Here is a 64,230-nt window from a genome sequence, read left to right as displayed (position 1 = left end):
AGAAGGGCACTTGGAAGTTATCTCTTCTGGCCTATTCATTTTATAAATGGTCAAACCTGGGCCCAGAGAAAGGCAAGGACATATGGCATCACAAGATTATGAATTGGAAAGGCCCTTAGAGATCAATTTGTCCAACCGTTTTGATGTTACAGATAGAAAACTGCAGCCCAGGGAGGGAGAATGACTTAAAAGATCATACAATGTCGGAACTAGATGAGTGCACCTTGTCCAATCCCTTCATTTTACAGCATTGAAACAGACCTAAGGAGGGGACAAGACTGGTAGGATTATGAGCTAGCTGACCCTGTACAGACCATTTCCTCTGATCTCTTCATTCTGCAAATGGGGTAACAGAAGCCCAGTCTTTCTCAAAGTTGCAAAGTGCTTCAATAACAAAACCATAATTGAAACCTGGCCTGCTGACTTTCAGATATGTATTGTTTTGGGTTTGTTGTTTTTTTTTCTGCTAGGCAATGGGGTTAAGTGACGTGCCCAGGGTCACATAGCTAGTGAGCGTTATGTGTCTGAGGCCGGATTTGAACTCCTTACTCCAGGGCCGGTGCTCTTTACACTGCGCCACCTAACTGCCCCTTCAGATATGTATTCTTTCCATTCTACCGCGGTGCGGCTGAAAATACTGCAGCAGGCAGTTAATAAGGTCTCCAGGAGACCAGGTTGCCTAGCAACAATCAGGCTCTAGGTCTGAAGAAGGGATGGAGAGGAGAGGGTGTGTCCTCCGAGGTACCAAAAAACCGCTGGACGTTTCCTCGTGGCCCTGTATTGTGATAAGACGCAGGCTCCCCTTTATCTTCCCTTCTCTGTCCCTCCCGTCTCTCTCTCTTTTTCCATCCCTGGGCCCCAAGCTAGCTCGGCCTTGTAAGCGAGCATACCACCGAGATGCTGAGGCCGAGAGAGGAACCGGAAGTCCTGCGGAGAGAGCGGTCTGGCTTGCTGCTGCTCCGCGGCCAATGCGCGGGCACTTCGTTCCGGGCCCTCGCTGTCCCAGAACTCTGCTGAGTGCGGGTGTTTCGGCGCCACGAGTCCCCAGGGTCCGGGTCTTGCCCCAGCAGCTCTCCCCTTCCCAAGGAGCGACTCCTCCAGGGAGCCGGGTGGGGCTAAGCATGGAGCTCACGGAGAGGCGGGCGAAAAAGCTGCCAAACTACTCAGTCCCCTTAACAAAGTAAGGAGTGTTCCTGAAATCCCAAAGTTTGGAAACGTCTCCCCGGGTCCATAGAAGGAGCCCTTAGAGAGGCCTCACGGTGTGTTCATGACAGATCTTCTGACTTCCAGCACCTCTAAACCGGAGGAATATTAGTGAGCATCATTTCTTTAGCTCTGTTAAACACCTTCAAGATTCAGGATCACAAGTCTAGAGCTGGAAGGGACTTCAGAGGCCCACCAAACTGAAACCCTGATTGTTTCAGAATTGGAAACTAGGGCCCAGAGAAGTGACTTGTTCAGTATCCCGAAGATAGTAAGTGTCTAAAGTGGGACTTGGTCCCCTTTGCAGATTCCTCATTAACCCCAATTTCCAAACTCAGTCACTTTGGGATCAGGTGAAACATTTTCTTATGGATTGGGAACTGGCTTACAAACAGAAAGGGAGAATAGGGATAAATTTAAGGCTTCTCTAAATGAAAAAAAATGTGGAGCTGGGTTCACATATTGGCTTTATTAAACATTTTCTGTAATATGATGTCACATACCTAGACAAAAAGATGTACCTTGCCCTCTAGGAGTCTGCATTCTACTGGGAGAAACACTATATAAACACTTGGAGGAGAGAGAGAGCACTAATAACTGGGGTAGGGTTGGAGTGGGGGGGAGAGGGGTGTCAGGAAAGACTTTCTTAGGAGGTATGCTTGAACTAAGCCCTGAAGGAAGCTTCGGTTTCAAAGAGGATGAGGTTGAGGGGTTTATTAGGCAATGTCAAGTTCTTCACAGAATTTCTCTACTTCTTACACAATTCAATTCAGCAAGCATAAGCGCCTACTGTGTGCCAGGCACTTATATAAACTGCTTTTATCTTAATGGTGATCTGTCTTTTCATACTCATCTTAAGCTTTGTTAGGTGAGATGACCAAGTATCCGAGAAAATTGATTTTTGTTAGTAGGTATTGTTTCATTCTTTGTATTTCTATTCCCAGCGCTTGACAAATATTTGTTTGCTTGCTTGATTCATTTTTGTCTTGAATACATGATGAAGTCATTGGCCACCAAATCTTTTGTCTCTCGGAGGAGAACCTGTAAACCATCCATCCATTTAGCTGCATTTAAAAAAACAACAATAGTTTCTGGCTTCATTCATTTTAAGAATTATCAAATGAGATAATATTTGTAAAGTGCTTAGCCCATAGTAGGCACGTAATAAATGTTTACTGTCTTCCCCCCAAGAATGGCAGTATAGATCAGCTTCAGTAGTGTGTCATTAGACGAAAATCATGCATTAAGAGTGTCAATTGTTAATGTTTGTTATATTGCCCAAGAACTATATGGTTCTTGGTACCCTCTGCCCCCTTTTCTGCCAATCTGTGACTTTGCCAGGGGGTCCAACAGAACTAAGGGATTTTGCCTTTTTCATATCTAAAAACATTCAATATCCAGTGGCCAACCTGCTGGCAATGAGCCTTTCTACATTTTCCTAAATTAGTCCTTGACTCTGGAGCCAGAACCACACTCAAATTCTTTCCAATATCATAGACTTCCATAGATACTCCATTGGCATAGCTTTGGGGAACCTCATCACTTCCATGCTACAATATGGGTAGATCCAAAATATCTGGGAAAATAAATCCAAATTATCTAGGAGCCAAGGTAGACAATTCCCAGAATATAACTAGTACAGTAGGCACTATACTAGTATCTAGCTGTAGTCATAGGGCCAATACTATGGTGAGTGTCATCAGGAAAGTTACTTAAAACAGAAACTGAAAATGTTGTCCTACCTTCATGTATGAAACTACAATGTAGCCACATCTAGAATACATTTTAAAAATAAAGCATTTTATTGATGCTTTTAAAAACCTCCCTATCTTCCAATGACTTTCTCCCTCTCCCCTCCCAACAGAACCCTCTCTTGTAACAAAGAAATATATACTTAAGCAAAACAAATCAACACATTGGATGTTTTTGTACAGTATGTGCTTTATGAAATGCAATTTTCACTGAACCTCAAGGATGACAGAAGTGAATTGTAGAAGGAACAAACAAGGGCTAAAGTGAATGAAGCCACTATCAGTAGGTTCCACTTCCGTAGCTCTTGATTTATAGAGGCTGGAGAGATATTTATTTCTTTTTTTCAAAAATTATTTTATTAATTTTTTTTTGATTTATCAACAATCACTTCCATATGCTTTTGAGTTTAAAATTTTTCTACCCCTTCCTCCTCACCGCCCTCCCCAAGACAGCGCACAATCTGACATAGGCTATACATTTACATTCCTATTAAACATATTTTCATATTAGTGAAATTGTAAGTAAAAATTAAAACCAATAGGAGGAACCATCAGAAAGAGGAAACAAAATTCAACAGAAGAGAAAAAAACAGATAGGGATTCAACTTCCATAGTTCTTTCTTTGGATGTGGATAGCATTATCCATCATGAGGCCTCTGGAGATGTCTTAGATCCTTGTATTGCTGAGAAGGGTTAAGTTTATCAATATTAGTCATCGCACAACATGGCTGTTATTGTGTACAACGTTCTCTTGGTTCTGAGAGAGCTATTTATTTCACAAAAGGTAAAGGGAATCTTTTCTGAAAATTTTGCTTGGGAACTCAGATTTTAAAAGTATCATTGGACTGTTTCTTTGAGGTATGCTAAAATCTGAAGGTACTCGGAATTTATCTTAAATAACTCCTTTGTTCTAGATGAACCAAAAACATAGTACTGTTTCAGAATGAACAGGTGGAGAAAGGTTTGGTGTTAGCCCTAAGGCAAACCCTTGGACCAAAGGTGATTTTGTTCTAAAGGTTTCTACTCCAAATTTGAAGTTTGAACTTTAAATCCTTTCAGTCACTTGGCAAATCATTTTTCTCTTATTCTCTCTTAGTCTTTTTATCAGTCAGCCAATTAACATTTATTAAGCACCTACCAAGTGGTGAAGTGGATAGAGTGCCCATCCTGAAGTCAGGAAGACTCATCTTCCTGAGTTCAAATCTGGCCTCAGACACTAGCTTGTGTGACCCTGGGCAAGTCACTTTACCCTGTTTGCCTCAGTTTCCTCATCTGGAAAATGAGCTGGAAAAGGAAATGGCAAACCAGTCCAGTATCTCAGCCAAGAAAACCCCAAACTGGGTCACAGGAAGTTGGACATGACTGAAACGACTCAAACAAAAGTAGTAGCTTTGGAGAGAGCAGTTGCAACTGAATTGTGAGGTTGGAGGCCAGATTATTGACAGTTAAGAGAGTGAGGATCCTAGGAAGATGCCTTCTCAAGGAGTGGAGCCACCGAAGAGAGGAAATACAGAGCACTAGAGCTAACAGGGATGGATGGATGGATCAAATGAGGGCTTTTTGAGAATGGGTGAAGATATGAACATGTTTTTAGGCAGTAGGGAAACAGCCAACAGACAGGGAGAGATTGAATATTAGTAAGACAGGGATGATTAAGGGAGCAGTCTACTGCAGAAGACAGGATGAAATGAGATCACTTGTATATGTAGAGGGCTTTCATCCCTTCGGGTCATGCCCCCCCCCACTATAACCAATCAGTGATCAAGTCCTGCGTTTCCACTTTCATAACATGTCTCATAGAAACCTCCTTCCCTCCTCTGACACTGCTACCTGGGTTCAGGCTCTTCTCACCTCCCTCCTGGCCTTCTGGTTGGGGTTCCTGCCTTAAGTTTCTCCTTACTCTACTCCATCCACCACTTAGCTGTCAAAGTGGTCATAAAGTGCACCTCTGACAATGTCACTCCTCTGTTCAACAAACCCCAGTGGCTCCCTATCACCTCCAGAGTCAAGTAGAAACAAAGCCTCTGTTTGGCATTCAAAGCCCTTCATACCTTTCCAGTCTTCTTCTACCATCCCCCCTCTGGATCCAGTGACACTGGACTCCTGGCTATTCTTGGTTTGTTTGTTTTTTAGGCAGTTGGGGTTAAGTGACTTGACCAAGGTCCCACAGCTAGTAAGTGTCAGGTGTTTGGTCTGAGGCCGGATTTGAACTCAGGTCCTCCTGACTTCAGGGCCGGTGCTCTATCCACCGCGCCACGTAGCTGCCCCTTCTCCTGCCTATTCTTACAAAATATTCTGTCTCCTAACTCTGAGCACTTTCACTGACAGTGCCCCATACCTGAAATATTCCCATCTTCTCCTCCTAGCTTCCCTGGCTTCCTTCCAGCCTCAACTAATGCGCCGCCTTTTGCAACAAGTGGTTCCCAGTCCTCCTCTATCTTAGAGCTTTCCCTCTGAGACTACTCCAATTTATCCTGTATATACCTAGTTTGTACATGGCTGTTTGCATGTTATCTCCCCCTTTGGATTGTGAGCTCCTTGACAGCAGGGACTGGTATTTTTAAAATTTTTTTTATTTTTCGTTTTCAACATTCACTTCCACAAGATTTTGAGTTCCAAATTTTCTCCGCATCTTTTTTTTTTGTCTTTCTGTGAATAACCATCACTTAGCACAGTCCCTGGCACACAGCAGCTGCTTAATAAATTCTAGCTGCTTGACTATTTTTGCCTCTTTTATATGCCCAGTGCTTAGCACAGTGCCTGGCACATAGTTGGCACTTAATAAGTGCTTATTGACTGACTAACTGATTGATTACTCCAAGAGCTAATCACAGAGGGACTTAATTCAGTGCCTAGTATCCCGCGAAGATTCGAGGGAAGACATTAAATGGCTCAGTTACAGACGCTAGAGGGTGGGCAGGCAGGAGGGGTAGCTCTAGTTCTGAGCAGCCACAAAGACCCAAGGACCTAGTAACCAGCTGATTAACACAGTGATCAAGCCGAGCTGTTTTCAAAAACAAGTGGAGGTAGTTCAGGAGCAAAAGTGAAATTGGAGATCGGTTCTGTGACTTATTCAGGATGGATGACCCGGGATGGATCTTGAAATGGGCCTTCCCTTTCAGGTGATTGACTCCTCTCCATTTCTAGTGGGGAGCAGAGTCTGTTTTGATCAGTATTTGATTAGCAGTCTTCCCATAGGGGCTGAGGTGGGGCATGAGGGAAAGGAGAAGAAGGAACTTTGTTTGCCCAGACCAGTTTGAGGCCAGAGTACATTTCTGATGTGATTACTATTCAAAATATCTGGGTTTAAGGAGGAGGCATTTTTAGGATTAGATCCTTGATATTCCTAGGGTCATTCTAATATAACATGTTTCTCTTTTATAAAGTAATATTTTTGTTACCAATTTATTTTATATTACTAAGAAGGAGTATAACCTAAATCTGTATCTATTCCAAAGATTTCAACTCATATATTGTTATAAATGGATGGGACAGAACTGAGATTAAAACTTACATCTCCTGTCTCTTTGTCTTGAATACTTTCCCCTTCTGGGGGATTCTATTGGCAAGTCTCCCAGGGTTACTCATGACTGCAGCTTTGGAAAAAATTGTGATAGTGGGGGTAGCCTGCAGGGAAACCCAATAGAAGATAAACAGAGACACGTGAATGTCTCAGTCAGAAAATGTCATTCACAGGAGTGTCCCCACGGAGGAGGAGAGAGGCCAAGGATGGACTGAGTGTGAGAGAAGCTACAGTCCCATAGGAAAGAGTGCCCAGAAATGTAACTCATTCCATCAAACCTTTGCATTGGATTTGGAGTACTTGATACACCTGATAACTCAGAATGAAATAAAAGAAACAAATCCTTGTCACAGATGAGTGTAGTCAAGCAGAATGAATCCGCCCAGTGGCCCATGTTCAAAAATGTTTATGTGTGTCTTCTGCCACACTTTGTGTCTGTCTGTCAGGAGGTGGGTGACATGCTGCTTCCTAGGTGCTCTGGAACTAGGGCTGGTCTTTGCAATGATCAGAGTTAAGTCTTTCAAAAATTGTTTGTCTTTACAATGTTTTTCTTGCTGTATAAATTGTTCTCCCAGTCCTGTTTACTTCACTCTGCTTCCAGGCTTCTCTGAAATAGTCTCTTTCTTTATTCCAACCACCTCCACCCCGACCCAGTCATTGATTCTAGGTTTCAACCCATTAGCCTACCAGCGATTCCCTGAACAAAGCCCTCCGTGGCCCTGCCTCAGTTCTCTGCATTCTCTTCTTACCTACAACTCTAAAAATCCCTCATTTCCTCTTTTTGAACTGATGCAAAGTGAAGTAAGTAGAACCAGGAACACAATATATCCACAGAGACTACACCATTGTTTATGGAGGGAACCAAAATCAGAACTGAATGCTGCCTTCTCAAAGAGGTGCGGGAAGAAGAAGGGAGAGAATTTGGAACTCAAAAATTTTTTAAGTGAATGTGTAAAACTTTTTTTATATGTAATTGGGAAATATTTAATGAAGTAAATAAAAATATTTTTTTTAAAAAGCTGCATGCTCTGTAATTCTGACTAAGTTTGGCCTTTCAATAGATATAAGAATACCCACCTCCTTCCCTTGGGAGAGGTGGGGGATTTCTTGGTGTGGGGTGCTGTCAGACTCAGTTGAGATTTTAGTTAGTTTTGCTGAACTCTTTTTTTCATTCTTCGTTACCAGGATGGCTGTATACATGTAGAGGGAGGGAGGGAAAAAGGTTTATCTTTCTAAATGAAGGCAGTGTAAAAATAAAATATATCAACCAAACCTTTCAAAACAAACCTCCTTCGAGGCCACAGGTGATGTTTCCTAATTAGCCTTTCCTGACCTCCCCAAGTTGTTACTGCAATTGCTTTGCAATCACTTATCTGCTTACCTTTATAAATATTGTAAACTCTCCCCTCTCCTCCCCCAGTAAACACCAGCTCTCTGAAGAGGGAGAGTAAGGTGCTTAGTATAGTGCCCGGCACATAGTAACTACCAAATAAATCCTCCTTCACTTGTACTGTGTGCCAAAAGGGCCCTTTACATTCAATCAGTCAATAAACATTTCTTAAGCAGCTATTATGTGCCAGGTGCTGTGGATATAAAAAGAGGCAAAAGACAAATATATACAAAGCAAGCTACATACACTCGTGTGAGACTCTTTGTGACCCCATTTTTTCCTTCTGCAGCTCATTTTACAGATGAGGAGACTGAGGCAAAGGCCCAAGGCCACACAGCTAGGAAGTGTCTGAGATGGGATTTGAATTCCTATCTTCCTGACTCCAGGCCCAGCGCTCTATTCACTTGGCCACCTAACTACCTCAGGTACAGGATATATAGGAAGTAATTAGCAGAGGGAAGGCACTAGAATTGAGAGAGAGTGAGGAAGGCTTTCCAGTAAAAGATGGGCTTTTAATTGGGACTTAAAGGAAGCCTGGGAGGTCAGTAGTTGGAGCTGAGAAAGAAGAGCTTCCAGGCATGGGGAACGGACTGCAGGCTTTAGAAGCGGAAGGAAGGCGCCTTAAAGGCTATCTAGGCCAGCCTTTTGGTTTTAGACAGGAGGAAAGAGAGGCCTGAAAGGGAAAAAGCCTTGCCTAAGGTCACTTCGTAGCAAAGTCAGGGTTCAAACCTGTTGCCTCTGACTCCAAATTCACTGCTCTTTGCATTATGACATATATCTATACATTGATGTTTATACTCTGAACACTGGGTCATTATGGGGGCTCCCGAGGCATGTCCTCTCAGGGTCAATCTGGCCCCACAGGCTTGACCCTTGTACCCTCTTTCCCTTTCTCTGCCATGGGGCAGCATGGCAGGGAAGCAGTGGCAGCATCTAGGGCTCAAGGTGAAGAGCCCTGGCCTAGGGATCACTGAATCAACCTGGACCTGTCACCTTTACCACTGCAGGATCTGAGACACATTTCTCTTCTCTGTCCTCAGTCACCTCACCTGTGAAATTGCGGGGATAAGGGGGAACAGAAAAATCCTTCGGGCTCAAAATGAGAACTATGCTAATCCTTTGAAAATTAATTTACTGTGATGCCAAGGAGTTATGAGCCAGCTAACTCACTTTGCTGACTCAGGCTGAGTAACAGTTGTTACCTGTTGCTGGGGCACCTAAAATCTGCCCCACTATTTCCTTTCAGGGTAACATTTCAGGGAAAGACAAGTAGATTGATCCTGGCACCTCTCATAGTATTATATCCATAATGGCCAGCCCCCTTGTGGTGGTAGGCCAGTGGAGAATAAGCTGAAATAGACTAGACCTCTTTAACCATTAACATTGAACAAAGTGTTACTTAAATCTGAATTTCCTCAAATACAACCCTAATCCAAGGGCTCAAAAGCAATGCCTTAATTCTTAGCCCAGATGTCAAAAAGGGCCTCCTAACCCTAGGCTACTTATAAAATGTACCCATTTGGACTTCAATTGACATGGTTCTCTGACAACTTCCCTGGTCAGTTTGGCTTCAGAACCATTTCTCAGAAGGGTCCTGTTCCTCAATCTGTACACATTTTGGCACAGACGGAAGTCACCTTATATTAGCAAAGAAAAATCATCATAGTAAAGCACATCATACAATGAGAACACATATATGGGTTATAATATGCTCCTATAATATAGTTTTTATGTTTATGTTCTCAAACTTTGATGTCTAGGTTTTATATTCTAAAAACATTTTGCCTCATAAGCATCCTTGTGACTTCCCAAGGACAAGCTTGAACTATTAGCAACTAGGTGGCTCAGAAGAGAGATCACTGGGCTTGGAGGCAACAGGACCTGAGTTCAAATCCAGACTTAGGTATTTACTAGCTGTGAAACACAAAGCATGTCACTAAAATTCTCTTTGCCTCAGTTTCCTCTTTGTAAAATGGGTATAATAATAGCACCTACCTCTTGGTGTTTTTATACCTCTCGGTGTTGTGAGGACAAAATGAAATACTTGTAAAGCTCTTTGCAGGCTTTAAGACACTATATCATAATTTCAGCTCTAATTGTCAACATTGCTCTAAGATGGAATCAGTCTTGTTCTTCCTCTTTGGAAGACAGACCCACCTAGTTGGGAGTTCACATATGAATTGAATTGTTAAAGAAGTACCTGTTATATGCTCACTTAACCCTGTAGACACATAAGAAAGGTATAAGGTATTATCAATACCCCCATTACAGCAGCAATAAGATGAGAAACATAATGGTCAAAGGTTTGATTCCCAAGGTCATAGCCTAAAGAAGGCCGTGGGTAATGTACCAAGGGTGAAAAACGGAACCTTTTCTTTTAGGAGTTTTGTCACCGGGCCTTTCAGAGGTGACCCCCCACCCCCATTGGGGGTTGTTCTGAGATTTCTTACAATATTGAAAATCTAGCCGCCAGCCTCTTGGGACAGTGTTAGAAGAAGGCCGAGAGAGCTGGGAGTCTAGCTAGACTGTCAGTTTGATGGTGTTGAGGGCAGCTAGGGAAGGCACACGGCTAGATTGCTTTGAGTTGTCTCAAAAGAGCTGCTAGTCCATGCTACTCTAGTGGCCTCTCCTACTACACCCAGCTGTGCAGTAGGGCCCTTTCACTATTATCAAATAAATCTCTATCTCTTCCTCGAGCTTCCCCTCCCCCACAGCAGTAGACAACTACTTGGCAAGCTTAGCTTGAAGTGAGGTGCTAATAGCACATTATACACTGGCTCACTGACTTCCTGCCCACAGGCACATTCCAAGCCTGTTAGGCCAGTCACATGCTGAGGCAGCATGGAGCAGTGGCTAGAGCTGGCCTTTAAGGCAGAAAGCCCTGGGTTTTTAAGGCCCACCTCTGGCCCAGCCTGGCTCTGTGACTCTGGGTAAATCACTTGACATCTGGAAGTTGCAAAGCAGTGCCAGAGAAGAAATCCCTTATGTCAACAGATTTGCAGATCCAGTTTTAAAAAAGGAACCACCAGATAAAATTAGAAGCCAGGAAAGCAGAATTTCAAGGAAATGGGTGATTGCCTACAAAAACATAAAACACCTAAATTGAGGAAACAGATCTAGTCCCAAACCAAAGATCACAGTACCCTGCTCTTTGGAGTCTCTGTAAATGTCTGTTGATGGTTTTCATAGGAGAGGTTAGGGCTGATCCCACTGCTTCCTTCTCTTTCCTTAGCTCTGCTTCACTCCACATTCCTTAACAGAAGAAGCACAGGAGCCCCAGTGATGGCAGCTGTTCCCCTGACAGCCAGCCCCCAGGTGAGTCATGATTCCTTCTGATATGCTCAGGAACCTGTCTTTGTGTGATCTCAGCTGCCTCTCTCAGTGCCAATCCCTAACGACATCCCAAGCAGGGACTTAAGTGCCAGGAATCTGGCCTTATTCTGCCTGGTGGTGGGCATCACGTGGACTCCCTCACATATCTGTCAATTATTATTAATATTACTAATAACACTAATACAGTTGGGCATGTTGCTTCACGCCTTTAATCCCTGCTACTGGGAGTGAGCTGAGAGTAGTGGATTGCTTGGGCTCAGGAATGCACTAAGCTGATTGGGAGTCTGGCACCAACGTGGCAAGTCTCCAAGGGCAGAGGAGGAAGAAATGGTGGAGGGTGGGGGAAGACTGCCTAAGGAGGATGAAACCAGCCCAGGTTAGAAACAGAGCAGATCAAGGCTCCCATATGGAGCATCAGTGGAAGGGAACCCAGTAAACTTCCTGGGTGACATGGGAAGAGCCAGTCTTCAAAAAAACCAAACAATCATGATGATGATGACTGCTATAATGACTCCAGTTCTGTTTTAAATTGCTTCAACACTTACCATCTTGGCCATTCTTATTTTCTTACATGCTTTGGGTAAACTTGGGCCCAGGAGGTAAAAAGGGCTTGCTTAAGGTCAAGCAACAGGTAATTGCCAGAGCCAAGGTAGGAATGCTGGTCTCCTTACTGTGAGTATGGTGCTCTTTTTACTAGAGCATAATGCTTTTCCCCTCTGCCAGAGCAAAGAGTACCACAGACCTTCAGAATCCTTAACATTTTTCATTTCCCTCTTCTGGTCTGGTATATTCTGGTTCTCCCTTTTGTCTTTTTTTTTTTTAAACCGTGGTGGGGTCTAGTGATAGAGATATCCTTGGAACAAGAGGAACCTCTTATTTGAAGATGTAGTGCCATTTGAGGATGTGGCTGTGCATCTATCAGAGGAGGAATGGGAGCAACTGAATTCTTGCTTGGAGGCCTCTCTATAGAGATGTGATGCTAGAGAATTATGAGCATGTGGTCTCCCTAGGTGAGGATTATATTCTGCCTTCTTTCCTACATCTCGATTCAGAAGCTCTTCTCGATTTCCCCAATTGTTAATGACTATAAATAGAACCACCAACCATAATAGGTCATTAAGGATATACCTTGGACAGCCCTGTCTTCCAATGAAAACCCCTTTGTGGAATAAGCATTTTATTGGAGAAAATTTACTGGAGAAAATTATTTAAAATTATTATTATACTTTTTTCCTTGAATAGTTACACAGAATAAATTTATGTTTTATATCATCTTGATTGTACAGGGAGTTTAATATTATTCTTTTGTCAAAGTCTATTCTGTGTCAATCTGGAGTATACCTTCTGCCTTTCTGGTTACTAGGCTTCGAGAAGAAGCTCTAAGGGTCCTGTCCACCAAGTTAACTGTGCTGGATACTAGGGAAACAGAAAATTTGGCTTATCAGACTAATTAAGCACCAACTGTATTCAAGGCACCGTGGTAGGCAGTGAGTATACACAAAGATAAAAACAAAATCTTTGCTGCCTTCTAGGACTTTCCATTCATTAAAAAGCAATGAAAATGGTCAAGAGGTGGAGGGTCCACTTTGTTAGGCTAGGCTATAACTAAAGCTTAAGACCCTTTCAAGACAAGCCTCTATCACTCAAGTCCCATCCAGCTATGGCTGCCTGGAAAATAAAAACCTGAAAAGGGAATAGTATTAAAAAGTCTAAAATCATCAAGGGCACATGGCTGTCTGTCTGAATATATGTGTGTATAGTGACAAGAAATTGTTTCCCAAATCTTATGTTAGAACTAAGGATCACATCTGGAAAGGTAGAACAACATATTAAGTCTCATTACAAAGCAGGGCTCCCTATAATACTTTCTTCCAAGTTTGGCACGTGGCCCATAGGAAACATACTTTTCTGAATTAGTTACAATAAATTTTATACAATGAATAAACCATTAGAGAAGTACTTTCTCTGAACTGAGTTCAGTAGTCTTTTTTTTCACTTGTTAATTCACTCCAGAGAGCTGACTTCAAGCTCTCTTTCATCTCTAGTTCCTGAAGACTGGGAGACTGAGTTCCAACAATATATTAATTTAAATAAAAATTGTTTGGTGATTAAAAATTTAAATTTTCCCCAGGAATTTTGCATGGAGGTTTTCCCAGTACTTACATTATAGAGCTAGAGAGATTGTTACTTCAACACCCAAAGACCAAAAATTTGAATATATTTCTAGAAGACCTTTTCTGTTATTTCATAACTTTTTGGTTTGCAGAGTAAGTTTTCACCAGGATTATTAATATTAATATTGAGCTCCTGATATTGACCTTTCCAGTTCTTAACCTGGTCTCTCCTTACTTCTCTAATCCTTATCTCAACCTCCTTTGCTCTAGTTATCCTTCTCCCCCTCCTTAACATCTCTCTGGAGCTTGTTCCTATGACTTTTGGCCATACCCAGTTCTGAGTTAGTGTAGCTGGCTAAGCTATTGCGACAAGCCAGGAGATTGAGCATGGATATCATACTAGTGTCCTATGTCTGGGACAACAACAAAATGAGAAGTGACCAGTGCGTTTATTTTCAAAAATGTAGCAAGTTAGCTCATTCACATTTTCAAATAAATGGTGCCAAATTATAAACCAAAAGGCAAAAATAACACAAGTGTCATTACCAATAATCCTTTGATGTACTTATCCCCAGCTGGGTTTTAATAAAGTCCATTTACTGTAGGTAAGTATTGACCTTATCCTTCCTCCCCTGGTTGAGAGCAGCCACATCAGGAAGACTTATGGTCAACTTCTTTATCTCTTAAAAATAGCCAGCCTCTTTTTGGAGGAATAATTTAAATACCTCTTGCATCAAGCAAGACTTCCCAATGGTGGTTGTTTTCTTTGTAGCAACCTCTGAAGAAGATTTTGCTCTTCACCCAAGTGGTTGGTTAGAATGCTAAAGATACAGATCAGGGTTTAGGTAGCACGTTTATCTAATTTGTTGATGATGCAAAGTTGGGAGTCACAGCTTGAACATGTTGGGTGCCAGAATGAAGATTCAAAACACCTTACCGGGCTGAAATTGTGGGTCCAAATCAACAAATGAAGTGGATAGAGATAAATATGATGATGTATACCAAGGTTAAAAAGATTCAATCATACTGGTATAGGGAAAGAGAATAAGCATTTATTAAGTGCCAACCACTGTACTAAGTACTTTGCAAATATTATCTCATTTGATCCTCACAACAACCATTCAAGGAGGTCTGTTATTATCACCATTGTACAGTTGAGGAAACTGGGGCAGATGAGGGTAAGAGACTTGCTCAGGATCTCACAGTTAAGTGTGGAGGTCACATTTAAACTTAAATCTTTCTGACTCCAGGCCCAGTTCTATCCATTGCATCACTTAGATAGGGGAGAAATTTGGTGTATTACTTGTTAATATGAAAAAAATATGGATGTTTCAATTGACCAAAGGCTTAATGTGTGCTTGTTAACAGAGCAATGTAAAATACTCCCCAAACTAATTAACCTTAGGCTGCTTTAATAGACATATAGCATGCCTATTACATAAAATAATAGCCCAACTACACTGAGAACAGTACTTTGGGCTGTTTAGACCATATCTAGAATAGTGTATTCAATTTTAAGCCCATATTTTCCTGAGATTTAAAACATTTTTATTGATATCTTTAGTTTTTACATGAATTTAATTTCTGAACATATCTATCTCCCCTCCCTTACTCAGTCATCCCATATAACAAAGAATAAAAAGAGAGAAAAAAGCAGCTCCACAAAACTACCAACATATCGACCAAGTCCCACAGTATATGCAGTATTCCATTTCCATAGTCCCCCATCTCTTCAAAGAAAGGAGAAAGATACATTTTCTCAGCTCTTCTCTGGGACCAAGTTTTTTGTCTATCATAATTACATAGTGTTCTCTTTGATTTTTTTCTTCTTTCCATTTACATTGTTATAGTAAGTGTATACATTATTCTGGGTCTGCTTGCTTCACTCTCTATGAGTTACTATTAATTTTATGCTTTTCTGAATTCTTCATACTTGTAATTTCTTACCATGCTCCATTACATTCATACACTTCGGCTTTCCCATTTGGAGAATGAAGGATTTGAACCTGATGCCTTCAAGGTTCCTTCAGTCTCTAGATCTGGGATCCTAGGAGCCTGTGTGCCACCATTTGGTCCCCCAATTGATGGGCATTGACTTTGTTTCCAATTCTTTGTTACTACCAAAAATGCCACTGTGACTACTTGAGAGTATATGGTACTTTTCTTTCTGTGTTTGAGCTCCTTGAGATATATGCCTAGCAGTGAGATTTCTGGGTCAAAGGATGTGGATATTTTCAACACCATTTTTTTTTGGAAGAAGGATTTTATTTATTTTTTTCTTTTTAAAATTTTTAAAAATTAATTTATTCTTAGTTTTCAACATTCACTTCCATAAGTTTTTGAGTTTTAAATTTTCTCCCCCTCCCTCCACACCTCCCTCCCCAAGATGGCACACAATCTGATATAGGCTATACATATACATTCCTATTAATTATATTTCATATTAGTCATGTTGTAAAGAAGAATTAGCACCAATAGGAGGAACCACAAGAAAGAAGAAACAAAACAAAACAGAAGAGAAAAAAAAGAGCTAATAGGATCCTTCAATCCGCAATCTAACTCCATAGTTCTTTCTGTGGATGTGGATAGCATTTTCCACCATGACACTTTTGGAGATGTCTTAGACCCTTGCATTGCTGAGAAGAGCTAAGTCTATCAAAGTTAGTCATCACACAATGTGGCTGTTACTGTGTACAACGTTCTTCTGGTTCTGCTCACTTCACTCAGCATCAGACCATGCAAGTCTTTCCAGGTTTTTCTGAAGTCTGGATGCTCATCATTTCTTATAGCACAATAGTATTCCATTACATTCATATACCACAGCTTGCTCGGCCATTCCCCACTTGATGGGCATCCCCTCAATTTCCAATTCTTTGCCACCACATAAAGAGCTGCTATAAATATTTTTGTACATATGGGTCCTTTTCCCATTTTTTTGATCTCTTTGGGATACAGCCCTAGAAGTGCTATTTCTGGGTCAAAGGGTATGCACATTTTTATAGACCTTTGGGCATAGTTCCAAATTGCTTTCCAAAATGGTTGGATCAGTTCACAACTCCACTAACAATGCATTAGTGTTCCATTTTTCCCACGTCTTCTCCAATATTTATCATTTTCCTGTTTTGTCATGTTGGCCAATCTGATGGGTGTGATGTGGTACCTCAGAGTCGTTTTGATTTACATTTGCCTAATCAATAGTGATTTAGAGCATTTTTTCATAGGACTATAGATAGCTTTAATTTCTTCATCTGAAAACTACCTGTTCATATCCTTTGACCATTTATCAATTGGAGAATGACTTGTATTTTTATAAGTTTGACTCAGTTCTCTATATATTTTAGAAATTATGCTCTTATTAGAGACACGGGTTGTAAAAATTCTTTCTCAGTTTCCTGTTTCCTTCCTAATCTTGGTTGCATTGGCTTTGTTTGTGCAAAAACTTTTCAATTTAATGTAATCAAAATATCCATTTTGCATTTCATAATGTTCTCTATCTCCTCTTTGGTTATAAATTCTTCTGTTCTCCCTAAATCTGACAAGTAGACTATTCCTTGCTCTCCCAGTTTGGTTATAGTATCAGCCTTTATATCTAAATCATGTACTCATTTTGACTTTATTTTGGTATGGGGTGTAAGATTTTGGTCTATGCCTAGTTTCTGTCATACTCTTTTCCAGTTTTCCCAGCAGTTTTTGTCAAATAGTGAGTTCTTATCCCAGAAGCTGTGGTCTTTGGGTTTATCAAACAGTAGATTACTATATTCATTGACTACTGTGTCTTGTGTACCTAACCTATTCCACTGATCTACCACTCTATTTCTTCACCAGTACCAAGTAGTTTTGATGATTGCTGCTTTAAAATACAATTTAAGGTCTGGTATGGCTAGGCCACCTTCCCTAGTATTTCTTTTCATTAGTTTCCTTGATATTCTGGACCTTCTGTTCTTCCAGAAAAATCTTGTTATTATTTTTTCTAGCTCTATAAAATAATTTTTTGGTAGTTTGATTGGTATGGCACTGAATAAGTAAATTAATTAAGGTAGAAATGTCATTTTTATTATATTAGCTCAGCCTACCCATGAGCAACTGATGTTTTTCCAATTATTTAGATCTGATTTTATTTGTGTGAGAAGTGTTTTGTAATTGTGTAATTGTTTTTTTTTAGTTCCAGGGTTTGTTCTGGCAGGTAGACTCCTAAATATTTTATAACGTCTGTAGTAACTTTAAATGGAATTTCTCTTTCTATCTCTTGCTGTTGGGCTTTGTTGGTAATATATAGAAATGCTGATGATTTATGTGGGTTTATTTTATAGCCTGCAACTTTGCTAAAGTTGTTTATTATTTCAAGTAATTTTTTACTTGATTCTCTAGAATTCTCTAAGTATATCATTATATCATCTCCAAAGAGTGATAGCTTTGTTTCTCCTTTGCCAATTCTAATACCTTCAATTCTTTTTCTTCTTTTATTGCTAACGCTAACGTTTCTAGTAACATTTTGAACAACAGTGGTGATAATGGACATCCTTGTTTCACCCCTTTATTGGAAATGCTTCTAGCTTATCCCCATTACATATGATGCTTGTTGAAGGTTTTAGGTAGATGCTACTTATCATTTTAAGGAAGACTCCATTTATTCCTATGCTCTCTAGTGTTTTTAATAGGAATGGGTGTTGTATTTTGTCAAAAGCTTTTTCTGCATCTATTGAGATAATCATGTGGTTTCTGTTAGTTTTGTTGTTGATATGATCAGTTATGCTGATAGCTTTCCTAATATTGAATGTTATGCTGATAGCTTTCCTAATATTGAACCAGCCCTGCATTCCTGGTATAAATCCTATTTATAGTGTATTATTCTCGTGATAAGTTGCTGTAATCTTTTTGCTAATATTTTATTTAAAACTTTTGCATCTATATTCATTAGGGAAATTGGTCTATGACTTTCTTTCTCTATTTTGAGTCTTCCCGGTTTAGGTATTAGCATCATATTTGTATCATAAAAAGAATTTGGTAAGACTCCTTCTTTGCCTATTTTCCCAAATAGTCTATATAGTTTAGAAATTAATTGTTTTTTAAATGTTTGATACAATTCCCTTGTAAATCCATCTGGCTCTGGAGATTTTTTCCTAGGGAATTTATTGATGGCTTGTTCAATTTCTTTTTCTGAGATGGGGTTATTTAAGTATTTTACTTCCTCTTCTGTTAATCTGGGCAATTTATATTTTTGTAAATATTCATCCATTTCAGTAACATTGTCAAATTTATTGGCATACAGTTGGGCAAAACAGTTCCTATTTATTGTTTTAATTTCCTCCTCATTGGTAGTGAATTCACCCTTTTCATTTTTGATACTGGTAGTTGGGTTTTCTTCTTTCTTTTTTTTTTAAATTAAATTAAGCAAAAGTTTATCTATTTTGTTGATTTTTTTCATAAAACCAGCTCTTAGTTTTATTTATTAGTTCAATAGTTTTCTTAATTTCAATTTTATTAATCTCTCCTTTGGGTTTCAGTATTTCTAATTTGGTATTTAATTGAGAATCTTTAATTTGTTCTTCTAGTTTTTTTTTTTTAGTTGCAGGCCCAATTCATTAATCTCCTCTTTCTCTATTTTATTCATTTAAGCATTTGGAGATATAAAACTTCCCGTAAGAACTGTTTTCACTGCATCCCATAAGTTTTGGTATGTTGTCTCATTATTATCATTCTCTTGGATGAAGTTATTGTTTCTATGACTTGTTGTTTCACCCACTCATTCTTTAGGATTAGCTTATTTAGTTTCCAATTAATTTTTAGTCTATCTTTCCATGGCCCTTTATTACATATAATTTTTATTGCATCATGATCTGAAAAGAATGCATTTAATATTTCTGCCTTTCTGCATTGGATTGTGAGGTTTCTATGCCCTAGTACATGGTCAATTTTTGTGTAAGTGCTATGTACTGCTGAGAAAAAAGTATTTTTTCTATCCCATTCATTTTCTCCAGAGGTTACCATATCTAACTTTTCTAATTCTATTCACCTCCTTAACTTTTTCTTGTTTATTTTGTGGTTAGATTTATCTAGTTTAGAGAGGGAGAGATTGAAGTCCCCTGCTAGTATAGTTTTGCTGTCTATTTCTTCCTGTAACTCCCTGAATTTCTCCTTTAAGAATCTGGATGCTATACCACTTGGTGCATATATGTTTAGTAATGATATTACTTCATTGTCTATGGTGCCTTTTAGCAGGATGTAGTTTCCTTCCCTATCTCTTTTAATAAGATCTCTTTTGCTGTTGCTTTGTCTGAGAACAGGATTGCTACCCCTGCTTTTTTTCACTCCAGTTGAAGCATAATACATTCCACTCCAGCCTTTTACTTTCATCCTGTGTGTATTTCTCTGTTCCAAATGTGTTTCTTGTAAACAACATATTGTAGGATTATGGTTTTTAATCCATTCTGCTATCTGTTTCCATTTTATGTGCAAGTTCATCCCATTTGCATTCACAGTTATGATTACTATCTGTGTCTTTCTCTCCATCCTTCCCCTCACCCCCTGTTTATGCTTTTCTTTCTCCTTTTTTCCCTTTCCCTCTTCAGTAAAGTTTTGCTTTTGACCACTGCCTCCCTTAATCTGCCCTCCCTTCTATCAGCCCCCTACCTTTTCTTTCCCTTTTCCCTTACTATTTCTTCCCTCCCTTCTATCCCCTCTTCCCTTTTCTTTCCCCTTTCCCCTCTTATTACCTATATGGCAAGTTAAATTTCTATACCTAACTGAATATGTTATTCCCTCCTTGAGCCAGATCCAATGACAGTAAAGTTCAAACAATGCTCATCTCCCTTCCTTCTTTCCCTCTACTGTAATATGTCTTTGTGCCTCTTCATGTGATATAATTTACCCTTTTCTGCTTCTTCCTTTCCTCTTCTCCCGTTACAATTCCTTTTCACCACTTCATTAGGTTTTTTAGCATCATATCAAAATCAACTTAAACCTACCCCCACTGACTATGTATATCCCTTCCAAATGTCATAATAAATATACAGTTATCAAGAGTTGTAAGTATCATCTTCCCGTGTAGGGATGTAAACAGTTTACCCTTATTGAATAATATGTTTTTTTCCCTTTCCTGTTTACCTTTTATGCCTCTCTTGAGTCTTGTATTTGAAGATCAAATTTTCCACTGAGTTCTGGTCTTTTCATCAGGAAAGTCTGGAAGTCCCCTGTTTCGTTGAATGTCCATCTCCTCCCCTGAAAGATTATGCTCAATTTTGCTGGGTAGTTGATCTTTGGTTGTGATCCAAGCTCCTTTGCCTTATGGAATATCATATTCCAAGCCCTCCAATCTTTTAATGTAGAAGCTGCAAGGTCTTGCGTAATCCTGACTGTGGTTCCACTATATTTGAATTGTTTCTTTCTGGCTGCTTGCAAGATTTTCTCCTTGACCTGATAATTCTGGAATTTGACTACAATATTCCTTGGCATTTTTAATTTGGGACCTCTTTCAGGAGGTGATTGGTGGATTCTTTCAATGGTTATTTTACCCTCTGGTTCTAAGGCCTCAGGGCAGTTTTCCTTGAAGATCTCCTGAAAGATACTGTCCAGGCTCTTTTTTTCATTATGGCTTTCAGGTAGAACAATAATTCTTAACTTATCTCTCCTGGATCTGTTTTCCAGGTCAGTTGTTTTCCCATAAGGAATTTTACATTTTCTTCTATTTTTCCATTCTTTTGATTTTGCTTGACTGATTCTTGATGTCTCATAGAGTCATTAGCTTCCAACTGCCCAATTCTGATTCTTAATGAATTGTTTTCTTCCGTTAGCTTTTGTACCTCCTTTTCCATTTGGCCCGTTTTACTTTGTAGGGAGGTCTTCTCTTCAGTGAGTTTTTAAGGACTTGTTTTCTTCAGTGTACTTTTTTTCCCCCCATTTTGTCAACTGTATTTTTAAATGAATTGTTCAGTTTTTCTTCTACCTCCCTTATTTGACTTTTAAAATCCTTCTTGAGCTCTTCCAAGAAGGCTTTTTGGGCTTGAGACCAGTTCATCTTCCCCTCTGAGGTTTCGGGTGTGGGTATATTGACAATGTTGTCCTCTCCTGAATTTGTGTTTTGATCTTCCCTGTCACCAAGATACTTTTCTATGGTCATTGTTTTTCTATGTTGCTTCTTGCTCATGTTGTTTGCCTTTTTTTTTTTTTTGGCTTTTAAAGTTGATCTCTGCTTCTGGGACACAGAGGCCACTGTCCCAGGCTTCTTGTGCTGGGGGTTAGGGGCATGGTTACTGGTTTGCTGAGGTGGGGCTTGCCACTGGCTTGCTGGGACACCTTCCTTCCTGTACTGGTCCCCTTCAGACACAGCAAGAGGGACCTTTCCCATTAATCCCCCTAGCCTCACGAGCTAAAAGGCTGCTGTATCTCATCTTTCAGCTGATTCTACTATTTCAGGATTTTTCCTGGGGCAATATTCTCTGAGTTTTTCAAGGTCAATAAGGGAGGGTGAGAGCTATTTACTGCTTACTCCACCATCTTGGTTCCCAAAAGTCTAAATGGGTTACTTTCAAACATTCAGTGTGTGGGCTAATAGCTACAGGAGCAGTGCCACTGCTGCTACCACCACTACTGCTGCTGATTCAGTCACTCCCAAGGCCTGTTCCTGGTTTGCTGGTGCAAGGCCTGTATTGGCATACCGTGCAGCCCTGTGTTGGACTTCGCTTCTCTCTCACCCAGTTCCAACAGACCCCTCCTGCTGACCTTCCAAGTTGTCTCTGGCATCTGTGGGCCCAGAAGACTGGAACCCACCACTGCTGCTGGGGATTCAGTTCCCTGAAGCCTGCTCCAGCTTTGCTTAGGCCAGGTCTGCAGCTACGTCCTGTGCACTGGACACTTCTCTCTCAGGCAGGTGCAACTGACCTTTCCTGTCGACCCTCCAGGTTGTCTCGAGCTGGAAATCTGCTTCACTCTGTCTCCTTGTGGGTTCTGCCGCTCTAGAATTTGTTCACAGTCACTTCTTAGAGGTATTTGAAAAGGTTTTGGGGAGAGCTCAAGCAAGTCCCTGTTTTCACTCTGCCATCTTAACTCTGCACCGCACCCCCCCCCCGTAAGCTCAACACCTTTTTAAAAAGCATAATTCAATATTGCTTTCAAGAATAGTTGGCCAGGGGGCAGCTAGGTGGCACAGTGGATAGAGCTCTGGCCCTGGAGTCAGGAGGACCTGACTTCAAATCTGGCCTCAAACACTTGACACTTACTAGCTGTGTGACCCTGAGCAAGTCACTTAACCCCTGATTGCCTCACCAGAAAGCAAAGCAAAGCAAAACAAACAAACAAGCAAACAGAATAGTTGGGCCAATTAATTCACAATTCCACCAACAGTGCATTAGTTCTTGAGCCTTGTTTTAAGAGAGAATTTTAGTAAACCACAGAGCTTCCTGAGGAATGTTACCAAGATGGAGGAGGGATCTGCTGTTCATCAGAACTAGGAACGTGTATAATGAGCAATGCACAGTAACCTGGAGAGACTTGGAGTCTTCAAATACTTGAGAGGTCCCGTGGTGTAGTGGAGAGAACACCTGACTGCAGACTTGGTTTCAATTCCTGCCTCAGCTACTTCCAGCTATGTGATGATCATCACTTTAATAATAATAATAATAATAATAATAATAATAATAATAATAATAATAATTTAAAAAGTGAGTCAAGGAATGGCCCCTTTAATAAAAAAAAAGTTCAAACTGGGAGGGAAAGACCCTCAGGGTTGCTGGCCAAAAGAGAAACAGTTGCCATTTGTGTTTGTCCTTTGTTCTTGAAGAGGACCATGACATCAGGGAGATGATAACATGACTTGCAATTGACTTTGATTTAAGTGAAAGAGAGCTATGCAAGTTCCCAGCCTCACTTTCTCCTCCAGAGCTATCTGGGGCAATCCCTTGACTCATGTCTTAAAGAGGCCTATTCACTGAATGGGCGTTACCTCACTCAAAGCAAGAACCTAAGAAGACCTTAGCTGAAAAGGGCCAGGGTCTCCCATTGCATCCTGAGCCGTCTCCAGTCGTCCTGATGACTATCTGGCCACTGGACCCAGATGGTTCTGGGGGGGAAAGTGAGGCTGGTGATCTTGCACAGCTCTCCCTCACTCAAATCAAAATCAGTTGCAAATCATGTCATCATCTACCTGATGTCATGGTCCTCTTTGAGAATGAAGGACAAACACCACCACCACCACAACGCAACAACCTGATTATCACTTAACCTTGTGGCCTCAGTTTCCTCAGCTATAAAATTGAGATAATACTACTTTACCTACTCCACAGGGTTGTTATAAGAAAAGTACTTTGCAAACATAAAATGCTACAGAAATATGAATTGTTCTTTTGTAGATTTGTGATCAGATTGGTTCTGTGTTGCTCCAAAATACATATACACATACATAAGTCTTTAACAGAGTAAATATTTAACTTCTCTAACTGGAAGTATTTATGTATTCATTTTAGGCAATTGGGGTTAAGTGACTTTCCCAGGGTCACACAGCTAGTAAATGTCAAGTGTTTGGTGTGAGGCCGGATTTGAACTCAGGTCCTCCTGACTTCAGGGCTGGTACTCTATCCACTGCACCACCCAACTGCCCCTAGCTGGAAGCATTTAACAGAGAATGAATGAAGATCTGTAGGATCTGTAGCGGTAGCTCTAGAGAAGGCTTCCTTATTGGGTAGGAGGTTCTACAGGCCTTCTAATATACTTTATAACTCAAAATGACAGTATCCTGAGCCTCTCCCTAGAGGGAATCTCTCCCTTTCTTCAGCTAGCCCCTTGTCTACAGCCTGGTTTTCTCCATACCTTTGTGCTTACGCAGCCTGATTCTCTTTTGTCCCAGCTTTGTTACCTAGTTACCTAGCTGAGTTTGCTGAATGACAGAAAAAGTTGGTTGTTAAAGGGCCAGGCATGTTTTGGCACAAGTAATTGTAACCTAATATCACAGAATTTTAGATCTAGAGGGGAACTCATTTTAAAGATTTATGGCCAGAGAAGGAATGTGATTTGCCCAAAGTCACACAGCTAATTAGGGGCAAGGTTGCCCACCTATCAGTTCAAACCACTTTATATATTTTAATCGCTTCATCACCATCACTTACACCCTTCTCTTCAGACCCTTCTCATTCTCTCTCCCCACCATGCCATCTTTCTGGGGAGCTCTTCCCTCAACACTTTACTTCACTGGTTTGAGGAGTTATTTTGAGAGCTGCCAAAGTCATGTAGTGGATAGTAGCTCAGATTCAGATCCAAAGTTTTATTTTTCTCAGGGTAGAGAACAGGTGACAACTATGTCTTCTATTTATCATTTCAGATGATCCGAGAATGAAATCAAAGAGTCTATTCCAGAGCGGAAAGCTTCCAAAGAAGATGCATCATGGGAGAAGTTATACGCAGGCCTCACAGGGGCCATTCTCCAAGCACTTGAGTTTGGAGAGGCCTCTGAATGGAAAGGCAAATTAAATAGACAAAAGGTAAACCCAGCACAGAAGAGACTGAGACACTCTTTTCAAGGAGAGAGGCTTCAGACATGTTACAATCACAAATGGAAAAATTCCCACAGAGGAAAGAAGCCACAGATAGAGCGAACTGAGGCAAATATTTAGTCTGAGTTCAAATCTTTTTCTATATCCCAGAGATTATATAAGAAAGTCCAGATTTTTGAGTCTTTTCAAGAGACTTTCAGACAGAATGCAGAAAAACCCTATAAATGTTATGAATGTGGGAAAACTTTTGAGGGGAAGGCACACCTTATTCAACCTTCCAGGATGCATAATGCAGAGAAACCATATGCATTTGGTTGGCATTCTTCCCTTACTCAACATCAGAAGATTCATAGCGCAGACAAACCATATAAATATAATGTATATGGAAAAGCCTTCAGCAGGAGTTCACACCTTATTAAACATTAGAGAATTCATAGTAGAGAGAAACCTTAGGAATGTAATGAATGTGGGAAAGCCTTTAGACTAAGTTCAGTCCTTAATAAGCATCAGAGGATTCAAAGTGGGAAGAAATCCTATGAATATAGGAAAAGCTTTCATCAGAGCTCAGTTCTTAGCAAACATCGAAGAATTCGTACAAAGGGAAACCCTGTGAATGTCGAGACTGTGAGAAAGCTTTCAAGAGGGCATCTGAATGAATTCTACAGCCAAGAATACACAGTGGAGAGAAACCCTAGCAAAGTAATGAATGTTGGAAAAGTTTCAGGAGTAGCTCAAATCTTAATCAACGCTGGAGAATCCACACTGGAGAGAAACCCCATGAATGTAATGAATGTGGGAAAGCTTTCAAGAGGAGCTCAGCACTTCTTCTACAACCAGAGAATTCATTCTGAGGAGACACTCTCTGAGTATAGTGAATGTTGGAAAACCTTCAGGTAGAGCTCAGGCCTTCATCACCATTCATAGGAGAGGGAAGCCCTGTAAATGTAATGAGTGTGGGAAAGCTTTCAAGGAGAGCTCAAGTCTTATTCAACATCAGAAAATACATCCCAAAAGATAACCTTCTAACCATACATAGAGGGGAAAGGCTTCAGTCAGATTTGGAGCATTAGTACACCTCAGAGAATCCACTAGGGCCAGATTCCACAAAACATTATAAGCTTCTTGGAAGACAGGGAGTGTTCATATCTCTGTGACTTGCTTGGTATGATACTAAGCAAATATTATATGTAGAGTGCCCGTGAAATGCCTCTCAGATTTGTTCTTTCTTCTCTACTCCCCCTGGCACCTCCCTAGTTCATATACTCCTCATCTTGTGCCTGAGCTATTATAATGGCCTCCTCTCTAGTGTCCTTCACTCCTGTCCCTTCCTTTCTCTGTCACCACACCATCACCCTGCTCAAGAATATGTGGCGGCAGCTAGGACGGCACAGTGGATAGTGTGCTGGGCCTGGATCAGGAAGACCTGAGTTCAAATCCGGCCTTAGACCTAGCTGTGGGACCCTGTGCCAATCACTTAACCCCGTTTGCCACAGTTTCCTCATCTATAAAATGAGCTGATGAAGGAAATGGCAAATCACTGCACTATCTTTGCCAAGAAAATCCCAAATGTGGTCACAACGATTCAGACATGACTAAACAACAACAAAAATGTGTTGACTGTTTAAATGCCTTTATTTTGATGACTCAAATAATGAATGGAACAAAACTTTACTAGATATGTGATCTCATCAATGTGGGTACGGAATCTGACATACATTCTTAGACATGGCCAATATGGGAAGTTGTTTTGCTTGATACTGTATCACAAAGGTTTCTTTTTTCTTTTTTTTTTTCCCAGTGAAGTGAAATAAGAGGGAGAAAAAAATAAAAGCTTGTTAATTAAAAAAAAATAAAGTCAAATTTGAAAAAATTTCTCTTTGACTTTTGAGTGCTTAGAATGTCTTAGCCAAATTACTACCCAGCTGGTGCAATAAGAGATGAGTTCTGTTGGTGATGTGGCCCTCCAAAATTGCTTAGCCCTAGATCTCCTCACACTGTAACAAACATTTTGTGCCTTATTCAATATCCAATGCTGCACCTGTGTTAACAACTCTGGAGCGATTGCAATGAATTTTGGAAGAAATACACCAACAAAAACAACCAGTGGACCCCATTTGGCTGATTCATTTCCCTCCTTTCTATGTCTGTCTGGGTCTAAAACTCTCTCCAGTTGCTCGTGAGCATTTAAATTGTATATTTTTTCTTACAGATTCTCTTTAAGCTTTTACAGATTATGTATGCCTGTCTACAGTGTTTCTTAGATTTTAAACCTCCCTCCTTTAATCAGATGAGCTTTCTGATGAAGTAAGCCAACAGTTGTCCTGTAACAAGAGATTCACTTGTTTTGAACAAAATGGTGTGTGAGTGGGGGAAGTAGATAGATTAACAAGAAAGAACAAGGCCAACCTTATCTTGGTGCAACTTGACAGTTGTATCCAATATGAAAAGTACATTCTGAAAAGTGGGACGAAATGAAATCACAAGGATACTTATGAAACATAATATTTTAGAATGTAAAACATAGCTATCACAACTTGGGAAACCTCATAATGTTATATAACATTCTTGATATTTTCCCACTATTGTTCAATCTCTTTCCTCTGTAAACCTATAAAAATGTACAGCTGTGCCAGGTACAATTGGCGCAGTTCTCAGAGCAATATTACTTATTTAAATAAGTAAAATCTTTTGGCTTGTGTGACTGGGTCTGGTTTTTGCCAACAATTAAAACCCATTTTCATCACAGTTTGGAAATCTACGTCAAAAACGTTTGTATCTAGTTATGGTATATGAATGTGATAAAATATTATTGCATACTGTGAAATGATAAAGGTTTTCAGAGAAACCCAGGAAGACTCGTATGAACTGATGCAAAGTGAAGTGAGCAGAACCAGGAGAACAATTTATACAATCACAACAATAACATAACACAGAATAAAGTCACATAAGGGTGGCACTGCATTGGGGAGCATTCAAGTGCTCCCAGGTCTAGCCAGGTGGGAAGGCTTGGTCCCATAGGAGCCGCATGCTCCCAGGGGGGAGAGATGAGCTCCAAAGTACCTTTCTGAGTGAGAGACAATTAGGCTCTGATTTTGGTGACTGCCTAGAACTGGCTGATTTGCATGTCCAAGTTCAGGACACATAGGGGATTTTTGAGATACACAGCTGCAGGGGGGAAAGATAAGCTGGTAGCTGGCAAGACATTATTTTTGGACACAAGGCTGTATTAACCTTAAAGTATTATTGTCAGTATTTTTTCTGTCAGCTAATGTTATAGCATTGGTTTCCCTGAATAGATTTTGTGAAGCCTCCCTTAAAGGGAAACTGTCATGGTGGTTTCAAGATCACTAGACCACACACACACATACATACGTATATATATGGTTATCTATTGTTATAGGAATTTTTTATTTCCCTTTATTATTTGGGTCTCAGGCACAGGGCCATTCCTTCTGCAATTTTTGGTTAACTAAAAGTCTTTTAATATTAACCTCACCTAAACAAAAGCTAGCTGGGGATGTGACTATTTAAGAACCTCAGATAAGAACCTTAGATTCCTTAGATAAGAAGCCAGAGGTTTATTCTCAACTGTCCCTGACTCCTTGGCAACATGTAAATCCTCCTCCTCAATTAGTCTATTTGCGAATCCTCCAAATGTAGTTTAATCTGTAACTTGACTTAGTTTACCTAAAGAGTTTGTTTGAGACATTTATTCCCTTAGGGGATGTATGAGAGTATGACTGTTTAACTAAGTTTGTTCAACTTTTATGAAATTGAAGGGAATATAGGATTATGGATCTATCTTCTCCTTAACTTTTGTGGCCTAAGAGGAATGTACGAGATTGTAGTAGGTAAATGAATTATTTCTCTGTCACTCTGGTGTAATTTTGCCCATAAGAAGCCTTATCGGAATCCTCATAGTTGTTCAGGTTTTCTCTGAGGCCGGAACCTATGCTTGACCATAATAACAAAGCTTAGGTTTTTACTTCATCATTCTGCATTGTGGTTAAATAATATATCTGGCAGCAGTTACTCGCCACATGAACTTGGAGAGGAGATATTTCTCCCACAACAAATTTGGTGAACCCCAAAGGACAGGCAGTGAGTTTGGAAAGTCTAAGGCTTCCACTTCAGACATTCTCCAGCCCGCAGAAAGGTTTATTTACCTTGGAGAATTTTGGAGGGGAAAACTCAGCCAGGCCATAAAGATTGCTGTCCAAGAAAAAAAAAACAGAATAATCACAGAAAGGGAGATGTTTGTCTTCTATGTGTGTCCTGTGTATTTCTATGTATTGTTCCATATTTTGTCTTTGTTTTTTGTCTCTTGCATTTGAATAATCAGTCTGCTGAAACTTTTGGAATGCTTACTTTAGTAGCTACCTAGACATTCTGATGAGCAAGCCACTGTAATTCAGGTGTCTAAAGCAAGAGCTGGACTGAGAAATTCTGGATTTGAACAGGCAGGACAAGGCATTTTCCCCTCTAAAACCTTGTGCCCCATTTGCCTCAATACCTTGTGTGATTTTTTTTAAACCTCATTCTTCTGCAGGCGCACAAGCAAGAGTCTTGTCTGTGTGTCGTGGCCATTGTCTCAGGCTCAGCCCAGGAAGAGTCTGGTGCTGTGGTTCTGACCACTGGTTAAGTGGCCCTGGTATTGACCACTGGTCAAATGGTCCTAGTTCAGTGGCTCTGGTCTGGTATAAAGTGCTGCAGTGGTTTACTCAGAGATCCCCTTTCTAGTCTAGTTCATCACTGGTTAAGTGATCCTGGTAAGAATGCACATCTGGCTTATGATTCAGTGTTACACTGAAGACAGGTCAGAAATCATCTAGGGATCTCATTCATTCCCTTTATTGTCTCAATTATCTATTTTACAGTATTGTTGCCACCACCACCAACAAAGCTTAGACTAACATATAAAAATGATTTTGAGGGGTTCAGTAAGTTAATTTTAGTGAATTGATTTAAGTTAAATTGGTTCCTGTGAATTAATTTCAGTTAATTTGTTTCAGTGATTCTGATTCGATTGAAAATCAGAATCATTCTTCTTTTGGGTCCCTCAGTTTTTGGTTCAAATATTCCTGGTAAAAACTTTTACTCTAAAGTATGGAATCTGGTCAGTCCATTTCCTCTAAAGACATCCTTACGTGTTGTCTCCTGTCAAATTGGAGAAAGATTTTTTTCCAGGAATCCAAATTATCTAAAGCCCAGTTTAAAAATCTGTATGAAAATGCTTGGACAGGATTAACTTCAAAGAATAGATGTCCTTAGCCCTGAGAAAGATCCTTTGATTTGAATACCCTGTGTGGCCTTAGATTGACTTGAGAAAATCATTACTTTTGCCAGATGGCTCACTGGCACATTTGCATAGACCCTGAGAATCAAAAATTCTGCCCTGAAGTTGCAAAATAGGTTGCCCAACAATTACTTTTGGCACCTATACCTACAAGTATGTCTACAGGCTTTTATAATCAGAAAACCCCATCTCCTTATGTAAACGAGGAGCTAGGGCCCTGGCCCCAACTCCTTGGCACAATGCGCTTCCCTAACTCTTCCCAGGTAAAACCATGGGAGAGTAATTAAAGAGTGGAGCAAGTTTAGGGACTTTAACCAAGGTATTAATGAATATTCTGTAAAATAGTGAGAAGACTATGCTAATGCCTCTCATTTGGTATTACCCTCTTCTAAGTTGCTTGCATCATAGGAGATGGTAATTTTTAAAATTAAAATCTTACATGAGTTTGTTATTTAATTAAGTTTGATACTTAGAATAGCTCACCCTGATCTCTGTAAAATATTTCAGTTCTGATGCTGTTCTTCTTCCCAAAAAGCAGATGCTTACTTCCCTTGACCCATTGATCAGACTTTCAGTGGGAGATATGAAAGAACTGCAAGATAAATCTCTTTTCCCTCTAACACTGGTTAGTTTGAGGTGCAGAAATGAAGACAAAAAAGAAAGAAAGGAGAATGTATGGCATTGCAAACTTATTGGAGAATAATTTGTAACTGAAATGTAATATCTTTACTGTCAATTTCTATATTATGGTTTGAATGTTTTTGTGAGTCCTGAAATATCTTAGTAGATTTTTTTTGGTGGGGGGAGGGGAGGTTTGCAGCTTCCTAAAAGCAAGATTATTTGCAAACAATGCTTAAGACTTTTTAAAAAATGAGTTTTCCCTTGGAAGGTAACATGTTCATTATTTACTAGAAGGTGATTTCACCTCCTGGGAGGAAAATGGCGTTCAGTCTGTGGCCTGTAGGCCTCATTAAGTGATATGTTATCATTGTATTTTCTTCTGGAAATGAATGTTTTTGGACATTTCAAATATTTTCTTCTGTTCCAATTATGTGTAAATATAATTTTTTTGACATTTGTATTTTAAATTTTGAGCTCCAAAGTCTTTCTCTCCCTCCCTCCCCGCCCCTCTTCTTGAGAGGGCAAGTCATTTGATTTAGGTTATACATATGCAGTCATGCAAAACATATTTCCATATTAGTCATGTTGTGAAAGAAAACAGAGACCAAAAAAGTCCAACCAAAATAAAGTTTAAAAAAAGTATGCTTCAATCTGCATTCAGACTCCATTAATTCTTTCTCTAGAGGTAGATACCATTTTTCATCATAAGTTCTTCAGAATTAACTTAGATCATTGTATTGCAGAGAGGAGCTAAGTTGTTCACAGTTGATCATGATACATATTGCTATTACTGTGTATAATTTTCTCCTGGTTCTGCTCACTTCACTTCACTTTGCAACAGTTCATGTAAGTCTTTATAGATTCTTCTGACAGCATCCTGCTCCTCATTTCTTATAGCACAATAGTATTCCATCACAATCATATGTCATAGTTATATTCTCCAATTGATGAATTCCCCTCAATATCCAATTCTTTGCCACCACAAAAAGAGCTGCTATAATATTTTTGTACATGTAGGTTCTTTCACTTTTTAAAAACTCTCTTTGGGATTCAGACCTAGTAGTAGTATTGCTGGGTCAAAGGGTATGCACAGTTTTATAGGCCCTTGGACACAGCTCCAAATTGTTCTTCAGAATGCTTAGATCAGTTCACGACTCCCAGAAAACAGTGCATTAGTGCCTCAATTTTCCCACATCCCCTCCAACATTTGTCATTTTCCTTTTCTGTCCTATTAGTCAATTTGATAGGTGTAAGGTGGTACTTCAGAGTTGTTTTAGTTTGCATTTCTCTAATCAATAATGATTTAAAACATTTTTTTCATATGACTATAGATAGCTTTGATTTCTTCTTCTGAAAACTGCCTGTTCATATCCTTTGACCATTTATCAATTGGGGAATGACCAATATTCTCACAAATTTGACTCAGTTCTCTATATATTTGAGAAATACTGGCTGTAAAATTTCCCCCCCAGTTTTCTGCTTTCCTTCAAATCTTGGCTGCATTGGTTTTGTTTGTGCAAAACTTTTTAATTTAATGTAATCAAAATTATCCATTGCTCTTTGTCTCTTGTTTGTTCATAAATTCTTCCGTTATCCATAGATCTGACAGGTAAAGTATTCCATGCTCCTCTAATTTGTTTGTGGTATCACCCTTTATGTCAAAATCATGTAATCCACTCTGCTATCCACTTCCATTTCATGGGCGAGTCCATCCTATTCACATTCACAATTATGATTACTGTGTATTTCCCTCCATCCTACTTTCCCCCCATTTTTCCTTCTCTCTCTCTTTCTCCTTCCACCCTGTCCTCCTCAAAAGTGTTTTGCTTCTGAAAACCTCCTCCCCCAATCTGCTCTCCCTTCTGTCACCTCCCCACTTCTTTTGTCTCCCTCCCCTTCTACTTCCCTGTAGGGTGAGATAGATTTCTACACTTAACTGAATGTGTATGTTATTCCTTCTGTGAGCCAATTCTAATGAGAGTGAGGTTCAATCCTTGCCTGCCACTTCTCTATCTTCCCTTCCACTATAAAAGCTCTTTTGCATCTCTTTTATGTGAGATACTTCTCCCTTCCCCCTCCTACTACTACATCCCTCTTTTTCATCCCTTAACTTTATTTTATTTTTGCATATCATCCCATTTAGTCAACTCACATCTGTACTCTGTCTGTTACTCCTTTTAACTGTCCTAATAATGATAAAGTTCTTAGTATCATCTTCCCATGTAGCAACGTAAACAGTTTCACCTTATTGAATCCCTTATGATTTCTCTTTCCTGTTTACCTTTTTACACTTCTCTTGAGTTTTGTATTTGAAAGTCAAACATTCTTTTTATCTTTACATAAAGCTTAAAAGTCCTCTTCATTAAATATCCATTTTTTTTCCCTGAAGGATTATATCAAGTTTTGCTGGGTAGGTGATTCTTTGCTATAATCCTAGATCTTTTGCCCTTTGGAAAATATTCCAACCCTTCTGAACCTTTTATGTAGAATCTGCTAAAATCTTGTGTGATCCTGACTGTGGGTCCATGACATTTGAATTATTTCTTTCTGGCTGCTTGCAACATTTTGTCTTTGACCTGGGAACTCTGAAATATGGCTATAATGTTCCTGAAAGTTTTCATTTTGGGATCTCTTTCAGGAGGTAATTGGTAGATTCTTTCAATTTCTATTTAACTTTCTGATTAGAGGATATCAGGGCAGTTTTCCTTGATAATTTCTTGAAATATGATGTCTGGGGCTCTTTTTTTGTTGTTGTTTCCATCATGGCTCTCAGGTAGGTCCAATAATTCTTAAATTATCTCTCCTCAATCTATTTTCCAGGTCAATTGTTTTTTCCAATGAGGTATTTCACATTTTCTTCTGTTTTTTCATTCTTTTGGTTTTGTTTGTTTCTTGGTGCCTCATGGGACCATTAGCTTCCACTTGTCCAATTCTGATTTTTAAGGAATTATTTTCTTCAGTAATTGTATTCTTAGAAAATTAACTTCTCTTTTAATCTAGATGCTGTTAGATTATGAATTGAGTTGTTAAAGATGTGGTCGCAATGTTTAAAAACTGTTAAGTATTGGGTAGATTTTACTTTAAAATGTGTAATGATGATAATTTACTGATTGGGAAAAGGATCACAGATTTTTTTCCCCTATCTGTGAAGTTGTTTGGGGACTTACTAGTTTCTTGAGACCTTCTATTTGGGCAAGGTCATAAAATCTTATCAGCCTTGCTGACAACATATTGTAAAATTCTAAAGTAATGAATTGGTTTTAATGAGAAACTGAGATATCTCACAGTAGAAGTTTCTTTACTCAGTTTACCCATTGTGCTATTTCCTTTTTGAACAGGAAATTTTCCCACCTGGTTGATCCTGTACCTAGCTAGCTATGATACCCTGCTCCAGAATAAAGATTAACTGTCACTCTTACCTAGAATCAAATTTGAGCTAAGGAATCTTTATCCTGTTATGCTTATGCCAAGTTGGTCTATGCCCTTAAAGGGACAGTCTTGATTTTATAATAACCATGTCCCTCCTTCCTTTCATAGCAAAATTCTATAATCAGGGCAGGTGAACTCCAAAAGTTTTTTTTTAAATGATGAATCTTGCTGTTGTATTTATGAATTATTGTAATAGGATGCAAGCATGAAAGACCTTAATGTTTTACATTTTACCCTTCTGAATTTGTAGCCACCATTTGTTTCAACTTCCTAACCTAAGCAACTAGGTAACTAAGTCCTAACGTGTGTCATCCATCCTCTTCTTAATGATTATGCATTTACATGTAACATTAGGTCTACATAGCACCACATCTTTTCTCTATGACGCGATGATATATATAGATATATGGAGATACATCGCATCACATCCTATCACATCCCCTCTTTGAGGAGGGAGGTGCATTTTCTCATGGCAGTGGGATTTCACAGAGAAAATGCCTAATCCTTGAATCCACTGGGGACTAAAATTAGAAACTATCCCTTTAAAAAAAGAGAGAGAGAGAGAAATGTATCAAATATTTCTGGGTCCAGAGGGGAATCTCTGAAAAAGGAAAACTCTAAAGCTTGTGAAACATGTCTGAAATGTCAACAAGCTATTCCTTCAAGTCTCAGCTAAAACCCCACCTTCTACAGGAAAGCCTTTCCTAATCCTCTTTATTCTAGTACTTTCCCTCTGTGGATTATCTCTGTCCATAGTTGCTTGCTTGTTATATCCCCATTAGATTGTGAGCTCCTTGAGAATAGGGACTGTCTTCTGTTTGTCTTTGTATCCCCCATGTGTCTGGCACATAGCAGGCACTTAATAAATCCTAGTTGATAGATTGACCTAGAACCCCTTGAAAAATGGCTTGAGGACCCCACCACTCAATTGAAATGTCTCTCTCAAAGGTCACCAATGACCTTTGAGAAGGTCAGAATGCAGAAATCTGATGGACTTTTCTCAGTCTTTTCTTCTTGACCTTTTTGCTTTTTAAACAATTGGGTTCTTATTGAACCTGGATCATATTAGATCCATATCTACTTAATTCATATCTTTAACTTAATTTTGAATTGTTATTCAGGGATTTCCCCACCAAACTAGTATTCAACAATCAGAGCAAGGTAAAACAAACATTTTTTAATGAAATGCTGCAAGTATTTTGTGTGAAGCTCATTAATTTTTGACTTGGAATATGAAAGCACAAATAAAACATATTAGTTGCAATAGGATCCTTGAATCAGTTCCACACTGCAAACAGATGTTTTGATTTGAAATTCATCTTCAGAAACCAAGAAGTAATTTTCTAAAGAAGATAAAATTCACATATGCCTAAAATGAAAGAGGAGGGAAAAACAGAAGTTATAAATACAGTTACAACGCTGTTGACTCAATTAAAATGTTAGCTATTTAACATTCCAACAAAATCCCCAAACCTTTAACTCTCTGGCCATAAGCATCCAGGTTTTTCTCACTTATGCTGATACATGCTAGCAAAATGCCTATATGGTGGAACTACAGCCAGGCCAGCATTAGAAGACTACCATTTGTTGAAATATCATCCCAAGTTGGTACAGTTACAAGTGTGAGGCAGCAACCCTGGTTAACTACTTATTCTACATTACAAAGATAATTCTGTAGTTCAAATGTAGGCATCTGAGGTTTAGGGTTCAATGTCAGAAACATCTCAAGCTTGGATCTTGTGGAGTATATTTTGGGGAGCTTTTAAAATAAAAGTAAAGCTAAAGGAAAAATAAGTATCCAGTCTGAATAGGGTGTCCATTGTTATCTATTTAGAGGATTTAATGATTTATCATATTATACCTTAATAATAACAATGTTTTCCTAATGACACATTAATTTAATGAAAATAAATGATAGAGCTTAATTAGAATAAACAGAAGTCAATTGTAAGAATAAGCAAAATTAATAAAACTAAATGTTTTTTTCCAATAGGTACTGCAGAAGCCAACCTCCCACTCCCACCTCTACCCCCCCCCCAAATAAAGGATTCCCCAAATTCCTCTTTCCTGGGCAAAATGAATCAACTTCAAAACAAAGGAAAGTCGAGTCAAGAAAGGGGGTGGGGGAGGGTAAGGATGCCATCTGACTTGCCATGATGGATCTCCAGAAGTCAGTCGATATCACCCACCTCATTTCAGGGTCCTCTTGTGTGGTCTCTTCCACTGTTAAACCATACTGCCTACACGTATTCTATAGTTCAGGCCAAAGAGAAAGGGTATCATTCAAATTATCTTAGTAAACAGGCAATTTTATTCTCTACCCCCATCCCCCAAGGCATTTAGGCTACAGACGAATCAGCAAGGGAGGGGCAGCTAGGTGGGCACAGTGGATAGATCGTCAGCCCTGAAGTCAGGAGGACCTGAGTTCAACTCTGGCCTCAGACCAAACACTTGACACTTACTAGCTGTGTAACCCTGGGCAAGTCACTTAACCCCAATTGCCTAAAAGCAAAAAAAAAAAAAAAAAAAAAAAAAAAAAAAAAAAAAAAAATCAGCAAGAGGTATCTTCTTCCAAAAAGCCCAAAGGAAAGATATTGCTGTGAAGTCTAGGTAATGGGTGAACTTGACTCTGGGGAGGGAAGGGGAACCCACCCACTGGGAAAGGCCTTTTCTTACCTCATTGTCCGGCCTTCGAGGAAGCTTTTCAGGTAGTAGATCTGGCCAAAGGTCATGGCCAGCAGGACAGCAGCCTCGAAGAAGGACCACAGGACCACCCTGCGGTTGGTATCCTCATTGATGGTCCTATGGATCTTCTCTCGTACCTCCATGTGCTCCTGCTCGTGCTTGACTGCCGTAATGGCGTCTGCCAGCTGCTTGATCATCGCCTCCAGCTTGGAGTGGGGCTCGTCCTCCTCGGCCTGGGAGAGGCCAGCACTGGGGGCCAGGCTCACGTCGATCGTGAACATAACTATCTTGGGCGTCACGGTGGACATGCGGTTGCTGAAGCAAAACTTGTAGAAGCCGTCCTGGTAGGCTGAGAAAGAATAGCGGCCACTTGTCTCACGGACCCGCTGGAAGATGGCCTCGTTGTCAGGGCCAGCGATGTACACGTCGATGTCCAGGAAGCCGCCCCGCGTCACGTCGAAGCTGAGGACCATCGTGGCTCCCGTCATGCCTTGCTCGAAAAAGCACTCCTCCCCATGGGCATCGATTTGGATGTAGAAGGCTTCGGCATGGAGTCGGAGCAGCACGGTAAGCAGGGCCAGAAGCAGGGTGCCCACGCGGACTGGGCTCACCATGGTGAGGGCCAGTATGGACTCAGGCACGGGCGGAGGGATTGACTGCAGCCTCGTCGACGCGTCAGCCTCGCTTTGGCTATGCCAAAGTCTGGGGGTGGGGGGAGAAGAGAGAGAGGCAGAAGCCCCTGATTGGCCACTTTCCTTGGCTTGGTTGCCCCGTTACCCCGGAAGTATTCCACACCCCTTCCCCTGGGGTTGTGACTAGCTGGCTTCTCTTTATTATCACCCTTTTCGGTCTGCCTTAGCAGGTTTCTCCATCTCTTTGCCCCCATAGTCATCTGTACCCACAAGTTCAAGTGACTAGTTTGCTGAGATGACTCCCCAGAGTTCTTAACCAGCCTTCGACCCTCCTAAGCAATAGTCCCTAATGTTCAACTGTTCTGCTGGTCTTTACGCTCACTGTCCACCACTTCAGACCCTCCTGGCCTCTGGCCTGGCCTATTACAACAGCCTGCTACTTGGACCTGTGGCCCCTCTCCCATCCATCCTCCCCACAGCCACTGCCAAATATTTCCTAAAGTGCAACTCTGAGTAGGCAGGTACCTTGTTCCAGGACTTTTTGGGGATCCCTGTTGCTTTTAGGATAAAATACAACTTGTTAGCTGTCCCTTCACAGTCCAACTGCAGCCTGTTTTTCAGTCCAAATGGCCTCCTTACTATTCCCAAATTCAGCTTTTTGTCTTTCATCTCCCTGTCTTTTAGAATTCCTTTGTTGTTGCTGCTGAGTTGTTTCAGTCGTGTCTAACTCTTCAGGACCCTAGTTGGGGTTTTCTTTTTCTCTTTTTGGCAAGGCAGTTGGAGTGAAGTGACTTGCCCAGAGTCACATAGCTAGTAAGTATTGTGTCTAAGGCCGGATTTGAACTCAGGTCCTCCTAACTCCAGGGCCAGGCTCTATCCACCATGCCATTGCCCCAATTTGGGGTTTTCTTGGCAGAGACACTGGTTTGCCATTTTCTTCTTTAGTTCATTTGATAGATAAGGAAACTGAGGCAAACAGGGTGAAGTGATTTGCCCAGGGCCACACAGCTATTAAATGTCTGAGGCCAGATTTGAACTCAGGAAAAGGAGTCTTTCTAGCTGTAGGCCAGGAACTCTATCCACTATCCCACCTAGAATCTCTAGATTCCTTCAAAGTTCAGCTTTAAAGGACACCTCCTACATGAGACCTTGAACTTGTTCTGATTTGTCCAGTATTCCCCCCATCCCCTGAATAAATTACCTTGTATTCATTTTGTTTGTCTTCTGTATCAGCTTGTGGAAGAAAAATATTAACAGTGTACTCTGATTTTTAGGCACAAGTCTGGCAGAAACAATGTCATTCAATTTAACGTTATTGTTAAAAAAAAAAAAAAAGAAAAGAAAACCATTTCCAGTCTATAATGTCCAAATTGGCATAATCCTCCCTCCTCCACCCCATGTCCTCTACCCCAGGGTAATTTGAAGTAACATTTGTAGGAATTTCAAACAAGGAAGATGTCATATTACATTAAAATATAGTTTGGGATTAACATTCAGAACAATAGTCACTATGAATTCCTTCCTAGACCACTCTCCTTCTAGTGTTCTATAGAAATAAGCAAAGTTGGGCAGCTAGGTGGAACAGTGGGTAGAGCAAAGAGTCTCAAATCAGGAAGACTTGAGTTCAAATTTGACCTTAGATATTTACTAGTTGTGAGCCTGGGCAAGTCACTTCACCCAGTTTGCCTCAGTTTCCTCACCTGTCAAATAAGCTGAAGAAGGAAATGGCAAATCATTCCAGTATCTTTGTCAAGAAAACCCCAAATAGGGTTGGTCGTGAAGAGTCTGACACAACTGAAAATGACTGAACAACAAAAGGAATTAGAAAAAGAACCTTCTTCCTCAATATACAAATGCTTTCTAGAGGAGAAGGGTGAAGTTAATGAGGACTGAAGGAAGGGAAGACTGACTTTAGAAGTTTGTGGCTCAATCACTTCACAAGGTGGAGAAGGCAATGATCTTAAACAGACCAAAAGTTCTCATTGTTCTAAGCTTGGTTACCACTCTTAATCCATTTACAAAAAAAAAAAAAAGACCTTTTTGCCATCAGCCTTCTATATGCTTTTCTAGAGGGTTTTTTTTTTTAACATTTTTAGTTGAATTGAAAAGGGAATTTCTAAAATGCTCCCACAGAGTGGAGTAAAGATCACCCCCACCCCACCTACCCCATTGGATTTCAGATGAGAAACACAATCAATTAAGTGTGAACAAGGCCTGAAGACCTCCCTGGGAAGTCTGTTCAAATTGCCTGAGGGACTGGAACTCCTTGCACCTTCTGAGCCTGGATAAAATCAGTAGCTAGTTCAGAATTCAAGAATATCCAGTGAGTGTCTAGCCAGGAGAGTTCCAGCCAAACGCTTAAGAATGAATAGTTGGGAGAGAGAAGAGTGCCTTGCCCTTGGCTTCAGCCTCTACTTCTTCTCCCCTTCTCTCCACCTTCTTGGCCAGAGGAAGACCTCCAGAATTTTAGAGACTCTGAAGATGTTGGCCTTTCCATTTTCCCATTGGCATCCTCGACACATCTCTAGAACAGCCAATGGCAGTATCTGCATCAAGAGCCAAGGACAGATTGGACGCGTATTGAAGATTCTAAAAAGAGCCCAGAAAAAAACCAAAGCAAACCAACCCCCCACCCCTACCCCAAACCAGCCACTAGCAGGGGTGTGCTGGTAAATATTTCATAGCCAGCTCCCTGAAAATCCACAACACATGGTTAAGTTTAATCAGAATTCTTTAAAAAATATTTTTCCAATTACATGTAAAAATGTTAAGCATTTTTTTTGAGTTCCAAATTATTATTTCTTCCTCCCTTTTCCCCTCATTGAGAAGACAAGCAATTTCATATAGGTTACACATGTGCAGTCATGCAAAACATATTTCCATATCACTCATATTGTGAAAGCAAACACAGACCAGGATGCTCTGTTACAAATATATTGCTCAAACTTGGGTTGGAGGTGAGCTAGTCTGGCCAAATTAGCTACATGTTACCCTCCCAGTCTAAGGTAGGAGTATTTCCCCCCTGGAGTGACTAAAAGAGAATCATGTCTCTAGATTGTAGACATTTGTTGTATAATCGATATAATTCTAGCCTAATACCCCTCTTGAAGATAGCCGTGAAGAGGGGAGGGGAGTGATCAGCTAGTCACAATTGTCCTACCCTTCACAAAGGTAGACCTCCAATCTGGAGTTCTGTTTTGGACATGTTCAGGACGCCTATGGGACTTCCAGTTTGAGATGTCTAAAAGGTGATGTGGGACTGGATTTCAGAAGAGAAGGTTAGGGCTGGAGCTATATGTATATATGTACACACATATATGAATCATCTGCATAAAGATGATAATTGAACTCATGAGGGCAAGATATTGTAGAAGGAGAAAAAAAAAGAGGCCCAGGCCAGAGCCTTGGGTGACACTTCCCTTTTATGTTAGATAGATTTGGCACAGACTGTTGATACCATTCTCCTTCTCTGGCAGCTTTTGATTTTGTACAAGACGTGAGCCTAATGGTACTCTGGGAAGTACCTCCGCTGTCTTCTGAGCCAAGTCTCCTCCACTATGGGTAGGCAAGTTGCCTATCTTATGTTGCCCCAATTTTATTGATTGTGCCAGCTTCCTCCAGGTGTGGGATCTCTTGTATGGTTGGTATACCTTCTGGTGCAAGTAAGTGTCCAAGATTTGGGTGAGGGCAGGGAAGCAATGCACTCTGGTAAGAGGGGTGGGGAAACAGTAGTTTTATTGATGAAGGAGATAAGTCAAATCACTGTGCCAGGCGCTGTGCAAGGTTTTCGTGGTTTACACAAGACTTACAAAAACACATAGGATTTGTTTGGTATCTTAACATCCATGATTTAGAAAAGATCCATTAAGAATAATACAGGCCCACATGTTAAGGATGATTGGGATTTGGGATGTATATAAGAAAGAGGTCTTTGTTTACTTATTAAGTGTAATACAGAATTCATCATCTTCCCCCCATGATATTAAAAAAAAGCCTTGACCCTATATTTCAAGAAATCATAAATAAAAACTGCCCATAACTACTAGAACCATTGGATAAAGTAAACATAGTAAAGATAGAATCTACTAATCATCTCCTGAAGGGAACACCCACTCCCATCCCCTCAAAAATGTCCCAGGAATGTCGGCCAACATCTAGAGTTCACACATAAAAGAAAAAAAATCGCAAGTATCTAGAAAGAATACAAACACAAGAGTCCAGAGAAACTGGAAAGATAAATTTACTAGAACAATTAGAAAGAGTTGTGTGATGATGTAATGCTAAGATTTTACGGGGGGAAAAGGAACACAGGTTCTTTCAGAACCTTAATGTCCTCAAAAGGTACCAGGGGAGTTAAAAAAGAAAAACATAGGTCCTGGAGTGGATTTTGTTTTGGGATTGTTCTGAGGGTTTGAAGAAAGGAAAGAGAAGGCAGGGTAAAGGAGGAAAAGACTAGTGCAGAAAGGAGGTGGAATTCGCTATTTCTCATAAGGGAGGTGGGTGAGAGGATTATACAAGTGTGGAAGCAATGGTACAGGGAGTAGGCATCAGATGAGCCCAGGCTTATCTGAAATGGACAAAGGGTTCAACACACATAGAGTTTGGTGTAGAAATACATATGGGGAAATGTGGAGATAGGGATAAGGGAATGGTGCAAGAGGATCCTTCTCTCCTCGGAAGGAAACAGTTAGAAGGAAAATAAATTTCCTGAAGCCTAAAGGAGGATTAAAAGAATTAAAAACAGAAGAGAAGAAAAATATTAAAATCGAAGGCAGTGCCTTAGATTGCCTTTCACTTGGAAAATGGCTGAACAAATTGTAAAATACGAATATCACGGGATATTATCATGTCATAAAAAAATTTTAAAGACAATTGTAGAGAATCCTAGGTAATAGGAATTGACACAGTGAAGCGAGCAGAACCAGGAGAACAACTTATATAAGGACAGCAATAACAGAAAGAAAAACAACTTTGAAAGACTTCAGAACTCTGATGCAATGACCAGTCATATTTCCAGAGGCCTGATTATAAAGCATGCTAACCAATATCCTGACTGAAGGTGAGGGACACAAGGTGCAGAAAGACACTGGCCACTGTGTATATTTGAATTATCTATGCTTGTTATTTTTTTTTACTTAAAAAAAAAGGCGACTTTATAAAAGATGAAAGCAGCTGAGCCCTGGAGGTCTTCAAGAGAACTTGAATTTGAATTGCTGCTCTGACACTGGCTTAACTGTATGACCTTGGTCAAGTCACTTAACGTCTCTGAGCCTCAGATTCCTCACTTTAAAAATGGGCAGTTTGGCTTAGATAACCTCTAAGGCCCCTTCTCGTGACCACTGAGATAGGAAAGCCCGCCAAAGCTTCCTAGAGACACCTCGGAAATGCGCCCCCCTCCCCCCAGGAGGGAGCGAGGCCGGCTTCATACGCTCTTATTGCGGCCTAGGCTATTGGCCCTCCGTGCCCCCGTACTGTCATCCCGTCAGGGCTCGGGTGAGTGCGAGGGAGGAAGTGCGGGGACTGTAGGACCCGGGCCCGCGGGACGGGGCCTTCTCCCTCGGAGGCGTGTCACGGCGGGGGAGGGGGGAGGCCCGGACCTGACGGAGGGGGAAGGCAAGGCCTTTTCGAAGGGCTTTTGAGAGCCCTACGCGCTGCCCGCCCCACGCAAATACGTCTGCGCGACCACTACGTGACGTCGCCCTCGCATCCCCACGCAAGCACGCCCACGCGGCCCGCGCAACCACTACGTGACCTCGCCCTCGCATCCTCACGCAAGCACTACGTGACCTCGCCCTCGCATCCCCACGGAAGCACGCCCACGTGGCCCGCGCAAGCACTACGTGACCTCGCCCTCGCGCCCCCACGCAAGCACGCGTGCGCGACCACTACGTGACCTCGCCCTCGCATCCTCACGCAAGCACTACGTGACCTCGCCCTCGCATCGCATCCCACGGAAGCACGCCCACGTGGCCCGCGCAAGCACTACGTGACCTCGCCCTCGCGCCCCACGCAAGCACGCGTGCGCGACCACTACGTGACCTCGCCCTCGTGCCACCACTACGTGACCTCGCCCTCGCATCCCCACGCAAGCACTACGTGACCTCGCCCTCGCGCCCCCACGCAAGCACGCCTGCGCGACCACTACGTGACCTCGCCCTCGCGCCCCCACACAAGCACGCCTGCGCGACCACTACGTGACCTCGCATCCCCACGCAAGCACTACGTGACCTCGCCCTCGCGCCCCACGCAAGCACTACGTGACCTCGCCCTCGCGCCCCCACGCAAGCACGCCTGCGCGACCACTACGTGACCTCGCCTTCGCATCCCCACGCAAGCACAACGTGACCTCGCCCTCGCGCCCCCACACAAGCACGCCTGCGCGACCACTATGTGACCTCGCCCTCGCGCCCCACACAAGCACGCCTGCGCGACCACTACGTGACCTCGCCCTCGCATCCCCACGCAGCACTGTGACCTCGCCCTCGCATCCCCACGCAAGCACTACGTGACCTCGCCCTCGCGCCCCCACACAAGCACGCCTGCGCGACCACTACGTGACCTCGCCCTCGCGCCCCCACGCAAGCACGCCTGCGCGACCACTACGTGACCTCGCCCTCGCATCCCCACGCAAGCACTACGTGACCTCGCCCTCGCGCCCCCACACAAACACGCCGGCGCGACCACTACGTGACCTCGCCCTCGCATCCCCACGCAAGCACTACGTGACCTCGCCCTCGCGCCCCCACGCAAGCACGCCTGCGCGACCACTACGTGACCTCGCCCTCGCATCCCCACGCAAGCACTACGTGACCTCGCCCTCGCGCCCCCACACAAGCACGCCTGCGCGACCACTACGTGACCTCGCATCCCACGCAAGCACTACGTGACCTCGCCCTCGCGCCCCCACGCAAGCACGCCTGCGCGACCATTACGTGACGTCGCCCTCGCATCCCCACGCAAGCACGCCCACGCGGCCCACGCAACCGCTATGTGACCTCGCCCTCGCGTCCCCGCGCAAGCACGCCCACGCGGCCCGCGCAGCCACTACGTGACCTCTCCCCCGCGCCCCCACGCAAGCACGCCCACGGCCTGCGCAACCACTACGTGACCTCTTCCACGTACCCCACATGCCCCCCCACCGGCTGTACACAGTTCTTCCATTTAGAACAACTCGAGCCTTTTTTTTTTCCAGACGGTTTTTCTGTACGTTTGCCTTAATGAGTAATGTGTTCTGAGCATGATGCTAGGCACTTAGGGGGATCAGAAGTTGTAAGACCTTATCCCTGCCCTCAGAGTCGAGCAGGGGCATAAACAGTAGTGTCAAACTCGAATAAAAAGGCATCTAGAAAACCACCCATTACCATTATCAATGTCGTGGCCCCCCCAGCAGTGACTATGACACCTCTGACCACAGACAGAAATAACTATAATATAGGCAACGTGACGGGTAAGTGCATTTAGTGAGTCACACCACAGACAGTGCTTTGGATGACTGGAGGGAAACCAGAGAACAGAGTCCGGACACAAGCTGGAGAATATACGGCAAAGTACATTGATTTTACAGTCAAGTCCAGAACTTCACATAGTAGGAGCTAGGGAGCCATTGGGTTCAGATTCCAACTCAGATAGCTGTGGGGCTCTGGGCGAGTCACTCTGCTTCAGTTTCCTCTGCTCTGAAAGGAGAGCACCTTCCTTGTGAGGATCCAGTGAGATAACACGTAAACAGGGCTTCAGACAAACTTTCTTACCCCTTTACAATCCATCCCTTAGGCCACAGGCAGACACATCATTGACATCGTGCCCTAGAAAGTTTTGTTCGATCATTTTTCAGTTGTGTCTGACGCTCTGTGCCTCATTTGGGGTTTTCTTGGCAAAGACACTGGAGAGTTTTGCCATTTCCTAAGTGTCTGGGGCCAGATTTGAACTGAGGAAGATGAGTCTTTCTGACTCCAGGCTTGGTGTACCTGTACCACCTAGTTGCCCTACAGAAGTCTTAATTCAGTTCAAACTAAAGCCCTATTAGGATATTGAGCTAATTCAAGCAGGTGGCAATATTATTGAGCAATAAAAATCAACAACAACAGTTAACATTTATGTAGCACTTCCTATGTGGCGGGTGCTTTACAATTATTATCTCATTGGATCTTCACACCAACCCTGGAAGTTAGGCGCTATTAATATCTTCATTTTACAGATGAGGAAACTGAGGCAAAGAGAGGCTCATTGACTTGCCGGGGGTCAGACAGCTAGTCAATGTCTGAGACCAGATTTAAACTTAGGTTTTCCTAACTCCTAACCTAAGCGCTCTAACCACTGCATCACCTTCCTTCCCCAACATTACTGATTAGTTATTGATTAAATATTAATAAAAAACACAATTGGGGACACTACAGAATAAGGGATAGACGTGTCTGTTATTTAGAATTGATTGTTGAAACAAAGAGCATTTTAAAAGGCATCAACTGGAGTCTCTCATGAGCAAGAACCCTGGCATGATGAATCCTTTTCTCAGAGGAAGGGTCATACAGGAATTTTTAGATTTGTGAATTTTGCATATTGGTGTTTTGATTTGGATTTTCAACAGGACACTTGTAAAAGGAGTAGTTGTCATAGTATTTGATCCCAAATAATAATAATGATATTGGTTAATGGTTGCCAATATTTATATAGTGCCTACTTTGTGCCAGGCACTGTGGTAAGAGCTTTACAATTATCATCTCATTTAATCCTCACAATAACTCTGGGAGTTAGGCACTATTACTACTCCCATTTTAGGGATAACAAAACTGAGGCAAACAGGTTTGGTGACTATCTCAGAGTTGCAGAGCTAGTCAATATCTTTGGTTGAATTCAAGTCCTGATTCCAGGGCAAGAGATCTATCTACCACACTAACTTGCCGCCCCAATATGATTGATTATTGATTATGTATTAATTAAACACATTTAGGGAAACAGCAGAATAAGGTATAGACACATTCCTGTTATTTGGGTTTGGTTATTATTGAACCAGTTAGCATTTTAAGTAAATTAATTGAAATATTTTTAATAAGAAAGTACCCTTAAATGAATCCTTTCCTGAGAGAAAAAGTCATCCTGGAATTTTGAGATTTGTGAATTTTTGATTTTGATATACTGGTTTTTACTTTCACTGGGACATTTGTACTAGGTTCTCTAAAAGGAGATATCATCATAGTACTTAATCCTAAGTAGTAATAATAATAATAATAATGATATTTATATATTTGCTAACATATTCCAAGGTCCTGTGGTAAGGGCTTTACAATTATGATGTCATTTAAACCTCACAACAATCCTGGGAGTGGGTGCTGTTGTTGTCCCCATTTTACAAATGAGGAAACTGAGGCAAAGAGAGGCTCAGTGACTTGCCCAGGGTCAGACAAATAGTGTCTGAGGCTAGATTTCAACTCTGGTCCTCCTGACTCCTGGTCCACTCCATCACTTTCCTTCCCCAACATTATTTACTAATATGCTTCATTAAGTCTTGATTACTCATATTAATCAGACACATTTGAGGACAGAGCAGTATAAACGATAGACCTATATACCTGTTACTTAGAGTTGGTTGTTATCAAAACAAAGAACATTTTAAAAGGCATCAGTTGGACTCTTTCTTATGAGAAAGAACCTTATATGATGAATCCTTTCTTGAGAGGAAGGGTCACCCATGAATTTTTAAATTTCTGAAATTTAAATTTTGATGTACTGGGTTTTACTTTCAGCAGGATACTCGTAATAGGTTCTGTAAAAGAAGTAGTTGTCATGGTACTTGATTCTAAGTAATAACAATAGCAACAATGGCTAACATTTTGTTTTGTCTTATCATGTGTGGCAGCCAATGTGCTAAATGGCTTTACAATTATTATTTCATTCAATATGTATAACAATACTGGGAGGCAGGTGCTATTAGCATCCCCACTTTACAGGTAAGGAAACTGAGATAGAGCACTTCAGTGACTTGCTGAGAGTCACACAGCTAGTCTGTGTCTGTGACCAGATTAGAACTCAGGTCTTGGGGCAGCTAGGTGGTGCAGTGGATAGAGCACTGGCCCTGAACTCCGGAGGACCTGAGTTCAAATCCGGCCTCAGACCAAACACTTGACACTTACTAGCCGTGTGACCCTGGGCAAGTCACTTAACCCCAATTGCCTTAAAAAAAAAAACACAAAAAAACCTCAAGTCTTCTTGACTCTTGGTTTAGCGCTCTATCTACTGCATCATCTCTCCACCCCAATATTATTGATTAATTATTAATGAAATATTAATCAATCTTATTAATGAAACACATTTGTACATGTTGTACCAAGAAATCAGTGAGTGAGACCCAGACATGATTTAAGATGTGGACTTTATTAGCGCGTGGCTGCAAGGGGTATGCACATCCAAATCAAGCAGCCCCCATCAGGGGTTGAGCTGGGGTTTATATAGAAAAGAGCATGGGAAAGAAATGCGAGGAACACTGATGAGGTAATCCAAAGATGCAGGTGTCTTTGGGGGCTATGGATGGGAAAGTACAGGGAGTATACAGGACAGGGAGGGGGATGGATCTTTGGAGTCTGGCAAGAGGAAGAGTTCTTGGGCTGGTCAAGGACACCCCTCTCCCTCTGTCTTGATGAGAGAATGCTCTGCAACAAGGGAAAGCTTTCTCACAACTAAGGAATTGGGAGGCTTCCAGAGACATGATCTGAGGGCTGGGGCCTGAGCAGCCCAGCTCTGTGTAGCTGTACCAGGGACAGAGATAAGGGTCATGCTGAGGCCCATGCATGAATAACTGCTAGGCACAGTGTCCTTGGGCTGGGGAATGGTTGTCAGAGACAGTGTTTCTGAGACTAGGGAGAAATTGGGGCACAAGTACAAGCACAAGCACCCAAGCACCCCATTATTACGGATCAGAGATCACACAAACCAGACCAGGTGTCCTGGTCTCTGGTGTAAACATAATTATCTAAAGCAATTATGTTGCAAGCTTTCTTATCCATTTGCGTTGGAGGTACGGGCTATCCTGAGCTATGCAAGAGTACATTTCACTGTTGTTTAGATTTAGGAGGAAAGAGGTCTGGGGCAAGATTAAGCACCAACTTTTGCTTTCCATGGTTTAAAGGGCCCTACTACCTAAATGGCAAAATAATGTTCTGCATTACATACATACAGCATTTTGAGGGATAGACATATCCTAGTTATTTGGGCCTGGTTGCTATTGTACCAAATAGTATTTTCAAGTATATTAGTTGGACTGTTTGGCATGATAAAGAACCCATTACATTACAAATCCTTTCCTAGAATTTTGAGATTTGTAAATTTTGTGTATTGGTTCACTGGTTTTTACCTTCAGCGGCACATTTGTAAAAGAAGTGATTGTGGTACTTATTCCTAAGCAGTAGTAGTAACGATAACAACAAGAGCTAGCTTTTATATAGTGCCTACTCTGTACCAGCACTGTGCTAAGGGCTTCACGATTATTATCTCATTTGATCCTGAGAAGAACCCTGGGAAGTAGGTGCTATTATTATCCCCATTTTACATATCTGGAAAGGGAGGAATACAGAGTTTCAGTGACTTGCCCAGGGTCACAAAGCTAGTAACTATCTAAGGCTAGATTTGAACTCAGGTCTTCCTGACTGCAGCCCCAGCACTCTATCCACTATGCCACCTGGCTACTCCAATATTCTTAATGATTGATTAAGTGTTAATCATTAATCAACCATATTTGGGAATATAGCACTGTATGAAACATGTAACTGGTTACTATTGAACCAAATAATATTTTAAAATGCATTAAATGGACCATTTTAAAAAGAGGGGACCCTCATGAGAAGAATTCTTCATCAAGCAGGGATTTTAAAATTTGTGACTTGTGCATTTTGGTGTTCTGATGTTTACTTTTATCAGAAGACTTGTCAAGGTTCTGCTTTGTGCCAGGCACTGTGCTAAGAGCTTTACAACGATTATCTCGTTCAGTCCTCACAATAGGTAGATGTTATTCCTCAATTTTACAGATGATCAAACCGAGGCAAATAGGACTTGCTCCATCCTTACTCAGAATCACAGGCTAGTCCAGGGGTGGGGAACCTGTAGCCTCAAGGCCACATGTGGCCCTCTAGGTCCTCGAGTGCTGCCCATTGATCAAATCCAAACTTCGCACAACAAATCCACTTAATAAAAGGATTTGTTCTGTAAAACTTGGACTCAGTCAAAAGGCCGACCCCAAGGACCTAGAAGGTCACATGTGGCCTCGAGGCTGCACCCACCCCCCTCCCGGCGCCATCCCCCCCCCCCAACTAGTCAATAGCTGAGGAGAGATTAACTTCAAGTCTTCCTAACTCCAGGCCAAGCTCTCTATTCGCTGCACCACGTTGTTGCCCCAATATTATCTATTACATCTTAATTAAAAAACACATTTGGAAGCAGAGCAGAAGAAGGGATGGATATATTCCTATTATTTCAGTTCAGTTGTTACTGAACAAAATAACATTTTAATTGCATTAATTAGAATCCTTTTTGTTAAATAAGAAAGAGCCCTTATATTACAAATGCTTTCCTGAGAGGAAGAGTCATCCTGCAGTTTTGAGATATATGAATTCTGCATTTCAATTTACTGGTTTTTACTTGCAGCAGCATGCTCGTGCAGGTTCTGTAAAAGGAGTAGTTGTCATGCTGCTTGATCCGTCATCATCATCACAGGAACAAGAATAAGAATGGCTGAAATGTATCTAGTGCCTACTGTTTTCATAGTATTATGCTAAGGCCTTTACAAACAGTATCTCCTTTGATCCTTAGAAGAATCCTGGGAGGTAGATGCTTTTCTTACCCCCATTTTACAGATGAGAAAACTGAGCCAAACAAAGGTTAGTGATTTGCCCAGGGACATAGTGCTAGTAAGTTTCTAAGACTGCATTTGAACTCAGGTCTTCCTGACTCCTGGCCAAGTGCTCCATGCACTGTATCACCTAGCTGCCTCAATAGTATTGATTCCTTATTGATTATATATTAAATCACATTATTAAAAAGATATATTTAAGGACACAGCAAGATAACAGATTGACATATTCCTGTGATTTGAGACTGTTTTTGATTGAGCTAAGTAGCAATTTAAAATGCATTAATTGAACTCTTTTGCATAAAAAAGAATCCTTATCTGAAGAATCTTTTCTTGGGAGGAAGAGTCATCTTGGCATTTTTCATTTTGTGAATTTTGCATTTTCATGTTCTGGTTTTGACTTTCCCCAGCAGCCCGGTCTAGGTTCTGTAAACAAAGTGGTTGTCATGGTACTTGATCCTGAGTAATAATAATAATGAAAAAATAATCATAATTACAGCTAATGTGTACCTAGTGCCTACCATCTGCCAGGCACTGTGGCAACCACTTTGGGATTATTATCTCATTGGATCTTACCCAGCCTTGGAAGGCAGATGCTTTTTTTAATTTCCATTTTACAATTCAGGAAACTCAGGCAAAAAGATGTTTAGTGACTTGCTCAGGGTCACACAGCTGGTCAGCATTTGGTCATGTTGGAACTCAGGTTTTCCTGACTCCAGGCCAAGCACTTTATCCACTGCACCACCTTGCTGGCTCATTACTATTGATTAGTTATTGCTTCAATATTAATTAAAAACATTTGGGGACACAGCAGAATAAGGGCCTGTTATTTGACATTCTTTGTTGTTGAACCAAATAGCATTGAAATTCATTCATTGAACTTTTTTTCTCTTTTAAAAAAATCATTTGTTTATTTATTTTTAGTTTTCAACATTCACTTTTATAAAATTTTGAGTTCTAAATCCTCCCCCCTCTCCAAGACGGAATGTAATGTAATATAGGCTATACATGTATATATATTACACATATTTCTATATTAGTCATGTTATGAAAGAAGAATCAGAACAAAAGGGGAAAACCACGAGAAAGAAAAAGTCAAAGAGAAAATAGTATGCTTCAATTTGCATTCAGACTCCACAGTTCTTTCTCTGGATGTGGACAGCATTTTCCATCATGAGTCTTTTGGAGTTGTTTTAGATCCTTGCATTGCTGAGAAGAGCTAAGTCTATCAAAGTTGGTCATCTTACAATGTTGCTGTTGCTGTATACAATGTTCTCCTGGTTCTGCTCACTTTACTCAGTATCACTTCATGTAAATCTTTCCAGGTTTTTCTGAAATCTGCCTACTCACCATTTCTTATGGAACAATAGTATTCTATTACATTCATATACCACAACTTGTTCAGCCATTCCCCAGTGGATGGGCATCCCCTCAATTTCCAATTCTTGGCCACCACAAAAAGAGCTGCTATAAATATTTTTCCTTTTTTTGTGATCTCTTTGGGATGTGGACCTAGTAATGATATTGCTGGATCAAAGGGTATGCACAATTTTATAGCCTTTTGGGCATAGTTCCAAATTGCTCTCCAAAATGGTTGGGTTATGAACTCTTTAATAGAAAGAATTGTCACATGAAGAATCCCTTTCTAAGAGGATTTAGGAATTTTGGATTTTGGTTTACTGGGTTTTACTTTCAGCAGGACACATACTAGGTTCTGTTAAAGGATTGATTTTTATTAAGCCATTGAATAAAAAATATATAATAAAATAGTTGTCATGGTACTTGATCCTAAATAATAATGATAATACTAGCTCATATTTCTGTAGCACCTACTGTGTACTGTTCTAAGGGCTTAACAATGATTATCTCTTGTGATCCTTAGAACAACCTTGAGCAATAGGTGCTATTATTATCCTTATCTCCCAGATAAGGAAACGGAGGCAAACAGAGGTTCAGTGACTTACTTAGGATCACAGAGCTAGTCAGTAGCTGAGGCCAGATTTCAGCTTGGGTCTTGACTCCAGGCCAAGCCTTCTATCCATTCCACCACCTTGCTGCCTCAATATTACCAATTAAATATTAGTGAAATATTTTTATTTCATGTACATTTATATTCCTATCTAATTTGTATATAAATACTTTAAATTAATTAAATAATTATTGATCAAATATTAATCAAACAAACATTAAGGGGGACACAGCAGAATAAGGGATAAGCATATGCCTATTATTTGGGTTTGATTGTTACTGAACCAAACAGAATTTTGGACGCTTTAATTAGAATCTTTCTTATAGGGAAAACCTATCATATGAAAAATCCTTTCCTGAGAGGAAGAGTCATCCTGGAATTTTTATATTAGTGAATTTTGTATTTTGTTGCATTCTGTTTTACTTTCTCCACAACACTTGTACTATAAAGGAATAGTTGACGTGATACTTTATCCTAAAAAGCAGCAGCAGCAGCAGAGAAGCACTAGGAGCAGAGCAGCAGTGGCAGTAGTAATAATAGTCAACATTTATATAATATCTGCTACATGCCATGCACTGTGCTAAGAGCTTTACAATTATTAGCTCATTTGATCCTCAGAACAACCCTGGGACCTAGGGGCTAATATTATCCCTATTTTACACATGAGGAAACTAAGGGAAATAAAGGTTCTGTGATTTACCCAGGTTCACACACCCAGGAAATATCTAAGGCCAGATTTGAATTCAGATCTTTCTGACTCCAAGCCTAACCCTCTTTCCACTATACCACCTCCGTGCTCCAACATTATGATTAATTATTGATCAAAATATTTATCATAGAAACACATTTGGGGGCATAGAAGTATAAGGGATGAAGATATGCCTGTTATCTGGGATTGGTTTTTATTGAACCAGATAGCATTTTTTTTTTTTGGTGAGGCAATTGGGGTTAAGTGACCTGCCCAGAGTCACACAGCTAGTGAGTGTTATGTGTCTGTGGCCAGATTTGAACTCGGGTCCTCCTGACTCCAGGGCTGGTGCTCTATCCACTGGACCACCTAGCTGCCCCAGACAGCATTTTAAAATTCATTAGTTGGACTCTTTCTTTTGAGAAAGAACTGTTTCAGTCTGAGAGGTTGAGACCCCTCAAAGATCAGAATACAGGAATGAATTCATAGACTCAAGCATTCTTCAAGTCGAGTTGGCAAAAAGTTTATTGTTACACTTTTCAGCGGGCAAGGATTCTTAAGGAACCTTTGAGAGACTGAGGAAAGGAATGCCAGGGATGCCGATTAGGTAATCTAAAGGTCCAGGTGTTTTGGGGGAGCCATGGATGGGAAAGTGTAGGCAGTATACCAGACAGGGAGGGAGATGACAGAGGCATGTGTCTTGGGAATCTGGCAGGAGGAATCTGGGCTAGCCAGGGACAAAACTCCTTGGGCCAGACAAGACACTCCCTGTCTCTCTGTCCTGATTAGAGAATGCTCTGCAACAAAGGAAAGTTTTCTCACAAGATAGGAGCTTACTAAGGAATTGGGAGGCTTCCAGAGACGTGATCTGAGGGCCCAGCACTCTCTCACCCAGCTTTGTGTAGCTGCACCAGGGAAAGAGATAAGGGTCTTGCTGAGGCCCACGCGTGAGTAATTGCTAGGCACAGTGTCCTTGGGCTGGGGAGTGATTGTCAGAGACAGTGTTTCCGAGACTAGGGAGAAATTGGGGTCCAAGTACAAGCACAAGTTCCCAAGCACCCCATCAGAACCATCACATGAATAATCCTTTCTTGGGATTTTTAAATTTGTGAATTTTGCATTTTGGTGTCTTGGTTTTTTCTTTCAGCAGGTCACTTGCCCCATGTTCTGTAAAAGGAGCGCTTGTCATGGTACTAAGTGCTAATAATCGTAATCACAAAATGACAGCTAACATTTATGTAGTCCCTGCTACGGAGAGGGAAAGTGCTAAGGGCTTGATCACTATCGTCTCATTTAATCCTCAAATTAATCCTGGGACTTTGGTGCTATTATTGTCTCCATTTTACAGATGATGAACCTAAGGCAAACAGAAATTCCATGACTTGTCCAGTGATACACAGCTAGTAAATGTCTGAGGCCAAATTTGAACTCAGGTCTTCCTGACCTCAGGCCAAGTGCTTGATCCACTTTACCTTGCTGCCCCAATAGTATTGATTAATTATTGATTAACTATTAATTAAACAAACACATTTGGGGCCATAGCAGTATTAAGGGATAGACATAGGCCTATTATTTGGGATTGGTTGTGATTAAATCAAATACCACTTTAAAATGCATTAATTGGACTCTTTCTTATAGGAATCAACCTTACATGAAAAATCCTTTCCTTAGACGAAGGGTTATCCAGGAACTTTGAAAGTTATCAGTTTTGTATTTTTGGTGTATTTGGTTGTAGTTTTAGCAGGACACTTGTATTAAGTTCTGTAAAAGGAATAGTTGGCATGGTACTTGATTCATAAGAATATTAATAGCTAACATGTATATAGAACCTACTTGGTACCAGGCAGTGTTCTAAGTGTGTTAAGGTTATTATCTCATCTGAGGGGCAGCTAGGTGGCGCAGTGGATAGAGCACTGGCCCTGAAGTCAGGAGGACCTGAGTTCAACTCTGACCTCAGACCAAAGGCTTGACACTTACTAGCTGTGTGACCCTGGGCAGTTCACTTAACCCCAATTGCCTAAAAAGGAAAAAAAAGTTATTTAAAAAAAAAGATTATTATCTCATTTGACTCTCATAGCAACCCTAGCAGGTAGGTACTATTATTATCCCAATTATAGACGAGCAAACTGTGACAAAGAGAAGTTCAGTGATTTACCCAGGGTTATACCCCTAGTAAGTTCTGAAGACTCCATTTGAACTCAGGTTTTCCTGCCTTCAAGACCAATGCTCTATCCAATGAACCGTCTTACCAACCCAACATTAATTATTAATTATTGATTAAATATTAATCAAACAAACACATTTGGGGACACAGGGATAGACAAAGACCTGCAATTTAAAAATGTTTTTTTGAACCAAATAGGATTTTCAAGTGCATTAATTGGACTCTTTTGTATTAGCAAGAATCATCACATGAATACTTTCCTGGAATTTTTAGATTTGTGAATTTTGCATTTTGGTGTTCTGGTTTTTACTTTCAGCAAGACACTTGAACTGGATCCTTTTTTTACATTTACATTTAATTTTGTTTTTTTCTCAATTACATGTAAACAAAATTTTTTAACATTTGTATTTTAAAATTTTGATTTCCAAATTATCTTCCTCCCTCCTTCTCCTTCCTACTCCTTGAGAAGGCAAGCATGCAAAACATTTCCATGTTAGCCATGTTGCAAAAGAAGATGAATAGGGTAGCTAGGTAGCACAGTGGATTGAGTGCTGGGCCTAGAATCAGAAAGACTCTTCTTCATGAGCCTTAGACACTTAGTAGCTGTGTGACCATGGGCAAGTCACTTAACGCCATTTGCTTTAGTTCTTCATCTATAAAATGAGTTGGAGAAGAAAATGGCAAACCACTCTAGTATCTCTGCCTAAAAAACCCCAAGTGGGGTCACGAAGAGGCTGACACAACTGAAACAGCTGAAGTCATTCACAGTTGATCATCATACTGGGTTGCTGTCACTGTATACAGTGTTCTTCTGGCTTTGTTCACATCACTATACATAAGTTCATGTAAGTCTTCCCAGGTTTTTCTGAGAGCAACCTGCTTGTCATTTCTTATAGTATAATAGTATTCCATCCCAGTCATATACTATAATTTGTTCAGCCATTCCCCAATGGATGGACATTAAAGAATTTCCAATTCTTTGCCACTACAAAAAGAGCTGCTATAAATATTTTTGTACATATAGGTCCTTTTCCTTTTTCTTTGATATCTTTGGGGTACAGACCTAGTGGTGGTATTTCTGGGCCAACGAATATGCATGGTTTTATAGCCTTTTGGGTTTAGTTCTAAATTGCTCCCCAGAATAGTTGAATCAATTCACAACTCCGCCAACAGTGCATTAGTGTGCCAATTTTCCCACATCCCCTCCAACTTTTGTTGTTTTCCTTTTCTGTCATATTAGCCAGTCTGATAGGTGTGAGGTACCTTAGAGTTGTTTTAATTCGCATTTCTCTAATCAATAGTGATTTAGAGCATTTTTTCATGTAATTATAGATAGCTTTGATTTTTTCATCTGAAAATTGCCTGGTCATATTCTTTGACCATTTATCAATTGGAAAATGACTTGTATTCTTCTGAATTTGATTCAGTTCTCTATATATTTGAGAAATGAGGCCTTTATCATAGAAACTTGCTGTAAAATTTCCTCTCCCTCTCAATTTCCTGCTTCCCTTCTAATCTTGGCTTCATTGGTTTTATTTGTACAAAACCTTTTTTATTTAATGTAATCAAAATTATCCATTTTACACCCCATAATGTTCTCTATTTCTTGTTTGGTCATAAATTATTTCCTTATCTATAGATGTGACAAATAAACTATTCCATGCTTCTCTGATTTACTCATGATATCATGCTTTACATCGAAATGATGTGCCCATTTTACCTTATCTCTGTACACAGTGTGAGATGATATCTATACCTAATTTCTGCCAAACTGCTTTCCAGTTTTCCTAGAAATCTTTGTAAAACAATGCTTTCTTGCCTCCAAATCTTGGATTTTGGGGTTTGTCAAATACTAAATTACTGTGGTCATTTACTTTTGTTTTGTTTGGTTTCTTAAGGCAATTGGGGTTAAGTGACTTGCCCAGGGTCACACAGCTAGTGTGTGTCAAGTGTTTGGCCTGAGGCTGGATTTGAACTCAGGTCCTCCTGACTTCACGGCTGGTGCTCTATCCACTGCGCCACCTAGCTGCCCCTACTGTGGTCATTTACAACTACATATTGTATACCTAATCTATTCCACTGATCTACCATTCTATTTCTTAGCAAGTACTAGATTGTTTTGATAATTACCTCTTTTTAATAAAGTTTTTGAGATCTAGTACTGCTAGGCCACTTTCCTTCACATTTTTTTTCCATTTATTCCCTTGAAATTTTTGACCTTTTGTTCTTCCAGATGAATTTTGTTATTTTTTTCTAGTTCTATAAAATAATTTTTTGGTAATATGATTGGTATTGTACTGAATAAGTAAATTAATTTAGGTAGAATTGTCATTTTATGTTGATGTGGCCTACCGATGAGCAATTAATATTTCTCTAGTTGTTTAGATCTGACTTTATTTGTGTGAAAAGTGTTTTATAATTGTGTTCATATAGTTTCTGGGTTTGTCTTAGCAGGGAGATTCTTAAGTATTTTGTATTGTCTGCAGTTATTTTAAGTGGAATTTCTCTGTCTCTGATGGACTTTGTTAATATGTAGAAATATTTGTCTCTTTTTCAAAATAGTTTATATAGTAATGGAATTAATTGTTCTTTAAATGTTTGGATGTTTGGTAGAATTCACTTGTGAATCCATCTGGGCCTGGACATTTTTTCTTAGGGAACTCATTTATGGCTTGTTCAATTTCTTTTTCTCAGATAGGGTTATTTAATTATTCTATTTCCTCTTCTATTAATCTGAGCAATTTATATATTTTAAATATTCATCCATTTTACTTATCAGATTTATTAGCATATAATTGATAAAAGTTGCTCCTAATAATTTGTTTAATTTTCTCTTCATTGGTGATGAATTCACTATTTTCATTTTTGATGCTGGTAATTTGGTTTTCTTCTTTTTTTTTTAAATCAAATTAACCAGTGGTTTATCTAATTTGTTGGTTTTCTCATAAAACCAGTTTCTACTTTTATTTATTAGTTCAATGGTTTTCTTATTTTTAGTTTTATTAATCTCTCCTCTAATTTTTAGGATTTCCAATTTAGTGCTTAATTGGGGATTTTAAATTTGTTCTTTTTCTAGTTTTTTTGTAGTTGCACACCCAATTCATTAATCTGTTCTTTCTCCATTTTATTGATGTAAGCATTCAGAGATCTACATTTTCCCCTAAGTATTGCTTTGGCTGCATCTCATAAATTTTGGTGTGTTTTCTCATTGTTGTCATCGTCTTTAATAAAATTATTTATTATTTCTATGATTTGTTCTTTTACCCACTAATTCTTTAGGATTAGATTATTTAATTTCCAGTTAATTTTTAATCTTTCTTTCCACCACCCTTTGTTGAATATAATTTTTACTGCATTATGGTCTGAATAGGATGCATTTAATATTTCTGTTTTTCTGCATTTGGTTGTGAAGTTTTTATGCCCTATATGTGGTCAGTTTTTGTGAAGGTACCATGTAAAGCTGAGATACTTTTCTATTCCTATTCAGTTTCCTCCAGAGGATTATCGTATCTAACTTTTCTAAAATTCTTTTCATCTCCTTAACTTCTTTTGTGTTTATTTTATGGTTGAATTTATCTGGTTTTGAGAGGGGAAAGTTGAGGTCCCCCACTAGGATAGTTTTACTGTCTGTTTCCTTTTGTAACTCATTTAACTTTTTCCTTAAGAGTTTGGATACTTGCAACCAAGATAAGAAGGAAAGCAGAAAGCTGGGAAACAATTTTTAACAGCCAGTATTTCTGATAAAAGCCTCATTTCTTAAATATATAGAGAACTGAGTCAAATTTATAAGAATTACCCAATTGATAAATGGTCAGAGGATATGAACAAGCAGTTTTCAGTGAAGAAATTGAAGCTATCTATAGTCATATGAAAAAAATGCTCTAAATCACTATTGATTAGAGACATGCAAATCAAAATAACTCTGAGATACCATCTCATACCTATCAGATTGGCTAATAGAAAGGGAAAATGATAAATGTTGGAGAAGATATAGGAAAATTGGAATACCATTCTGGAGAGCAACTTTGGAACTATGCCCAAAGGGCTAAAAAACTGTGCATACCCTTTTTTGATTCAACAATACCACTACTAGGTCTGTATCCCAAAGAGGTCATAAAAAAGGGAAAAGGACCTACATGTACAAAAAATATTTATGGCAGCTCTTTTTGTGGTGGCAAAAAATTGGAAATTAAGGGGATGCCCATCAATTGGGGAATGGATGAGCAACTTATGGTATATGAATGTAATGGAATACTCTTGTGCTATAAAAAATGATGTGCATGCGGGTTTCAGAAAAACCTGGAAAGACATGCTGAGTGAAGTGAGTAGAACCAGGTTCTCCTGTACACATTGTATATAGTGACAGCAACATTGTGTGATGATCAACTCTGATAGACTTAGCTCTTCTCAGCAATACAATGATCTAAGACAATTCTAAAAGACTCATGATGGAAAATGCTATCCACATTCAGAGAAAGAACTATGGAGTCTGATTGCAGATCGAAGCAGACTATTTTCACTTTTTTTTTGGTTTCTGTTTTTTTCTTTCTCAGGGTTTTCCCTTTTGTTCTGATTCTTCTTTCACAACATGACTAATACAGAAATACGTTTAACATGATTGTACATGTATAACCTATGTCAGATTGCTTGCTGTCTTAGGGAGGGAGAAAAATTTAGAACTCAAAATCTTATAAAAATGAATGTTGAAAACTATCTTTACATGTAATTGGAAAAAAATAAAATACTATTAATGGAAAAAAAAGAATTTAGATGCTATGTCATTTCTTGCATATATGTTTAGTATTGATATTCATTGTCTATGGTACCTTTTAGCAAATGTAGTTTCTCTGCTTATCTCTTTTAATTAGGTCTATTTTCGCTTCTGCTTTGTCTGAGATCATGATTGCAGTCCCTGCTTTTTTTTTTTCCTACTTCAGTTGAAGCATAATAGATTCTGCTCCAGCCCTTTATTGTACTAGGTTCTGTAAAAGGAGGAGTTGTCAGGGTGCTTGATCCTAAGTAACCTTTTCTCTAATTGATTGTGCTTGGCAGTGCTCTCCATTTGTTGACTTACCTTTAATTCTTCTCTGAGCCGTGGGGAAAGGTGATCTGTGTATGCTTGCTTCCTGTGGAGATGGTTCTGTGCTTGCCGGGTAATTTGAGAGGCGCTGGTAATACCAGAGAAAGGCACGTGCATAACTGAAAAAAGAGTGGGAGGGAAAAGTAGAAAGACAATTGGGAAAAATTGAAAGAAAAGAGACAAAAAGAAAGATTGAGTGGCTGGTCAGCTGTCCATGAGCAAATGCTAGAGAAAGTGATGTGTGGCATTTGTAGTAAGAGTTGTTGGTACTCTCGGAGACAGAATATGTAGGTTTATATTTAAGCTCCAATCTTTGCTAACTGCATCTGACCTCTATGAACCTCAGTTTCCTCATCTGTAGAAGGACTCTCAGTTTCCTCATCTGTAGAAGGACTAACAATACTTAGGACAACCTTAAAGAATGTTTTTGTGTGGAAAGCACTTTGTAAACCTTAAAGAAATTTGAGTTATTGTTTTCTTTTTTTTCTTTCTTTTTTTTTAGGCAATTGGGGTTAAGTGACTTGCCCAGGGTCACGCAGCTAGTAAGTGTCAGGTGTTTGGTCTGGGGTCGTATTTGAACTCAGGTCCCCTGACTTCAGGGCCGGTACTCTATCCACTATGCCACCCAGCTGCCCCCTTTATTTGCATAATTGAGTTATTGTTTTCTTAAGGCAACAAAGCTTCTGTAAATGTTGTCCCACAGCGCAATACACCGGAACGAGTTCTCTTTTCACTGAGATTTGAAATGCCTTGCCCATGGCAACATATCTGGTGTATTCTTGACTTCTGGGCCTGACTTGTGGCCTTCTCTGCCACAGTGCCTATCATGACATCATCAAACCCATAACCTTTCCCCATCCATTTGTTTCCCCCTTGCCCCCTCCCCCCATCTCTGATTCCTTTTGGTCACACTAGGCAATCGCATTTAGAGCTGGAAGAAGCCTTAGTGGGCAACTAATCTAACTTCAGTTTATAAATAAGCAAACTGGGCACCAGATAGGCTTGGGAACTTGCCCGAGGCCACACAGCTGGGAAGTCCCTGAGCCACCTGACTCCAATTCCAACAACTCTTTCCAATGTAGCTTGTGACTCTTCCCCTTATGCTTTGCACACAGCTGCCCTGCTTTCTTTTCTACTCAAATCCTCTCTAAACAACTAGACCATATCCTTGTTCACTTACTTCCTTCAACTATGCCCTTCTGTTTTGTTTTTAACTTAGTGAAAATCTTTTCTCCTCTTCATAGTTACTCACCTTCTTTTCCTCCCTTGGAATGTTATTCAGCTCCCCAGGCCTTTTTTACCGAGGGCCTAGCTATAAACCTGCTTCTTTAGTGAATTCAGTTTTATAAGCATATATTGCTAGGGTGGGAAACCACATGTGGCCTTCTAGGTCCTCAAGTGTGGCCCTAAAGGGCCTAGAGGGCCACATGTGGCCTCAAGGCCACAGGTTCCCCACCCCTGCAGTATTGAGTGCCTGCTCTGCTTGCCTGAGCCCAGTGATGATGACTGCCTGCAGGCCAGCATTCGCTGTGGGTGGCTTATTGTACACCAGACGTGTGCCTTTATTGTTAGCTAGCTATTCATTCCCTTGAGTCCTGTGCCCCTTAGTTCAATTTTAGTGGCAGGTTCAGAGCTTTTTCTCTGTCCTCCACACTTCCTAGTACAAGCAGGACTTAAATTCAAGAGATCTGGATTCAAGTCCAGTCTCTGTTTATTAGTTTTATGACCATAGGCAAGTCACGACCTCTGATCTTTCTTTTCCTCTTGAAAAATGGGGAAGATAATTGGATTTCCTGCTTCCCATTGAGGAATAGTGCTTTGTTATCCCCAAATCACTGCATAAATGTAGCAGCTATTATTATGTGCTTGTTGAGGGCTCATTTCTGGCAGCTTAGGGGTACAGGGGATAGAGCTCTAGGTGTGGAGTCAGGAAGCCCTGAGTTTGAATCCTGCCTCTCACGTTTGTCTCCTGGCTGTGTGATCTTGGACAAGTCATTTAACCTTTTTGCCTCCCTTTCCTCTTTTATAAAATTGATTTGTTGTGAAGATCAAATAAGATAATCTATGTAAAATGCTTTGCAAACCTCAAAGCACTATAGAATTGTTAGCTAGTATTATTGCTTAGCACATTACAACTATGGAGAGTAATTTTGAGGGAAATACTCGTTTCAGCATCTGTCTTCCTCTGTCTCTGTCTCTGTCTCTGTCTGTCTCTCTGTCTCTGTCTCTCTCTCTCTCTGTAGCCATGGAAACAATCCAAGGAACAAGGGTGAGGGAGGACATCTGGAGATCTGTTTACTTGCTAATACTCCAAATTTTTGCTTAGAGGACTCTATTCCATTCTGTTTACAGTTTGGTGATCTTCCATCAGTACCTGGTCACTCTTTCTTTCTCTTCCCCTCTCCCCCAACTCTGGCATAGAAAAGAAAAGAAATCTGTAGCCCTGGATCAATGTTGGATGACACTTATTTCACAGCATCTGAAATATGGGGACAAGATGGTTCTGGATCCATCTAGATCTTTTCTTAGTGCAACAGTGACTTTTTAATCTCTGTAATTGCTCTCTTTTATGTCATTATCACTTCCCACTGGATTTTCTCTCCCCTTTGAATAACTCTCCTTTGGAATAAAAGTACAGTTAAACAGAACTGATCAGCACATTGGCCACATCTGAATGCATGTCTTATTCCCTACCAATTTTCTACCACTTCTCTGCCAAGAGGAAGATAGTATGTTTCACCCAAATCTTCTGATGTCCTTACTGTTTATTGCAGTGATCAAAGGTCTGATGTCTTTCGTTGTTTTCCTTTATATGATCATGTTCATTGTGCAAGTTATTTTCCTGATCCTTCTTACTTTCCTCTACATCAGTACCTACATAGCTTACCAAATTTCTCTGAATTCTTCATATTTGTTGTTTATTACAGCTCAAGATTAGTGTATTACATTCAGATACCTTGAGGTGTTCAGCAATATCCTAATCAATGGGTACCCAATTTGCTTCCAGTTCTTTGCTGCCACAAAAAACCCTGCTATAAACAACATATATGAAACCTTTCCTTTAGTTTTTGATTTCCTTGGGATACAACCATTTCTCTCATCAGAGATTTGGAATATTTGTTCACGTGATTGTTACTTTACAATTCTCTTGAAAAATATTTAAATGTGGAAGGCAGAGCCAAGATGGCCAAGTAGCAGGAAGAAATACAATGAAATCTCCTCAGGGCAGCTAGGTGTCCAGTGGATAGAGCACCTGTCCAGGAATCAGGAAGACCTGAGTTCAAATCTGGCCTCAAGATACTTACTAGGTGTGTGTCCCTGGGCAAGTCGCTTTACCTCTATCTACCTCAGTTGCTTCAACCATAAAATGGAGACAATAGTCTCGCTTAGCTCCCAGGGTTGTTGTAAGGATCAAGTGATACAATATTTATAAAGCACAGTTGCTGGCATGTATGTCAGTGTGCTCTATAAATGCCTATTCCCTTCCCCGTCCCCCATTGTTTAGTTTCAATTGGTTTATTTGGAGGAGCCAACAGCCCCTGATCCCTGTGGGCCATCCTGTGGTCAGGCTATTGTGGTGGTCTTCGGGGAGAAGTTCAGTGTGTGGGTGGTGGGCCAACACTGCAGAGCTGCTCACATCCTTTCTGTATGAGTGAGTGGGAGTAAATGAGCTAACATAGAATGCATTCACAAACTTTGAAATGCTTTACAAATGCTTGATATTATCATTATTCTAGAAACCCTGAAGTTAGAGCAAGTAAAGCAACAGCACTATGGATCAGAAGGGAGAAAACCTGGAGGTGATGAGGGCTTGGACTAGAGGAGTAGTAATGTGATTGGAGGAGGAAGGATGGACATGAGGGGCATTTGGAAGGAAAAATCAGTAGGACTTGGTGACCGGGTACAGGGCATGAAAGAGAAGGAAAAATCAAGAATGCTGCACTGTTTTCAAACTTGGATGAGTGGGACAGTGGTTGTGTTGAAGGGGTATTGGGTTTGGATGGGAAGGCAATAAAGTTGGAGTTGTCCAAAGGCAG

The 64,230-nt window shown here is 40.5% G+C and overlaps 1 protein-coding gene across 1 annotated transcript; it reads right to left on the bottom strand.

The window, feature by feature from the left end:
• Window positions 1-35,297: 35,297 nt before the first annotated feature.
• LOC110199995 (transmembrane emp24 domain-containing protein 2-like) lies at window positions 35,298-60,400 on the bottom strand. The gene is made up of 4 exons (XM_020975067.2): window positions 60,188-60,400; window positions 36,817-37,527; window positions 36,330-36,391; window positions 35,298-35,509 (listed from the first exon to the last, which is right to left on the bottom strand). The coding sequence occupies exons 2-3, from the start codon at window positions 37,437-37,439 to the stop codon at window positions 36,367-36,369; spliced, it is 648 nt and encodes a 215-aa protein (XP_020830726.1). The 5' UTR covers window positions 37,440-37,527; window positions 60,188-60,400; the 3' UTR covers window positions 35,298-35,509; window positions 36,330-36,366.
• Between the last annotated feature and the right edge of the window lie 3,830 nt (window positions 60,401-64,230).

The sequence above is a fragment of the Phascolarctos cinereus genome, unplaced genomic scaffold (assembly GCF_003287225.1).
Source record: "Phascolarctos cinereus isolate Bilbo 61053 unplaced genomic scaffold, phaCin_HiC Scaffold_8;HRSCAF=390, whole genome shotgun sequence".
NCBI lineage: Eukaryota > Metazoa > Chordata > Mammalia > Diprotodontia > Phascolarctidae > Phascolarctos > Phascolarctos cinereus.
This window is presented reverse-complemented; position numbering and strand designations above follow the sequence as displayed.

Bases quoted from the DNA above. Each gene is read 5' to 3' on its own strand.
- LOC110199995 (XM_020975067.2), bottom strand. From the start codon at position 37,439: ATGGTGAGCCCAGTCCGCGTGGGCACCCTGCTTCTGGCCCTGCTTACC. The intron at 36,392-36,816 runs GTAAGAAAAGGC...CCTGAACTATAG, and splicing joins CTCGAAGGCCGGACAATGAG to AATACGTGTAGGCAGTATGG.